The 66,549-nt window shown below is 34.1% G+C and overlaps 8 protein-coding genes across 8 annotated transcripts; 3 read left to right on the forward strand and 5 right to left on the reverse strand.

Annotated features, from left to right (window-relative positions):
• Nucleotides 1-6,522: 6,522 nt before the first annotated feature.
• LOC110693352 (cysteine-rich receptor-like protein kinase 8) lies at nucleotides 6,523-26,356 on the forward strand. The gene is made up of 15 exons (XM_021870489.1): nucleotides 6,523-6,527; nucleotides 6,912-7,481; nucleotides 9,016-9,161; nucleotides 9,285-9,433; nucleotides 9,585-9,795; nucleotides 9,964-10,201; nucleotides 16,740-16,890; nucleotides 17,069-17,295; nucleotides 22,460-23,049; nucleotides 23,939-24,070; nucleotides 24,189-24,337; nucleotides 24,507-24,717; nucleotides 24,974-25,193; nucleotides 25,472-25,586; nucleotides 25,698-26,356. Exons 1-15 carry the CDS (start codon nucleotides 6,523-6,525, stop codon nucleotides 25,995-25,997), a joined length of 3,414 nt encoding a protein of 1,137 aa, XP_021726181.1. The 3' UTR covers nucleotides 25,998-26,356.
• A 3,386-nt stretch (nucleotides 26,357-29,742) lies between these two features.
• LOC110693446 (cysteine-rich repeat secretory protein 38-like) lies at nucleotides 29,743-31,028 on the forward strand. The gene has a single exon (XM_021870557.1). The coding sequence runs from the start codon at nucleotides 29,764-29,766 to the stop codon at nucleotides 30,607-30,609; it is 846 nt and encodes a 281-aa protein (XP_021726249.1). The 5' UTR covers nucleotides 29,743-29,763; the 3' UTR covers nucleotides 30,610-31,028.
• A 479-nt stretch (nucleotides 31,029-31,507) lies between these two features.
• LOC110693444 (cysteine-rich receptor-like protein kinase 7) lies at nucleotides 31,508-35,257 on the forward strand. Its single transcript, XM_021870555.1, has 7 exons — nucleotides 31,508-32,374; nucleotides 33,033-33,155; nucleotides 33,261-33,409; nucleotides 33,506-33,716; nucleotides 33,827-34,064; nucleotides 34,212-34,362; nucleotides 34,570-35,257. The coding sequence occupies exons 1-7, from the start codon at nucleotides 31,546-31,548 to the stop codon at nucleotides 34,888-34,890; spliced, it is 2,022 nt and encodes a 673-aa protein (XP_021726247.1). The 5' UTR covers nucleotides 31,508-31,545; the 3' UTR covers nucleotides 34,891-35,257.
• An 84-nt stretch (nucleotides 35,258-35,341) lies between these two features.
• On the reverse strand, nucleotides 35,342-37,623 carry LOC110693447 (transcription factor ILR3-like). The gene is made up of 5 exons (XM_021870558.1): nucleotides 37,049-37,623; nucleotides 36,608-36,667; nucleotides 36,428-36,508; nucleotides 36,150-36,312; nucleotides 35,342-35,954 (listed from the first exon to the last, which is right to left on the reverse strand). Exons 1-5 carry the CDS (start codon nucleotides 37,201-37,203, stop codon nucleotides 35,688-35,690), a joined length of 726 nt encoding a protein of 241 aa, XP_021726250.1. The 5' UTR covers nucleotides 37,204-37,623; the 3' UTR covers nucleotides 35,342-35,687.
• Nucleotides 37,624-37,972: 349 nt separating this feature from the next.
• Nucleotides 37,973-41,913, reverse strand: LOC110693445 (UDP-N-acetylglucosamine transferase subunit ALG14-like). The gene is made up of 6 exons (XM_021870556.1): nucleotides 41,571-41,913; nucleotides 41,199-41,422; nucleotides 40,774-40,913; nucleotides 38,638-38,775; nucleotides 38,483-38,542; nucleotides 37,973-38,383 (listed from the first exon to the last, which is right to left on the reverse strand). Exons 1-6 carry the CDS (start codon nucleotides 41,717-41,719, stop codon nucleotides 38,207-38,209), a joined length of 888 nt encoding a protein of 295 aa, XP_021726248.1. The 5' UTR covers nucleotides 41,720-41,913; the 3' UTR covers nucleotides 37,973-38,206.
• Nucleotides 41,914-43,252: 1,339 nt separating this feature from the next.
• Nucleotides 43,253-45,411, reverse strand: LOC110693449 (thioredoxin-like protein CXXS1). Its single transcript, XM_021870559.1, has 3 exons — nucleotides 45,177-45,411; nucleotides 44,400-44,522; nucleotides 43,253-43,698 (listed from the first exon to the last, which is right to left on the reverse strand). The coding sequence occupies exons 1-3, from the start codon at nucleotides 45,264-45,266 to the stop codon at nucleotides 43,546-43,548; spliced, it is 366 nt and encodes a 121-aa protein (XP_021726251.1). The 5' UTR covers nucleotides 45,267-45,411; the 3' UTR covers nucleotides 43,253-43,545.
• A 2,154-nt stretch (nucleotides 45,412-47,565) lies between these two features.
• On the reverse strand, nucleotides 47,566-53,686 carry LOC110693450 (kinesin-like protein KIN-14C). The gene is made up of 17 exons (XM_021870560.1): nucleotides 53,642-53,686; nucleotides 53,283-53,528; nucleotides 53,027-53,171; nucleotides 52,570-52,679; nucleotides 52,346-52,465; nucleotides 52,044-52,247; nucleotides 51,158-51,367; nucleotides 50,996-51,070; nucleotides 50,747-50,893; nucleotides 50,392-50,530; nucleotides 50,105-50,214; nucleotides 49,583-49,744; nucleotides 49,167-49,384; nucleotides 48,711-48,792; nucleotides 48,531-48,629; nucleotides 48,337-48,441; nucleotides 47,566-48,073 (listed from the first exon to the last, which is right to left on the reverse strand). Exons 1-17 carry the CDS (start codon nucleotides 53,684-53,686, stop codon nucleotides 47,894-47,896), a joined length of 2,397 nt encoding a protein of 798 aa, XP_021726252.1. The 3' UTR covers nucleotides 47,566-47,893.
• A 6,259-nt stretch (nucleotides 53,687-59,945) lies between these two features.
• LOC110693738 (high mobility group B protein 15-like) lies at nucleotides 59,946-60,482 on the reverse strand. The gene is made up of 2 exons (XM_021870911.1): nucleotides 60,344-60,482; nucleotides 59,946-60,264 (listed from the first exon to the last, which is right to left on the reverse strand). The coding sequence occupies exons 1-2, from the start codon at nucleotides 60,477-60,479 to the stop codon at nucleotides 60,113-60,115; spliced, it is 288 nt and encodes a 95-aa protein (XP_021726603.1). The 5' UTR covers nucleotides 60,480-60,482; the 3' UTR covers nucleotides 59,946-60,112.
• Nucleotides 60,483-66,549: the final 6,067 nt, after the last annotated feature.

Below are 66,549 nucleotides of genomic sequence, written 5' to 3' on the forward strand. Positions count from 1 at the left end.
TCCACGCATTTTGAGAAATTTTAGAGGTTTCGGGGTCCGGTGTCGCAAAGTATTAAGATTTTAGGGAATAAATATGGGGGCCTAAAAATGTCGTTTGGAACCATATATGATCATTATATATTGTCATAGATGTTCGTGGTAGGCTTGAGTTAATGAAATCAGTGCAAGTTGTAAACCGGTAAATTGGTCGTTGAAAGGAAAATTGGATGGTTCCACCCACCCAATTAGACTCTCGGAATGAATTAGGGACCATGGTAAACATTTCGGCAATTTTTATATTTGGGCGAAAAAAAGTCAAAAAATTCCAAAATTAAAGGCTTATATCCACTCTTTTTGAGAAATTTTGGAGGTTTCGAGGCCCGGTGTTAAAAAGCCTTAAGATTGTAGAGAGTACATATTGGGGTCATATAATGCCGTTTGGAACCATATATTTTCATTATATTTTGTCATTAATGTTCGTGGTAGGCTTGAGTTAAAGAAATTGGTGCAAATTGTAAATCGGTTTATTTGCCATTTAAAGGAGAATAGAATGGTTCCACCCACCCAATTGGACTCCCAAAGGGTATTAGGGACCATGGTAAACATTTTGGCAATTTTTATTTTCAAGCGAAAAAAAGTTAAAAATTCCAAAATTTACAGCTAATATCCTCGTTTTTTGAGAAATTTTGGAGGTTTCAAAACCCGGTGTCGAAAATGCTTGAGATTTTAGGGGAAAAATCTCGAGGTCATATAATGTCGTTTCATATATGATCATTATATATTGTCATAAATGTTCATAGTAGGCTTGAATTAATGAAATTGGTGCAAGTTGTAAATCAGTAATTTGTTCGTTTAAAGGCAAATTGGATGGTTCCACCCACCCAATTGGACTCCCAGATTATATTAAGGACCATAGTAAAAATTTTGGCAATTTTTATTTTCGGGCGAAAAAAAGTTAAAAAAATTCCAAAATTGAAGTGTAATATCCACGCTTGTTGAGAAATTTTGGATGTTTTGGGGCCCAGTGTTGAAAAGTCTTGAAATTTTAAGGAATATATCTCAAGTTCATATAATGTCATTTGGAACCATATATGATCATTATTTGTTGTTATAAGTGTTTGTGGAAGGCTTGAGTTAATGAAATTGGTGCAAATTGTAAACCGGTAAATTGGTCGTTAAAAGGCAAATTGGATGGTTCCACCCATCCAATTGGACTCCCGGAGGTATAAGGGACCATGGTTAACATTTCAGCAATTTTTATTTCAGGGCGAAAAAAAAAAATTCCAAATTTAAATCCACGCATTTTGCGAAATTTTGGAGGTTTCGGGATCCGGTGTCAAAAAGTATTAATATTTTAGGGGATACATCTCGGGGTCATATAATGCCGTTTGGAATCATTTTTATTCATTATATGTTGTCATATATGTTCATGGTAGGCTTGAATTAATGAAATAAGTGCAAGTTGTAAACCGATAAATTAGTCGTTTAAAGGCAAATTGGATAATTCAACCCATCCAATTAGACACCCGGAGAACATTAGGGACCATCATAAAAATTTTAGAAATTTATATTTCAGGGCGAAAATAAGTCTAAAAATTCCAAAATTGAACGCTAATATCCATGTTTTTTGAGAGATGTTGTAGGTTTCAGGGCCCGGTGTAAAAAAGCCTTGAGATTTTAGGAGATAAATCTAAGGGTCGTATAATTTCATTTGGAAACATATATGATCATTATATGTTGTCACAAATGTTCGTGGTAGGCTTGAGTTAATGAAATCGGTGCAAGTTGTAAACCGGTAACTTTGTCGTTTAAAGACGAATTGGATGGTTCCACCCACCCAATTGGACTCCCTAAGGATATTAGGGAGCATGGTAAACATTTCCGCAATTTTTATTTCCGGACAAAAAAAAAAGTCAAAATTTTCCAAAATTGAATGCACATTGTCCACGTTTTTTTTAAACATTTCGAAGGTTTCGGGGCCTGCTGTTGAAAAGCAATGAGATTTTAAAGGATACATCTCAGGGTCATATAATTCCATCTATAACCATATATGATCACTATATATTTCATAAATGTTCGTGGTAGGCTTGAATTAATGAAATCGGTGCAAGTTGAAAACCGGTAAATTGCCCATTTAAATGCAAATTCAATGGCTCCGCCCAGCTAATTAGACTTCCGGAGGGTATTAGGGACCATAAAAAAAACATTTCGGCAATTTTTATTTCCGTGCGAATATAGTCAAAAATTCCAAAATTGAAGGCTAAGATCCACGCTTTTTGAGAAATTTTAGAGATTTCTAGGCCCGGTGTCGAAAAGCCTTGAAAATTTAAGGGATACATCTCGGGGTCATATAATGTCGTTTGGAATCATATATAATCATCATATGTTGTCATAAATGTTCGTGGTAGGCTTGAGTTAATGAAATCGATGCAAGTTGTAAACCGGTAAATTGGTCCTTTAAAGACAAATTGGATAATTCCACCCATCCAATTGGACTCCCGGAGGTTATTAGAGACCATGATAAACATTTCGGCAATTTTTATTTTTTGGAGAAAAAAAGTCAAAAAAATAAAAAATTGAACGCTAATGTCCACCTTTTTTAGAAATTTTAGAGTCTTCGGGGTCCAGTGTACATGTCTAAAAGTCTTGAAATTCTAGGGAATACATCTCGGGGTGATATAATGTCGCTTGGAACCATATGCGATCATTAATTTTGTTATAAATGTTCGTGGTAGGCTGGAGTTAATGAAATCGGTGCAAATTGTAAACCGGTAAATTGGTCGTTCAAAGGCAAATTGGATGGTTTCACCCACTCAATTGGACTTCCAGAGGGTATTAGAGACTATGCTAAAATTTTTGGCAATTTTTATTTCCGGTCGAAAAAAAGTCAAAAAATTCAAAAATTGAAGACTTATATCCACGCTTTTTGAGAAATTTCGAATGTTTCGGGGCCCGATGTCGAAAAGAAATGATATTTTAAGGGATACATCTCGGGGTCATATTATGCTATTTGAAACCATAAACGACCATTATATGTTGTCATAAATTTTCGTGGTAGACTTGAGTTAATGAAATCAGTGCAAGTTGTAAACTAGTAAATTGGTCGTTTAAAGACAAATCGGATGTTTCCACCCAACCAATTGGAATCCCGGAGGATATTAAGGACCATGATAAACATTTCGGCAATTTTTATTTCCAGGCGAAAAAAGTCAAAAAATTCCGAAATTCAAGGCTATTATCCACGTTTTTTGAGAAATTTTGGAGGTTTCGGGACCCGGTGTCGAATAGATTTGAGATTTAGGGAATACATCTTTGGGTCATATAATGTCTTTTGGACTATATATGATAGTTATTTGTTGTCATAAATGTTCGTGGTAGGCTTGAGTTAATGAAATCGGTGCAAGTTGTAAACTGGTAAATTGGTCGTTAAAAGGCAAATTATATGGTTCTACCTATCCAATTGGAATACCGAAGAATATTAGGGATCATGGTAAATATTTCGGCAATTTTTTATTTTTGGACGAAAAAAAGTCAAAAAAATTCCAAAATTGAAGGCTAATATCCATGCATTTTTAGAAATTTTAGAGGTTTGGGGGCCCGTTGTTGAAAAGTCTTGAGATTTTAGGGGATACATCTCAGGGTCATATAATTTTGTTTGGAACTATATATGATCATTATATGTTGTCATAAATGTTTGTGGTAGGCTTAAGTTAATGAAATTGATGAGAGTTCTAAATCAGTAACTTAGATGATTCTACATACCCAATTGGACTCCCGGAGGATATTAGGGATCATGGTAAATATTCGGAAATTTTTATTTGCAGGCGAAAAAATAGTAAAAAAAAAATTAGAAAATTGAAGGCTGGTATCCACGATTTTTGAGAAATTTTGGAGTCTTCGAAGCCCTGTGTCTAAAAGTCTTGAAATTTTAGGGAATATATTTCGGGGTCATATAATATCGTTTGGAACCATATATGATCATTATATGTTGTCATAAATGTTCGCGGTAGGCTTGAGTTAATGAAATCGATGCAAGTTGTAAATTGGTAATTGGTCGTTTAAAGGCAAATTGGATGGTTTCACCCAGCCAATTGGAATCCTTGAGGGTATTAGGGATCATGGTAAACATTTTGGCAATTTTTATTTCTGGGTGAAAAATGTCAAAAAAAATTCCAAAATTGAAGGCTAATATCCACGCTTTTTGAGAAATTTTGGAGATTTCTGGTAGAGCTGTCAATTCGGTAAACGGGTCGAGGTTTGGTCGGTAAGTGTGGATTAGGTTGGGTCAATTCGAATTTATTCCATAACCTATGTAGGTCGGGTTTGGGTTGGGTCATGCTTGAGTCGGGTCATTCTTCTTATCGGGTTTGGGTAAGGTTAAGGTCGGGTTAATAACAGGATGGGTTACATTATTCGGGTCGGGTGAACAATAGGTCGGGTTTAATTTGGACTTTCACGAGTTAGGGTCATTCTCGGGTTTGAGTCGGGTTCGGTTCAAGTCAATAATTTGCGAATTATACTCAGGTCGGGTCATTTTCAAGTCAGGTAAGTCTCGGGTTCAAGTCGGGTTCAGTTCAAGTCAATAATTTTTGGGTTATAATCAGGTTGGGTCATTTCCAAGTTGGGTCATTCTCGGATTCAAATCGGGTTATGTTCAAGTCAATAATTTGCAGGTTACAATCTGGTTGGATCATTTCCAAGTCAAGTGATATTCGGGTTCAGCTAGCTATAAATAGATAATTATCATTTTTTATTAAGCTAATTATTTCCTTTGACTATAATATATTTGGCAATATAATAGGGAATTATAGTCTATATATAATTTAGAAAGATAATTATCTCCTTTGACCATACAACAAATATATACTATATTTAATTCTTAAATTTGAGGATGATGCTCCTTTCTTTTGCTGGCCTGGACTGACTTGGTCTCCCCAGACAAAATTCTTTGATCAACAATATTATGGTGGTCTAAATCGCATTTAAGGTGATTTGAAATCGGGTCTGAAACAATTTGGGTTTAATTTAGGTCGGGTCAATAGCAAATCGTGTTGATTTCGAGTCGGGTTAGTAATAGATCGGTTGAATTTTTTGGGCGGGTTAGTAATAAGTCTGGTGAAATTCGGGTCGGGTCAATAACAAGTCGGGTTGAATTTGGGTCAGGTTAATAACAAATCGGGTTGATTTCGAGTGGGGTTTGTAACAGGTTGGGTTAAATTCGGGTCGGTCTAGGAATGGGTCGGGTTGAATTTAAGTCAGATTAGTAACAAGTTGGGTTAAATTCAGGATTTGACAGGTCAAAACGGGTTTTGGCCAATTTCTATTCAAGCTGGGTTCGGTTCAGGTTAATAATTTACGGTTTACATTCCGGTCGGGTCGTCTCCAGGTCAGTTCATGTTCGGGTTCGGGTCTCGCATACTTGGGTCCACTCGGGTCTAGGGACGTTGGTTTCAGGTCGGGTTAGGTCGGGTTTGGCCTGGGTCACCATTTTTTTGGGTTCAGATGTTTCGGTTAATAATTGGGTTGGAGTTGGTATTTCGGGTTGGGTCAACTTTTGACAGCTCTATTTGTGAGGAGGGTCCTTTGACCAAACTGCAACGTTGACCAAATTTTTCTAGCCAAAAACATGTGCATAGCACGTGACCACTTAATTGACCTTTTTTTTTTCTTTTTTTTTCCTTTCCCTCTTTTCCCTCAATTTTTAATTTTCCCCTTTTTCCCCCATTATTAAACCCTTATTTCAGAACTCTTTTCCTCTATTTTTCCCCCTATTCTCTTTCAAAAGAGTAAAAAATTTCAAAAAAAAACTTCCAGAACTTGCAAGACCAAAATCTTCTTCTTGGGTTTTCATGGGTCCACGATGTTCTTTTGACAATAAAAAGATCGCAATTACACTTATTCATCGATTTACGCAGCTACAATAATGTACAACAAACAAAGATAAATTTCAAGTTGCAAAATTAAACTTGATATTAATGAAGTGGTTCTTCAATTCGCGTCGAATGGCATTGATTGGCCTTCAATTGTAATTTCAAGGGGTAAGAGTTGAAGATTTGAGATTAATTTTATTTTGAAATTAGGGTTTAATAATGGGGGGAAGGGGGGGGGGGAATGAAAACCGAGGGAAAGGGAAAAAAAAAAAAAGGTCATTTAAGTGGTCAAGTGTTGTGCACATGACTTTTTTTAACCTTCCTCGCAAATTTAATTGTCATTAGTGTATAAGAGATAACTAGTTATTGGCTCGGGCGATACCCCGGGTCATTATAAATTTATTACTTTAATCGAACTATATATATTTTGGCTTGTTTGTCATTGAGAGCTTAAGTGGTGGTTTTTTATTTATTTATTTAATATGATAGCTTAAATAGTTTGTTGCTTGTATGAGTTGGTTTGATTACAAGAATAATTTTTTTACATTAAAACCATAAAAATATGATAAATCAAATCTTTATAAATTTGATGTCAAAATATATACTAATCCATAATGCACAAAAATCTTTTATTCTATGATTACAATTTTATGACTTAATGCATATAATAAAAATGGAGTAATGTTTAATTTCTTACAAACTTTATTATTATGTAATTATTAAGAAGTTACAATCCAATTCAAGGGAAATTGTCATGCATATGAAGATTTTATCAATTAAACTTAACATTAATACATGAAAGTTAATGCATAGAGTTTTTCAATAATTAATGCTATGGTATGATTTGGCGACGACACATCATATGCCAAATGGAAAAATTGTTGACACATGGCAAAACATCATGTCTTGCCATGAGAACATCATTTCTTGCCATGAGTTTTAATATATATATTGATATTGATATATCTTCATGTGAAATCTTATTAATTATATTCTTTTCATTGTATATTTTATCAATATCAATTTTTTATAATCTTTATGCAACGTAAAGTAATATATTAGTTTAAATACGCATCTTGAAATCTTATTAATTATACGTAATGTAACGTTCCAACATTGTTATAAATGTCTCAATGACTCAATTACTATGCTTCCACGGCTCTGCCCAACACAGAAGGAAGCCGTGGGGTGGTACGACGATTGTATGCTACGTTATGCAAATCGGACAATATTGGGAAGCCAAGAAGAACAACCTTCATCAACGTTAAGGAGTACAAAAAAGGTGACTAATAATGTTAACCAGTTTAATCAAGTGCTAGGAACGTTATTAAATAGGCTTCCAAATGATGCTTCGAAGGGTGATTCTAAACTTAAGTTTGCAACTGGAAATGATAGTTACGGAAGCTTTGGTAGCATATATGCGTTTGCTCCATGTTCTCCAGATTTGTCGCAACGAAACTGCTTTAATTGTCTTGGGGATTTTATTAGTGAAATGATTCCTAGTGGATCAACTAATAACACAGGAGCGCAGATTCTTGGACCGAGTTGCAAGTTAAGATACGAGGATTATTTGTTTTACAACGACGTGTCGAGTCCATCATTTCCTCCACCGTCGGCTCCTCCATCAGGTAAATACTAGATCTATATGCACACGATAGCTAGGTGCTCCAAATTTAATACACCAAATCTTTTTGAAAGAGTAATAAAATCGAGGGCATTTTTTTAGATTTTTTAAGTGGATACCGTTATCTTATCCCTTGACTTATATAAATAACGGTCTTTAAATATATTGCACCATCCATGGATTGGATTAGGAAGACTTTTTCAAATGTCAAAACTTTGAATTTATTCAATGGATTAAAAGCTTTTGACTATCAAACATCAAAACTTTGACTAATTATATATTTATTGGAAGGAATTTTGACCTTTGAACATCAGAACTTCAAAATATGAATTGGATTGGGATATTTTGTACACAAACTTTTAAATAAAACGGATGTTTAGTAAATTACTGAACATTCGTTATAAGGTGACAATAAAATGTGCAAAAGTTACACTAAAACGCACAAAAGTTACCGTGACATATATAAGAGTTATTTATGCTTTATTGATAAATTTGACAAAAGTGACACTAAATTTGACAAAAGTGACACTAAATCTGACAAAAATGTACCCGATGTACAGTAAATTACTGAAAACCGAGTGTATACAAAAGTTTTCCTATTTTGTAACCTACTATATACTATGTTATTGAACTAGGTCAAAGTATTATACCCATAAAAACTACCTTTTTTTTCGCTTTTTACTTTTTACTAGCAACATGTCAATAGTGTACACTTATTATACACTCAACTATAATTTCATTTCACTATTATGCTTATAGAAAAAAAAGATATAATCGTCTGAAATTTTATTAGATTTGTTTCAATGTCTAATTTCTAAATCTAATTTTGTTATATCCATATATATATATATATATATATATATATAATATATATATATATATATATGGAAAAATTTATGGGAATAATCCCACCTTTGGGATTCTTTTTAATAATCCCACCTTTATACCTAATCCGCTCCTAATAGTCCCAACCGGTGATGTAACCCGTCACGTTTATCTTAATTTTTTTGCTTAAATGTCTTTTAACCACTATTTCAAGAAGGTATTGAGAGATAGTCTTACGTGTGTGATGGTAAATTGATTTTGGCCAAAAAAAAAATGATTTTGAGGCACCTATTGTGGGAGCACAATTTTCAAACCTCTTTCACATGGAGGTGTGCCAAAATCATTTCCTTACATATTTTGTTTCAGTAGTTGAGATTTTTGAGAAACAGTCCATCAAACAACTTTATTTGATATTATGGAAAAAAAATATATATGGAGTACATATACATGTAGACAATTTAAACAAAATCGCACATGCTTGACTATGTTCTTATCATAAATACGAAGTATAAGTTTCCATGTATAGTTTTGAATATCAATTTTTTTATCATTTATACTTACTGATAATCAAACTACTTATTGCTTAAAGTATTGTTTTTCTAATGGGGCACTTATTCTGAAATAGAGGGAGTATTAGAATAAGTTAATATGTAAAACAACCAAATAACCAATACTACTACTATTACTTTTGCTTCATCAACTACTTTCCAATGCAACTTCATCATTTTCAGGTAATGGAAGCAATAACACGGCATTAATTGCCATCCTAATCGTAGTTCCAACAGTTGTAGTCATTGCTCTTGCAATTGGATTCATTTTCTTGTGTAGAAGAAGAAAGACAAAGGAAAAGCCTGAAAGCTCAAGTAAGCTTAATGATTTCTTGTCTGTTTTTAATCTATTATTCTTGAATTGGGTAATGAAAATATCTTGCCTATTGTATTATATACTAACCCTCATATTTTCTCTTAACCTTTCGTCCTAATTAGTCGCTTCCTATTCTGTTCCTCGAGAAGAAAATGATGAAAGTAGAGTTTTAGTTTCTTTGGAATTTGGTCTCGACACCATTAGATTGGCTACAGACAACTTCTCAGAAGCTAATAAACTTGGTCAAGGTGGATTTGGTATCGTTTACAAGGTACTAATTAGCTAGTTGGATCTATATACTTAATATTGATCACTCTACTAGTATTTGAATAATACTTTAATTGTGAAAAGAAAATGTTACAATAAATTCATTTTTAAGGGTTTTTATAGGTTATTGAGTATGTATATGCTTGCCAAAACAGGGTAAATTGTCAAATGGACAAGAAGTCGCGGTAAAGAGACTGTCAAGGGATTCTGGACAAGGTGACAGTGAGTTTAAGACTGAAGTTTTGTTAGTGGCTAACCTTCAACACAGGAATCTTGTTAGGCTCCTCGGATTTTGCTTAGAAGAAGAAGAAAGAATACTCATTTACGAGTTTGTTCCCAACACAAGCCTCGATCACTTCTTGTTTGGTATGTTTTGATTCGAATTCCTTAAGTTCTAAAGCATGTGTGTAGATACATATATGATAGGATTAAACTAGATAATACATTTATGTACATAATATATATCGTTAGATTAAATTAAATAATATATTGATGAAGTAATGATAATGAATTGAAATACACCCTGGTGTGCAGATGTAAAAAAGAGAGAATATTTAGATGTGGAAAAGCGATACAAGATTATAACAGGCATAGCTCGAGGACTCCTTTACCTTCATGAAGATTCTAGACTACGAATCATCCATCGCGACCTTAAAGCAAGCAACATACTTCTAGACGTTGATATGAATCCCAAGATTGCCGATTTTGGCATGGCTAGATTGTTTGGTGTTGATCAAACCCAAGGGGATACCAATAGAATCGTCGGTACCTAGTAAGTGCATCAACATACTACTAAACATGAAATTGCATATATATATTGCTAGATTTTTGCTTATTCATCCTTTTTGTTTTTTTTTTTGAAATAAGGGATGCATTAATTAGTTAATAGGTATATTACAAGCAATAATCGCTGGGACATCACCAGTCAAAGGGGACAAATTGTTTTCAGTGCTAGAGATTAGATTGCAAAGAGTTAAATCTCTCTCAAAAGCTTCAATACAGACAGTCGGTGGATGATGCAAAATACATAATTCATTCAGGCGATTCATATTGCTGCGTGCATCCCTTGCAAGAACATCAGCTACTGCGTTGCTCTCCCTCTTCTCAAAGAGCATATCCAGATGGAGGTCCATTCTCAGGTCCCTGCATTTTGATAGCAGTGAAGGTGCATTAGCCATACAAGCATTGGAACTGATTTCATCAATTGCCCTCTTTGCATCAGAAACTAGGATGGAATTCTGCCAGTTTTCATTTTTAATCAAGGACAGACCCAATTCAATGGCTTTTAGTTCTGCTTCATGGCTAGAAGGGAGATACCCCTTCCAACTTATACCAACAATCCAAGAGCCCCTGCTGTCTCTACACACCACTGCACAACCCGACTCTTTGGTGGAAGGTACAAAGGAAGCATCACAATTGACTTTAAAGAAATTAGAAGGGGGAGGAGACCAATGTATTGGGATGGGCTTTAGACTTTCTTTGTTATACTTCGTAGAGAAGTAGAACTCCGAAGCAGCCCAAATACACTGGGAGATTGCAGTAGAAAGAGGGATGTTTGTTTTGGAAAAAAGCCAAGCGTTTCGCCTTAACCATAAATGCCACAGAACAAAACAAAACATGACATTCCAAGGGATTGAATAGGAGGTGATTGTATCAAGCTTCAGATTATAGGACAACCACTCAAGCCAAGAGTCGTCACCAGAGAAAAGGGAAGGGCAAGTGACAGAGTTCCAGAATTCGGATGCTCGAGTGCAATGACTGAAAACATGAGAACAAGTCTCATCTTCAACAAGGCAGAACTGACATTTAGGAGAGAAATTTTGTATTTTCTTTGATAGATTTTCTCTGTGAGGAATTCGCTCCCATGCTAGGAGCCAAAGAAATGTCTTGATTTTTGGGAAAGTGTTAGATTTCCAAATCAACTCCCAATTGAAAGGTGGCGCATGAAGGTTATCTAGAGATTGAATTGCAAGTTTGGCTTTTTTTGAGTCGAATTTACCCTTTAGGGTCCAACTAGAGAAGTGAGAATCCTTGTTTGCGCTGAAGAAAACTGATTGGATGAGATTAAACAACTGATCCGAGAGAGGGAAGGTGATCTTTTCCTCCATCTGATTTTTGGAGCAAGAATGAATAGCAGAAAGAGGGAGGGCTAGAGAGCTGAGGTTAACTGGGCCACTCAAAAAATCACGAAGATAAGAATGCATCAACCATTTATCCTCCCAAAGACTTATGATCGAACCATCACCAACATCCCAAACAATACTCTCCTTGAAAAAAGGCCAAGCCTTACCCAAACCTTTCCAAATGAAGGATCCCTTGGAAAATGGAGTTGGATTGGGTTTTTTGTCAATGTAGATTTCCTTTAGCAGATTGGCGGCCCATCCTTTATTGTTGTAGACGGACCAGCACATTTTAGCAAGGGAAATGGAATTAAGTTGGTGATGTTTGGTAAAACCCAACCCACCATCTTCTTTGGGCTTGCAAACCTTATCCCATGACACCCAAGTTATCTTTTTCTGATGGGTCGAGCTACCCCAAAGAAAATTTGAGCAAATGGAGTCCAGATTTGAATTCAAGTACTTGGGGATCCAAATGGATTGCATGACGTATCTAGGGATGGCTTGAAGGGAGGATTGGATAAGAATTTGTCTTCCGGCCTTGGTTAAAGACTTTCTCTTCCAAGTAGCTAACTTGGCACCTAATTTATCAACCAAACCTTGGAGGTTTCTTTTTGAAGGCTTTTTGGATGAGAGGGGAAAACCTAGGTAATTACCTAGATCCGAGGTTGCGGTGATGTTTAGCTCTTGCTCAAACTCATCAATCATGGATTGAGGGGTGTTGGGAGAAAAAAGGATTGAACTTTTTTGGTCATTCATTTTTTGGCCGGAGAGGGTGTAGAAAGAAGAAAGGGTTGAGGCCAAAGCTTTAAGAGTTTTTTTGTCAGTTTGACCAAAAAGGAGGACATCATCCGCAAACAAAAGGTGAGAAATGTTTGTTTTCCCCCCTCTAAAACGGAATGGACTCCAACTGTTACGATCACACTCCTTGTGGATCATTCTTGAAAAGTATTCCATACAAATAATGAATAGATAAAGGGAAAGAGGGTCTCCTTGGCGCAACCCTCTAGAGGGAGTGGAGGATCTAGAAAGGTGGCCATTTATTAAAATGGAGGAGGAGACGGAGGTGACACAACTCATAATGAGGTCAATTGTATCAAGGGAGAAATTGAAATAGTGAAGGCAAAATTTGATAAAGGGCCATTCTAGCCTATCATAGGCTTTTTTGAGGTCAATTTTCAAAGCAAAGGTTCCTTTCCTCCCTTTCTTTTTCTTACCCATGGAGTGGACAATTTCCGAAGCAATTATGAAATTTATTTCCGTGCCCCGACCGGGGAGGAAACTATTTTGATTTGGAGAAATAATAGAATTTAGGTGGGGCCCAATTCTATTAACCAAAATTTTTGAGACAAATTTGTAACAACAATTCACAAGGCTTATGGGCCTATAACTCGTGATTTTGGTTGGATTTTGGACTTTAGGGATAAGACAAATGATCGTTTTATTAAGAGCAGTAGGAATAGTTTTTGAGTGGAAAATGGAAGAAATAAGGTTGAAACAATCTAAATGGATTGTTTCCCAAAATTTTTGGAAGAAAAGGGCATGGAATCCGTCTTCTCCCGGGGATTTTAAAGCTCCAATTGAAAACACGGCTTCCTTCAATTCGGGTATGGTTGGGAGATGGGCACATAAGATAGATTCTTGAGAGGTGGGGATAGGAGAGGAGGGAAGGTCATCAGATTTAAACAGGGAGGAAAAGTGATCAACAATATGATCATGGATTTGGCTAGGATCCACAATCCAGCCACCAACATCATTTTTTAAAGAAGTGATTTTATTTCTTTTTTTCCGGATTGTCGAAGAGAGATGAAAAAATGTAGTATTTTTGTCACCCTCAATTAGCCAATCCGTTCTTGCTCTAGTCGCCCAATAGACCTCTTCTTGATCAAGAAGCTTATTGAGCTCCTCTGATAAAGATTTTTCCAAGTCAAAAAGTCCAGAATTTAGGGGGTTGTTTTGAAAAGCAATTTGGGCCCCTTCGATTCTGGCCCTGGTTCTTTTAATCTGATTTTGGATCGACGAATAATTCATTGAGGCCCAATCAGACAAGGACTTGGAGAGATCTTTAAGCTTGGAAGGAAGAAAAGATTGGATCATAGCCCATTGCGAGATGACGAAAGGTTCAAAGGCCAGGTCAGATAGCCACATTGGCTCGAACCGAAAAGTTTTGTGACCCGGCATTTGAATTTTTTTTTCCAGAGAAAGAAGCAAAGGGTTATGATCCGACGACAATCTCGGCAAATTTTGGACAGCTGCTTCTTGATACAATTGGATCCAAGACGGAGTAGCCCAAAATCTGTCAAATCTTTCGAAAATCGGAGAATTCCTCCTCTTATTGAACCAAGTGTATTTATGACCGGTATAACCCAAGTCCAACAAATTACACATGTCCATTGTATCTTTATATGCTCGCATTTGATCCACGGAATGAGGATTCCCACCCCATTTTTCATGAGCAAAACAAATGTCATTAAAGTTGCCACATACCAGCCACGGAAGGTTGATAGTTGGCGCCAAATTTATTAACTCCCCCCACAATTCTAGTCTACCTTTAAAACAAGTACTAACATAAATGACGGAAATAAAAAAGGGGGCTTTATTGGCTACCTGAATTACAGCATGAATGAATCTCCGGTCTTTCGTGACGGTGGTAATGGAATTGACACCACTATTCCACAGAATGAGGATACCTCCAGAGAGGCCTACGGGATCAACAACTTCAAACGAATTGAACGGCAAATTTTCAATCAATTCTTCAACTCCCGACTTCTTAACTTTGGTTTCGGTAAGGATTACGACCTCTGGATCATGGTCCTTCAAGAGTTGTCGGAAATTCTTTTTGAAGGTCCGGCGAGCAATCCCTCTAGCATTCCATAAAAGAATCGACATTCCCGCTTTCATTATAGGGAATTTGGACATCTCCTTCTTGGTCTCATACGCCGCATTGTTGTCGAGAGTGACATAGAGACCCGAGTAGTGGCTGAATTTTTCCAGCGTATTCTTCTTGATTTTTATCCCGGACATCTCCAAGTCAAAGCCCCTCTTCGTTCCCCAACCGCAGAGAAGTTGTAGCTGAGTTGCTTCCCGAGTGAGATGGAGCCACTTGACGTTGTTTGTTCCGGCGAGCGATTGAACCACTAGCCATTCGTCGGTAATCGACACAGCTTTTCTTTCTTTGGGAAGCACGGGCTCCGGATCGACTAACATCTGAAGTTCCCAAGGCATAGTGAGACCCGAGTACATCCGTTGGAGCTCGTTAATCCACCATCTCAAGAGGATGCCCAAAGGTGCGCACATCAGGGTCGCATCTGCTAGGGATGGAATATGCGCCGGGACTAGCACACGAGGATCTGTTGGGTACCCTGTCTTGAGGTTGGTGAACATTGGGGCTGTCTCCGCCGGAGCAAGGAGGATCTGGCGCACCACTCCCGGAGTGAGGGCGTGCCACGATCCCAGAATGTCCTGTACGTAGCAAGATTGCAGGTTGAACAGAGTCTCCGGCCATTCTTCCATGTTGAACTGAGGTTTTGTGTAGGTGATGATGTTCCTGGCAGGTGATAGGGTCACCTTTACCGGGCTGGGCTGAGGACGGCGATGTTGGATCTCCCTGGTTAAAGCTTGGGTTTGTTCTTTCTTTTTTTGTCTGATTTCCATTTTTTTTGAAGGGAGGAGAGCGAGGAGGGAGAAACTCAATTTTCTTCTGGGGAAGAACCATAATGGAAAGGGGGTGGTTTAAAGTTTGAAAATCGCCGGAAATTGGGAGTGGCGATGGATGTAAGGTGATAGGACAGGGGAGGTGATAAGGCATGGTCAGGCGGCGACAGTCAGAAAGAAAATTGGGAAGGATGAAAAAAAGATTATGGGAGGATTTTCGGGTCAGGGATATAGGAATTTCCGAAGGTTTATTCAAATGAAGGGTCCCACACAATTTTTCTTCCAAATTTAACACTTGGAACTGATTTGTCGTATTGACCTTACTCAAAGAAGAACCTTTTGGTAGGTGGTCCCTAGAATTAACCTTAAATTGTCCAGAGGATAAAGAGGACAAGGATGCACATTTTTCTGGAACTATTTGCCACCCACCATCTGAGGTTTCGACTGAGGAACTTTGAGTATGGATTTTGATTTTATCTGAAGCATTGGTGATAGCTGAAGACTGTTTTGGATTTTTTTTGGGAGGTAGCTTGCGAGCTCTGATTTGCTGGGTGTTTCTGAAACGATTGCTTTGGAGTTGGCTCTTTGTAACAAATTTCTTGCTTGATATTCCCTAACCAAATGTGATTCTTCTTTGGAAGATCCTCATTGATCAATACAAGGATTCTCGTCGTTCTCAGTGGTAATTGATACCTCTAGAGTTGTCTCTTTTAACAAAGGAGCCGATTGCATTACCAATTTTTGACAACATAGTAATGTTGTTTAGCTCAGCAGGGAGCTCAGGAAGTTTAACCCATAAGGCCACTCTGTTTAAAGGAGCACTTGATGGTTTGAACCCGGGTTTCCACTTCTCTACTGCTATGAATGCACCATTTAACAACCAAGGACCCTTGTCAAGCACACGATCTAGATCCTCTTGATGGCTGAACTTAGAAATGAAGTAACCTTTTCCAATTGGAAAGGTTGAGATTGGAGTTTTTGGTTTCCAGAGTTTGTTGAGATTCTCAGCATAGAACTCAGTGGAGAATGACTTCCCGCAAGGTTTAGAAATGATTGAATCAGTCCAGTTAGAACAAAAAGACTCATATTCAGCCTTTTCAATAGGGATAAACAACTCAGAGTCAACATTGAACTCAGCTGGGGGGTGGAGGCTGCTTGGATACAAACAGGGGATGTAGACTGTTTATTCTTTAGCACCTCAAGGAAGGATTGGTTTGATCGGAGAGGTGAAGGGGTAACAAGGGATAGGGTAGGAGGAAGAGAGGAAGAAAAGGTGGAGGATTGGAGTGGTGAAGACTGAGAGCGTTGAAAGAGGGGTGGAAGATGGGGTGGAGCAAGAGAGGATGATGGTTGTGCTTGGGAAAAGATTGGTGTTGGGGGCTGTTGTTTGGATGGGGTTGGGGACTCTCTCTCATTAACTTTCTCTCTCATCTTAGAAAACATGCTTATTCATCCATTTAATGTCATCAAAATGAGCACAATTTTCTTGTACATACCAAAATAAAGCCTAATACACTTAACCTCCTTTATGCATTACAGTGGATATATGGCTCCAGAGTATGCATTTCATGGATTCTTCTCTGTAAAGTCAGATGTCTACAGTTTCGGCATACTAGTTCTAGAAATCATTACAGGTCGAAAGAACTCTGGTTTTCATAATGAGGAATACACAGAAGATCTATTAAGCTTTGTAAGTGGTCAAATAATCCTATATTATCCTCTTAAATACTCACTTTTAAGGCAACTTTCGATATAAATGCTCCATGATAAAATTATTTAATGTCCTAAAAATGTTATGTAATGCAACTAATTAAATGAATATTAACTACATACATGGTACATAAATAATTAATGTTTATGTGATATAGGTATGGAGAAATTGGAGAGAAAATACCGCGATATCTATCATAGATCCAACATTAACAACAGCATCAAGAACTGATATGATAAGATGCATACACATTGGGTTGTTATGTGTTCAAGACAGTGTCGAGGACCGACCAACTATGTCTTCTGTCGTGTTGATGCTTAGTAGCCGATCTTTATCTCTTTCAGTTCCTTCTCATCCACCATTTGTCAGTGTTACTACCTCAGAGTATTCTAAGGAGAGAATTCTAGGGTCTTTGTCGAAAAATGAGGATTCGGTCACTTCTCTCAATCCACGATAAGATATTAAAGATGCAATAAATAGATTGATCGTTGTTAGGCTCGAATGCAATTGTTTGATGTCTCTCTTGTTGGGAGAGCAATTTTTGGCTCTTAAGAAGTGCACCTATATATGTATATCCGTGAGGAATTGATTTTGATGTATGTATAAAATACCTTTATTTATTGATTTATAAATGTAATAACGTTAAGCAATGTTATTTACATTTTGTTGTAATATGCTACATCAAATTAACCTATAAAGTTTTAACTAAATTATAATGCATACCTACAATCATTAATACTACGTATATTTTATCGGTAACAAAAATTATAAGTTGAAATTATGAAAGTATAAACTTTCAAATGAATCTAATAAGATCCATTATGAACATAATTTATGTAAAAATTAAATAATACTGATAGATTATAAAACATATTCCTGCGCCTCAACTATCAGTTTAAACTTTTGGTTGAGTTGCTCATTTAACATGGTATCAGAGCCAACGTGACATAGAGGTCACGGGTCCGAATCTCATCCACCCCTCCTTTAAAGTGGAATTAATTCGCGCCGGGTATGAGAAGGCCCGTGCTGCATCCACATTTCAAGCCCAAAGGGCGGCCTTTCATGTGAGGGGGACCAATTGGTATTACATGCACCATGATGCACCTAGAAATAGGTGCACCAGGCCCAATCTGCTGCCCAGCCCAAAGGTATCAATAGAAAGAAGCCCAGTCTTTTTTATTTTTTTCACCATTGAATTTTGATATTCTCTTTATTATTTGAAAATCTAAATTAAAACTATAAACAACCATTTTCGATTTTAATCTCTCCTTTTTTTTGGATATTATTTTTTGTTTTCCTCATTAACAATTTTGAATTTTTTTCATTTTTTTTATTTTTTTTTAACCTCTAAATTACTAGAAGCTCTAAAATTTTCTACAAAAAATGGGAAAAACTCTACTTTCTCTATCCACTTTAATATAAAGTATCTTGTATTTTGTTAAAAAATGAATTTTTTTTTGAGCTTTTTAACCAATTTTGGTGGATTGTGCAATAAAATTATCAAATATGATGTTAATCGTTCCATATCCCTCATATTTTTGTTCATATATTTCCTGTTTGATGTTCATATAAGTTGTCTTTTATGTCCATATATATGTGATGTATGAAGCAATAATTTGTGTATAAATTTTATCAAGTATTTGGTATGAATAATAATTTATTTGGATGTTGTGTATTTCCTCTTTTGTTGTTTAATATTTATGTATATACGAACTACTGAACACCTTAAAGAAACTTTTGAATATCCCCCAAAAGCCCCAATAAATTTATGATAAGCTCCAAGAATTTTCTGATAAGCCACTAGAAAACACTGAACCAACCTAAAAAACCTCTGAACCCCCTAGAAAAATTTCTGAACCCCAATTACAAACCACATAACGCCCTTCAAAAACATTTTAACCACCTTCAAAAACCTTTGAACTCTAACCACAAACCACTAAACACCTTACCAAAAACCTATGAACCCCCTACAAAAACTTTTGAACCCCAACCACAAACAACTGAACAACCTACAAAAACTTTTGAACTCCAACCACAAACCACTAAACACCCTACAAAAATCTCTAAATCCCCTACAAAAATTTTTGAGCCCCAACCACAAACCACTGAATACCCTACAACTTCTGAAACCTAACCACAAACCACTGAACACCCTACAAAAAATTCTGAACTCCAACCACAAACCACTGAACACCCTATAAAAACTTTTGAATCCCAACCACAAACCACTAAGCACCCTACAAAAACCTCTGAACCCCCTACAAAAACTTCTGAATCCCAATCACAAACCACTAAACACCCTACAAAAACCTCTGAACCCCGTATAAAAACATCTGAACCCCAACCACAAACCACTGAATACCCTACAAAAATCTCTGAACCCCCTAGAAAAATTTCTGAACCCCAACCACAAACTACTGAATATCCTTTAAAAACTTCTGCACGTCAAAATACTGCTCAGAATGTTGCTCGGCCTTTAGACTTTCCTTACAAACAACTTCATATGTTATAACTGCAATAAACAAACACAATTCATAATAACCATTACTGGAGTTCAAAAATAAAACAACAAAGTTCAAATACAGGAAAAAAATGTTCATAATTACGTTAATAATTATTTTCTAAAAGCATATATACATACTCAGAGATTTATGTAAAACGGAAAGGTTCATTAAAGTAACCTAAATGTTCATAAAAATAGAAACTATGTTCATAATATGATACTGCTAATAACAATTTTGATAATATATACAATGAAAAGTGCGTTACTCGAATTATATGAACAAAATGATCAAAAACATGATATAAACAAATTATATTCGATCATAAAATACAAATTAAAACATCAATTCACCAATTAAATAATAAATGAAACTAAAAATCATCAAAAAAAAAAAAAAAAAAAAAAAAGCAATTACAATCAAGAATCAAATTCAACACACACTTTCAGTAGCTTAATTAACATTAAATATCAAATTAATCAATTGAATAATATATATGAATATCTTTGTAATAGATCACATAAATTCTACACTAAGTAATCATATGAACCGAATGTTTAGAATCATATTAAACGAATTGTGCAGTAAGTAATCAAAATCTCATCACTAATTTCAGCAAATTAATTAAAATTAATCAAACATTTGATCAATTCATCAATTAATCAATTGAATAATATGAAATTAAAACTAATTAAACCTAAAAATTAAATGATCAGTTCAAATCATCACTCAAAAATCAATAACAAAATGAAAAATCAATAACTAGCATCAACAACAAAAAACCTAATTAGTGATAATTATCAAATAAAATAAGAAATCTAACTTACAGTGTCGAGGGTGGCGATGAACAGCAATGATGAACAAATTCAATAAAGAAATAGAAGAATCAACAATGGTGAAAAATTGAGGAGAGAGAAAATCGAGGAGAGAGAAATTATGGATGATGATTAAAAAAAGAAGAAGAAGAGAATTGAACAGAGAGAATTGAGAAATTAGGAAATAATTGAAAGAGGGAAGATCAGTGAAATTAAATAGCAGAAGAAGAACATTGAGAATTTGAAAGAAGAAAACTGCAACTAGCAAACACATGGCGTTAATATAATGGTGGACCACATAGAGTAAGGTGGACCATGGTCCACCTTATAATTTGCGGGGGGGAGTGATAGAGTATAAAACATATTCCTGGGCCTCAACCATTAGTTTAAGATTTTGGTTGAGTTGGTCCTTTAACAAATACAAATAAAGTGAGGAAGTATAAAACATGTTTTTGGGCTTCAATCATAAGCTTAAGTTTTTGGTTGAGGCCCAAAAATATGTTTTATACTCTATCACAAAACTCAAAAGTCATATTACTACTCGTATTACGAGTACTAACGAAGGAATTATGCTAATTTCTAACTTTAATTTGTAGGAAAGGTGAGCAACACGGGGAAGACTGTCATCCTAATCACAGTCTCAACATTTCTGTTAGAAAATCTTGCGTGGACCTGGTCCACAATAATATTATTGTGGACCTAAGGTTTATACACACGTAACTGGCATTATATTCGACATAGTGACTCTTAATTTTAATATAGTAATCTTATTTTTAAGATATTAACCTTTTTAAAAACTTGTGTGACCTTTAATGTTATTATGAACTTAAAGAACGATATTATGTTAAATAGTGACCTAATTTTAACATAGTAATCTTTATTATTCATATTGACCATTATATTAAAATTTCATTAAAAAAAATTAACCTCTTATAGCTTTTAATGTCACACTAACTTTTATTTCAACATAATAACCTTTATTTTAATATAGTGACCTTTTTTTTATTATCAAATAAACCATATTATCTCTAATGTTAGTGGTGCACAATAAATTAGTGTGAACCGGGTCCATTTAAGAATTTGTACATTTCTGTTAATTTCTCTACTGACCTCGTAGTGAATTAAAAGCGGCAAAGTGAACCCAAAATGTTTATAGACCAAGTTTTTGCACAAAATAGATGTTTTTAATTTAAAAATGGAACTAAATGTTTAGAGCACTACAAGAAAAATCACTTTTTGTAGTGATTATTTCGTAGCGATTGTTCATTTGCTACAATATGCAAGTATGTTTGTGAAATAATTAAGGATGTCGTATCATTTTTACAATCGCCATGGTTTTCCCATATAAAATCGATACGTAAAGCATAATAATACATATTCACACTATTTTTACACATTTATATAATTTTGAGAAATCGTATCATTTACAATCGCCACTAAATCCTAAAAATCGATACGAAAAGCCTTTTCAACACTAGATATATAAATATTGTTTGACAAAGAATACATAAAATATGTCATAGCTTATTGGTGAAACATTTAAAATAAGAGTTTGAGGTTGCATGTTCGAATCTTGTAAAGATCATACACATATATTGAAAACCACTACTAAAGTCTAAGGCAACGGGGGATATTGTATCGAATGACTATTCGTTGGGAAAGCTTTTTGTTGCAATTACAATCGATACTAAAGGTTAAAATAATCGCTATGAAAAGGTTATTTTCTTGTAGTGGAGGTGGTGAAATTTAAATTTTGTGTGTTTGTAGATGATTATTAAAATAATAATAATAAAAAAAAAAATAGTAAAATCAAATTTTGGTCTTTTGAGTGGGGTTTGTTTACAATTTTCCGGAGAAAACATGACCTATGTTACATTAAAAAAAAAAAAAAAAAAAATTGTACACACGCAGATGTCAGATGCACCTAAGGTGTATATATAATACGTAGTACATACTTGTAGCATTTTACTTCTCAAAGTTCAATATTTGCATCTAGATAACTAGATTAATTCCAAACACGCCAACATCCACACCTAACACATGTTTACTTTCTAAAACTACTACATACATGAAATATGCATATATATTAAATTATAGTTGATTCTAAACTTTGTAGGGTGATACAAAAAAAATGAAATTGTCTAATGTTGTTCATTGTATTCATATTCTTATTCAATTTCATTTTATTTCCATCGTAATTAGACAGCAAAATTAAACTGAGCATTATTGTAGAGACACCTATGGTAATTACACAAGCACTAGCAGATACAAGACCAATCTCAGCACCTTCTTCTTATGTGGAGGTGATGTAACGTTCCAAGATTGTTATAAATGTCTCAATGACTCAATTACTATGCTTCCACGGCTCTGCCCAACACAAAAGGAAGCCATCGGGTGGTACGATGATTGTATGCTACGTTATGCAAATCGGACAATTTTGGGAATCCTTGAACAACAACCAACATTCTCGGTGGAGAGCTCTAGCAAGGTGACTAATAACGTTAACCAGTTTAATCGAGTGCTAGGAGCATTATTGGATAAGCTTCAAAGTGATGCTTCTTATGGTGCTTCGCGACTTAAGTTTGCAACTGGAAATGATAGTTACGGCAACTTTGGGAACGTTTATGCACTTGCTCAGTGTTCTCCAGATTTGTCGCAACGAAACTGCTTTAATTGTCTAGGAGGTTTTATTAATGAAATGATTCCTAGTGGCTTCACTAACAACACAGGAGCACAGAAACTTGGACCGAGTTGCAAGTTAAGATACGAGGATTATTTGTTTTACAACGACGTGTCTAGTCCATCTTCTCCTCCTTCACCAGGTAAATACTACATCATGCACACGATATATGCTCTAAATTTTCTAAAATTTATACACCAAACATTTTGAAAGAATTATTCAAATTTAGGGCATTATTATATTAGTTTTTTAGGTCGACAACACTATCTTAGTCCTTAAGTTGTATAATAGAGAGATGTATAATAGAGAGATTTATATAATGTGACTTTTTCTACACGGTAATTAACTTAAACATCAAACATTTTGAATGAGTAATTAAAATTGATATAAATATTGCACCATGCAAGAATTGGATTAGGAAGACTTTTTCAACACCAAAAGTAATTCTTTTTGTCTTTTAATCACAACTTCAAGAAGGTATTGATAGTCTATTAGGTGTGTGATGGTAAATTGGTTTAGGCACAAATAAGTGATTTTGGTACACTTTGTTAAATGACCAATTCATCCAAAAGTTTAAGCAAGTGATTAAGGGCCAAGATTATGTTTTATGTCTTCTTCATGCTCTGCGCTTAATATTTCACTTTGAAAGGAAGGATGGAAGAGATTCGAACCAGTGATGTTTGTAACACATGGCACTGATACCATGTTAAAGGACCAACTCAATTAAAAACTTAAGTTGATGGTTGAGGCCTAAGAATATATTTTAAACTTTATCACACTTCTATTCCCAATACTTGTACACTTTTTTAATGTGGGACAATACTTTCACTTGCATGTGAGTTTGTTCATAGACTCGCTCAACACCCATAGCAAAATTTTCAATGCTCTTTCACATGTAGGTGTACCAAATTAATTTTTAGTGTGCCAAAATCATTGCCTTGCATGATATGCTCCATTGTACAAGTAAAACAACCAATACCTACCACTATTACCATGTGCTTTAATCTACTTTCCAACTTCATCACTGTCAGGTAATGGAAGCAGTAACACAACATTAATTACCATCCTAATCGTAGTTCCAACGATTGTTTTTATTGCTCTTGCAATTGGATTCATTTTCTTGTGTAGAAGAAGAAAGACAAAGAAAAAGTCTGAAAGCTCAAGTAAGCTGAATAATGTCTTCTGTTTTAATCAATTATTCTTGAATTTGGAAATGATAAAATATTGCTGATTGTATTATATACTAACCCTCGGATTTTCTTAACCTTTGATCTTAATTAGTCGCTTCATATCCTCTTTCTCAAGAAGAAAATGATGAAAGTAGAATTTTAGTGTCTTTGGAATTTGGTCTCGACACCATCAGAGTGGCAACAAACGACTTCTCAGACTCTAATAAACTTGGTCGAGGTGGATTTGGTATCGTTTACAAGGTACTAAATATTAATTAGCTTGTTGGATCTCTATAATCAATTAATGTTAATTACTATATGACTAGTATTTGACTACTTTAATTGTGGAAAGAATAGGTTGGAATGAATTCATTTCTAATGGGATAATAGGTCACTAAGTTTTATGTATATATATGCCTGCTAAAATTAGGGAAAATTTTCAAATGGACAAGAAGTCGCGGTAAAGAGACTCTCAAGGGATTCTGGGCAAGGTGATAGTGAGTTTAAAACAGAAGTTTTGTTAGTGGCCAAGCTTCAACACAGAAATCTTGTTAGGCTTCTCGGTTTCTGCTTAGAAGAAGAAGAAAGAATACTCATTTATGAGTTTGTTCCCAACACTAGCCTCGATCACTTCTTATTTGGTATGGTTTATTTCATTATAAAGCTAGTGTGCACGTAGATGAAAGCAGGGTTTATATACATGATAGTATTAAGCTAGATAATACTACCTCCGTTAACTATTATTTGCAACAAAGGATTATTCCCTTTGTTGCAAATAATAGTTAACGGAGGTAGTATATTATTTATGTACATAAATATGTATATCATGATAAGATTTAACTGTATATTGATATAGTAATGATAATGAATTGAAATACATGCTCGTGTCATGCGCAGATGTAAACAAGAGAGTATATTTAGATGTGGAAAAGCGGTACAAGATTATAACAGGCATAGCTCATGAGGATTCTAGACTACGAATCATCAATCGTGACCTTAAAGCAAGCAACATACTTCTGGATGCTGAGATGAATCCCAAGATTGCCGATTTAGGCATGGCTAGATTGTTTGATGTTGATCAAACCCAAGGGGATACCAATAGGATTGTCGGTACTTAGTAAGTGCATAATACTAATAAACATGAAATTCATATAAATTGCTAGACTTAGGTCACATTCAATTCCCATATCAACTATACAGTAGGTTGTAAATTAAATTAAAGAGGTTTTATGTCATTTGTCGCATTAATTTCACAAAAATCAATCAATCAAACAACCAAAACCTTAATCTCGTAAGTGTTGATTTCAAGTTAGTTTCACAAAACGAAGCTAATTAAATTTTCTTAATTGAACGTATCAAAACCTAATAAACTTATAACTCCTTTATGCAATACAGTGGATATATGGCTCCAGATGTCTACAGTTTCGGCGTACTAGTTTTAGAAATCATTACAGGTCGAAAAAACTCTAGTTTTCATAATGAGGAATACACAGAAGATCTATTAAGCTTTGTAAGTTTTTAAACTTTCTTTAATTTTATCATCTTTTAAGTATACCCTTAAACTTTTTTATGTGTATAATCCTTATAGTTCTTTTCTACGTACATAAATAATGTTATACAGGTATGGAGAAATTGGAGAGAAAATACGGCGACATCTATCATAGATCCAACATTAACAACAACATCAAGAACTGATATGATAAGATGCATACACATTGGCTTGTTATGTGTTCAAGAAAGTGTTGAGGACCGACCAACTATGTCTTCCGTCATGTTGATGCTCAGTAGCCGATCTTTATCTCTTTCAGTTCCTTCTCATCCTCCTTTTGTCACTGTTACTACCTCTGAGTATTCTAAGGAGAGAATTCTAAGGTCTATGTCAGAAAATGAGGACTCGATCACTGGTCTACATCCGCGATAAGATATTAAAGATACATATATAATTCCTCCGTTAACTATTAATTGCAACAAAGAAATATTTTATGTCTCGATAATAAATATAATACGTCTTTGTTGCAATTAATTAATAACTAATGGCTTGGAGTAGATTAATTATATTGTTAGCCCGACTTGCAATTGTTTGATGTATCTCTTGTCGTGAGAGTAATTTTTGGCTCTTAAGAAGTGCACGTGTATATACCCTTGAGGAGCTCATCAGTTTGGTGTTTGTCTAGAATACCTAAAGTATCCTCTTTTTTTATATATATATATATATGTAACCTTAAACAATTTTTTTTTTCCATGTAAAACATCATGAGTTATTATACATGTTTTTGATATTTGAAGCACACATGCATTGACCTGGGAATGTGTAGATATACTATTTCCTCCAAATTTTTTTACTTGATATGTTTCATTTATCACAGTTGTCAATACATAAATATAATCATCAATATTTTTTAATTCCTTATAATATAAGTTATGACGAATAAACATTAAAAAGAATTTATTGAAATACGATTCAATTAAGACCTTAGATGACTATTTTTTTCCTTACATATAAATCATAAAACAAGGTCAAAGGTAGTGTGTGACCAATGCAAAATTCAAACAAAGTCAACTGAAAAAAAAATGGAGAAAATATATTAGAGGTGACAAAAAAAAAAAAAAAAAAAAAAAAAAAAAAAAAAAAAAAGGAGTTCGTTCGGACTATAACATTATATATTCTGCCCAAACTCGCAAAAATATAGCTGGCTTTTTGAGATTATTCGAGCTGGGATCGGGTTTTTAGGCTTGTCCAAACCCACTCTATTTTTGGATTGGGCTAGCAGGTCAGGCCACCGTTGATAACTTCTAAAATATATGTCCATAGGGCAAGTTTAATTTGGCATCCACTAGTTTTTAATATAAGTGAAGTTAAGAGAGAAACCCGGAGAAATTGAAGAAGTCATACTATAAGTGATAATATGACATACTGTGCACCAAAAAATAAAATAAAGTAATAATATGACATATTCAGTGTGTTAGGAAATTCCCAACGACGCGTCATACTAGTGGAGAACAACAGTTGTGAAGAACATTAAAAAGCGTTATCTTGATTCTTGACTAAGGATTTGCATATGACTTTGTATAGCTATTAAAGACATGCAAATGATAAGAAAATCATATATTTTTCAAATTTTCGGTTAATTAATTTAGTACCTCTTCAACTACGTAAGATATTAACTACTCAAATAAACAATACTCCGTAGTCTTTTATTAGTACGTAAGGTTTACTTCCGTCAAAAAGTAAAATAAAATAAAAATAAAAATAAAATATTAGTAAGGTTGACTACAAAACTTACACTATCCAAATTTTTCTTGAACTCACATTAAATTACGGAGTAGTAAATAATGCAATAGATAAAAAAAAAAAAAAAAAAAAAAAAAAAAAAAAATTCATTTACGACATAATTGTGATTTGTGAAGACTTTGTACATAGAAAGGTTTGACCCGTCATGTAACATCAACTAAACATTTAATTATCTTGTTTAGCTACATACTTTAATCGTCTCAACCAAAAAAATCAGTACGAGTACAAAAAAAAATGGCTCAAAAAATAAGTCGTTTCTCGATATTCTTCTCAATCTATATGCTAATTATCATATTGATGATTTCCAAATCAACAAGTGCTCAAAACTACGATTGCGGCTCAAACACTACAATCTTTGCTAACAATATAGCCAATACGCAGCTAATCTCAACACCCTCTTCCGTTATCTCAATTGCTAATATTCCACCGAATTACAACACCCATATTTGCTCTCCTCAAACTTATACCCTACTGCCAAATATTTTAATAAATTCAAGGCAAAATTGGTATAAATCACTTTTATTGACCAACTTTTTGAAAAAAACAACCTTTTATTTATTTTTACTAAACCACCTTTTAAGTAACTAAGTTTTTTATTGCACCGCCACTATTTTAAATTTTGACGAAAAATTTAACTGAGACGTCAATGGGGCCCACGACTTGCGTTTTTTCCTCTTAAATCATTTATTTTTTCCCTCCCAAAAACATTCGACCCTTCCTGTATATAATGCATAACTAAATTGAGTAACGCTCTAAAAAACTAACCTAATTTTGCTGCACAAATTAAATTGTAGTCTTTGTTCATTCTCAAACCCTAAAATGGGGTAATGGAAGTGGATGGTTGAGATGGAAGGGAAGGTTTTGTTGTGGTTGTTGATTTGAAAGTGGATGGTTGAGATGCAATCCGTTAGATTTAAAATAGGGGTGGTGCAATAAAAAATAAAAAAATAAAAAAAAAGTGGTTTTTTCAAAAAAGGTGGTTTATACCAATTTTACCTAAATTTAACTAACTTTTTTAAAATTCCATGAAAGTCAAAACGTTTCATTTATTTAAACATAGAAGAAGTAACAATTACCCTAAAGTAAACAAGACTTTGACCAAGTAAAACCCACTAAATAAATAAATAAGCTAAGTCTGGGCGATGCCTCGAGTTATTGCATTAATTCCATAATTAAAATCTTTATTTACATTTAGTTTTGGTAGACTGACATCTAATGTGGTGATAGTTTAGTGGCAAATACTTAAGTTTTTAAAGTAAAGGTTTTGGGTTCAAACCTTGTACAATTCACATTTTTAAGCACGCTACATGACATGTAGGCTTGCTTAGGAACCGAGGAGGGCACCAAGTGGCATATAAGCTTGTTTAGAAACGTCTTTTAATATATAGTATAGATAAGTGGATAAGGGCCGGGTGAATATTTCCAAGTCTACAGTCTACCTAACCTACAACTTAATTTCAAACTTTCGGTCAATTTTTTTAGTACATCTCCAACTACCAAACATATTAACAATAGTATTTTGTATTAGTAAGGTTGACCTCACTTTTCGTTCCTTACAATGCATGGGTTTGAAAAACACAAAATCAATTACTATAATTGATTAATCAATGCGTCGTAGAAATATGGCTCAAACATTTAGCCAATTATTAGTTATATTCTCATTTAATATCCTAATTATGTTAATGATAATTTCCAAATCAACAAGGGATCCAAAGTATGATTGCCCAAACGATACTATGTTTGCCAACAATAGCCAATTTGCAACCAACCTAAACACCCTCTTCCATTTTCTCTCTTCCAATTCTTCCAACCCCCCGCCGGCTACCACCAAGCGGTAGTTCCTAGCGATGACAATGCTAAGATAAGGCTATTTACGGTCACTTCTTATGTCGTGGAGACCAAAATACTAGCTCGTGCCAAAAATGTGTTAGTGTGTTACTATGTCCATTATGACGGACCTTCCTAACCTATACGATCTTTATCCCTTCTTTGATTTGTCGACACTTCCCACCACCACCATCGCAACATGGGGAAGACTGTAATTTCAATAATTACAAGTAGATTTTATCGTGGTAGTTTTTTTTATCCAAATGTAGTAATGTATAAATAACTAACTGAACCCATAAAGTACGTCCAATTACACCCATAAAAGCACGCCTTTGTGGTTGACAGTCGACACCGTTGTCTAATTGCATCTCTCTTTCGAATTTTGCACTTAAATACTCCGTATCTGACTTTTCCAAGATCCATTTGAGCATGTTGCTCAATTCTAAACACGTTGGTTGACCTATAAAATGTAGAATTTTCTAACTACATGTGTTATAAGCCATACATTTGTCTTGATTTAAATTTTAACTTTTTTAGGTGATTGAAACACAAAGCAAAAGATTTAGAAATGAGAATTTCTAAAGTTGTTCATTACATTCATATTCTTATTCAATTTCATTTTATTTCCATCGTAATAAGCCAGCAAAATTTCACTGCACATTATTGTATAGACACCTATGGTAACTACACAAGTACTAGCATATATGAGGCCAATCTCAACACCTTATTCTCTTCAATATCATCCAACACTCAAATCAACTCCCGCTTCTATAACTTCTCAATCGGCGAGGAACCTGACCAAGTTAATGGGATTGCGCTATGTGGAGGTGATTTAGCGTTCCAAGATTGTTATAAATGTGTCAATGACTCAATTACTATGCTTCCACGGCTCTGCCCAACACAAAAGGAAGCTATCGGGTGGTACGACAATTGTACGCTACGTTATGCAAGTCGGACAATATTAGGAAGCCAAGAAGAACAACCTTCATTAATGTTAATGAGTACAAAAAAGGTGACTAATAACGTTAACCAGTTTAATCAAGTGCTAGGAACATTATTAAGTAGGCTTCGAAATGATGCTTCTAAAGGTGATTCTCAACTTAAGTTTGCAATTGGAAATGATAGTTACGGCAGCTTTGGGAGCATATATGCGTTTGCTCAATGTTCTCCAGATTTGTCGCAACGAGACTGCTTTAATTGTATTGGAGATTATATTCGTGGAATGATACCTAGTGGCTCAACTAATAACACGGGAGCGCAGATTCTTGGACCGAGTTGCAAGTTAAGATACGAGGATTATTTGTTTTACAACGACGTACCTAGTCCATCATCTCCTCCAACAGCAGCGCCTTCTCCTCCAACAACAGTGCATTCTCCTCCATCAGGTAAGGCCAGATCTATATGCACACGATAGGCCACATGTTCAAATTTTTTTCACCAAGCATTTTGATAGTTTTAAAAATCGATGGCATTATTTTACAAGTTACGACACATATATCTCTATTTTATAAGTCAAGAGGATTCATTAAATGAGGCATTCTTCAATTTGGAATAGAGGGAGTATTGGATTGAGTAAACATGTAAAACAACACTTCACCAAAAAAAAAAAATAATAAAACATGTAAAACAACATAATTACAATATTGCTGTAAAATGATACTATTAGGTATAAAAAAATTTAATATAACACATATTGTTGATTGTTAAAGATAAACTAAAGAAAAAAAAAAAGCAAAACTAAAAGTTGAATATATAATTTGCTGCTTAAAATGAAACACGTTCAATCGAATGTACTACCTCCGTTAATTATTATTTACAATAAAGGGGTATATTATTTGTGAAATATAAAATATTCCTTTGTTACAAATAATAGTTAAAAAAGGTAACATTTTATTTTAAGGTAAAATAAAGTATAAAAATTACTATGGACATACTTACCCACTCACGAGTAACTATTATTGTAAAGTAAACAAGATGTTGACTAAATAAAACCCACTAAATAAATAAGTGAATGATACGGGTGAATTTTTCCGAGTCTACGGTACGGTCTACCTAACCCACAACTTAATTTCAAACTTTCGGTTTATTTTTTTTATTACATCCAACTACGTAACAAATTAATAAGTATTTTATTTCAAAAAAAATATTAATAAGTATTTTATTAGTAAGGTGGACCTCACATTCACTCATTTCGTTCCTTTCAACGCGTCGTAACGAATTGCGAATACTTTATCCATAGAAAGGTTTGACCCACTTATTACATCAAGAAAAAAAAATTGAAAACTTTGTTTCATATGTTTAATATAATTCAATCTATGTGATTGATGGTCTCAAATCTGGAAAAAAAAAAATGGCTCAAACATTTAGACAAATATTAGTTTTATGCTCATTCAATATGCTAATTATGTTAATGATGATTTCCAAATCAACAAGCTATCCAAACTATTATTGCCCAAACGATACTATGTTTGCCAACACTAGCCAATTTGCAACCAACCTAAACACCCTCTTCCATTTTCTCTCTTCCAATTCCACCAACAACCCGGCCGGCTACCACCAAGCCGTAGTTCCTAACAACGGCAATGCTAAAGATGAGGCTATTTACGGTCACTTCTTATGTCGTGGAGACCTAAACGCTAGCTCGTGCCAACAATGTGTTACTATGTCCACCATGACGGACCTTCCTAACCTATGTCCTAACCGAAAAATATCCACGCTTTGGTACAGTGAGTGCATGGTTAGGTACTCTAATAGCTCATTTTTTGGTTCAATGGATGATTCAGTCTACCTAGTTTATTATGTGACCGCGAACATTATAGGCAATGAGACCCGGTTCATGGAGCTTAGGAATAACATGATGAATGACAAAATCGCGGTTAATGCTGCACTTGGAGGGTCACAAAAGAAATTTGCCACAGATTATGTCAATATTTCGGCTTTTCAGACCATATATGGGTTGGGGCAGTGCACACCAGACTTGAGCCCTACTGCCTGTAATACGTGCATAACGGATGGTATTGCAAGATTAATGGTGAGTCCAGGTGGTGGAGTAAGGCAACCTAGCTGTCACATCCGATACGATCTTTATCCTTTCTTTGATTTGTCGACATTGCCCTCACCACCATCACAACCACCTTCCCTACCACCAACCCCCGCGACAAATTTTAGCCACCCTAGTGGTAAGTCAATTTTTTCACAAAGTATTTTTTTTATCAATACTCTAATAAGAGTTTCTCAATAATTTAACATTTTTATTTTCACACTTGTTAAATATCAATGCATTATTTCAATCATTAATATACATTTTAATCTTGATGAATAGTTAAGATATATAAAAAGTTGATATCTTATTATTCTTATAGGTATAATTTTAATCTAATAAAATCCCATGAATAATGTTTTATCTCAAATACAAACTTTTTTTAAGACAAGACAAGTATAAACTTTTTTTTTTTTTTAACAAGACAAGGTATGCACATTTTCAATTATTAATTTATTTTCTTTTTAACAATCATTAATATCTTTTATTGTTAATATATAAAATGATAAACACTAAATTTTATATGTGGCTGGGCGGACCGTATAGCCAACCATTATGGGGCTACTTTGTTAGTGTTATAAGGGTTACTCACTCGGTCAGGGTTACCAAGTCAGCCAGAGGTTACTCATTCGTTCAGAGATTACTTTGTTAGGGGTTACTCGTCGGTTAAGGGTTATTTGGCTTGTGTCAACCTGTCACACTAATTACAAAATTATACTCGTACATAGTACAAAAGTCATATTTTTGCAAGTATTACTAACAGAAAAAGTATGCTGATTTCCGACTTGATTTTGTAGGAAACGGGAGCAACACGAGGAAGATTGCCATCCTAGTCACAGTATCAACAACTATACTAATTGCTCTTGCAATTGGATTCTATTTATTGTTTAGAAGACGAAAATCATGGAAAATATTTGGAGGTAATAAGCAAATTATTTTGAACTTCAGAGATTAGGATGTATATCAATCATATTCGTTCTAATCATTTGATGATCGAGCTTTTGTTATTTTACTTTTGATTTTAGCGGCTTCTGCTTTCCATCGTGGACATGACAGTGATGAAAGTACAAGTTTAGTGTCTCTAAAATTTGATTTTCGTACAATAAAATTAGCAACAAACAACTTCTCGGATGATAACAAACTTGGCCGAGGTGGATTTGGTACTGTATATAAGGTACTTCATACATATATTTAGAAACAAATATAATGTACTATTAGTCTATTAGTACAATTAGATCAGACTAATGTTCATGTTATTATTTGAAACCAGGGGAGATTAGCAAATGGACAAGAAGTCGCGGTGAAAAGACTGGCAAAAGATTCAGGACAAGGTTATGATGAGTTTAAGACAGAAGTTTTGTTAGTGGCTAAGCTTCACCACAGAAATCTTGTTAGGCTCCTTGGATTCTGTATCGAACGTAAAGAAAGACTTCTTATCTATGAGTTCCTTCCCAATATGAGCCTTGACCATTTCTTGTTTGGTATGAGTATGACTATAGATTCAGTTTATAGCATCATAGTTTACTTTATCAGACTATATGACATAAATGGATTGAATAACTTACACCCTCTATATTATCGATGTGAACAGATGTAAGAAAGCGATCATATTTGGACTGGAGAAGTCGCTACAATATTATAGCAAACATAGCTCGAGGAATCCTTTACCTTCATGAAGAATTTCAATTACGAATCATCCATCGTGATCTTAAGGCTAGCAACATACTACTTGATGCTGAAATGAACCCTAAAATAGCAGATTTTGGCACGGCAAGGTTACTTGAAGTTGACCAAACTCAAGGAGATACCAACAGAATTGTTGGTACCTAGTAAGTGTAATATTGTTTGTCATCCTCTGTTTTTTTTTTTTTTTTTTTTTTTTTTTTTCTGGTTCTGTTTTCTTTCAGTCCATCTCTGCTTGAATATAAAAAGTACCATCAAATCTCATACTAAATTTTGTTTTTTATTCTTTGCAGTGCATATATGCCACCGGAATATGCACTATATGGATTATTCTCTGTAAAATCCGATGTCTACAGCTTTGGTGTACTCGTGCTCGAAATTATAACTGGTAGAAAGAATCGAGGTTCTCCCAATGAACTATATGCAGAGGACCTAATAAACTTTGTAAGTGTTCAAGTTTTCCTAGGAACTAAAAAGTTGTAGACTACGTTTTCTTAGTGGATAGCTTATTTATTATGGTCCTTAAAACCCAATTGTAATATACATATCGAATACTTAATTAAAGAAGTACTAATTAGTTAGCAATTATAAAGATTAAGTAAAAATTACTTCAGCTTAATGTTATCAAAAATTGACTATAATGTCTGGTAGGTTTGGCGAAATTGGAGAGAAGGTACACCTTTGAAAGTTGTGGATCCAGCATTGTCCTTAAGATCAAAGAGGGATATTATAAGATGCACACACATGGGCTTATTGTGTGTTCAAGAAAAGGCAGAGGACCGACCAACAATGTCCTTTATAGTTTTAATGCTCAGTAGCCATTCGCTTACTCTTCCGGCGCCTTCTTGTCCTGCATTCATCACGTCCGTTGCTAGTAGAGGGGACACTAAGTCACATCGTCATAGCAAGGAGAGAACGATTGCGCGTTCATCAATGAACAAGGATTCGATAACTGACCCTTATCCACGGTAGGAACCTCCAAAGATGAACACAATGATTAATGAGTTGGCCTAGACTAGTATCCCCTAATTGTTTAATGTTTCCAACTCAAAATAGTGTAAAGGCAACGAGTATATATTTTGATATATTGTTTAGGCTAAAGGTTAGGATATGATGAACATGTTCTAGAAATAGCAAATTCTTAATAAGTACTAATTGTAAGGAAAATTCTCCCTTGGAAACTTTATATTTCACTATATAATAGAGGATAATTTACAATATTGTAAGACAGATTATATTATTATATGTACTTCTCAGTTGTAAGATTGTAAGATTATTATTAGTGACAATTTCTCAAAGATGGGATAAAAGGTGGAATCAAGTGTTTTCCAGTTGCAAACTTGTAAGAAACTACACCAGTCTTCTAGGTCATGTTACGCAGAGTTAATAAAAGTGAAACAGAGATAAATATACACAAATGATATGAAGTATAATATGAGAAAATTGAAGAATTAAGAGAAGGAAGGAACATATAATTATAATGGTAAAAGAAGAAACTTGTGGCGCTAATGTGTCAGGTTTTAGAAAATTATGTGTAGATGTGTGTGGATGACTGGAGCATGAAGTGATTATGAAAAAGAGAGAGTTTCAATCAATGCATAACCGAATTTAGTTCATCAGTTAAGCAGAATTAACTACCGCTCCAATACAATTAATCATCCATTGTTAATCCTTTCATCCTGAAACAGAGCCTTACACTAAGGAGATCGATTTAACCATTAACTTCAAGGTCAATGGAAGATCTGCAAGGAACGGATAACAGCTCCAGCTTAAGCGACGGGAGGGTGAAAGACGTGATCTTGTGAGGTATCAAAAGCAGCTTGAGGTGCAAATTGCCAAAAGGGAACACCGGAGTAATTAATCAGGGGCATCAGTTTGCCACCAACTGCTTGACAGGGGATAGCGTATGAAGATGGAACGGAAGTAGGATGGAAATGTAAGCTAGGATGAGAAGCTACAGACTTAATTCTCTGCTCCAGCTTCTCTTTCTCTGACACTAACCTATGCTTTTCACCGCGAAGTGCTTTCTTCTTCACCTGCATTAGTACAAGTGCAGATAGTTTAGACTCCAACATCCTTGATTGTAATGCAATTAAGATATTAACGAATCTAATGATATACTGTATATTTTGGTATTAGAGCTGATTTGTGAGGTTGGCTAGCCTATGGCTTATGTACAATCCTTTTTTTTCTTTCTTACAGATCGAAACCAAATATAAAAGAGACGTAACCTTCAATTCATTGATCTTTTCTTTTAATTCACCATTTTGGCTGGTTAAGTTACTAGTTTCTTCACGTAACAGCTTTACTTGCCGAATAGCATCAGTTAGTATAGCGGCTTTGTCAAACTTGGGTTTTGTTCCAGACTCCAAAATTTCACTTAATTCAAGGAACCTACCAACAAAATAGTAATAAGTACTTTGAGAAAGATTAAGGTATGTTAAAGAAATAAAAAATTAAAAAAAAAATTAAAAAAAAAAAAAAACTGAAATTTTAATACTGTACATGCCTTTCATTTAGATGATCCCTTCGTTGTTTCTCACGACATGCTTTGGAGCTGCTTGATGCAGTAACCGATCCAACACGAACTCTGGAGTTGAAAGGCAAAGAAATATTCAGCAGTTATGAATAATTACAAAGGACGATGATTACAACAATCAAGGTACATATTAACAAAATGATTGGGTACCTTTTCCGGCAACAGACATCAAAACCATACAAACTCTCGATGGAATCTTGAGTAGCCTCACTGGAAGGACGAAAAGAAAGCATACTCAAACATATTGTGATAAGATCAACTAAATAATCCCCAAGATACAATACTTGAATCAGACTTCAAGTGAACTAACTCATTCCCCTAAAGTATTATTGCTTTAACAAAACTAGATTTGATTCAAAGAACAGCTCAATGGTGCAGAAGAACAGAACGACGGGATATTAGAATAATACAAATCTATTGCCTAAAATAAATACATCTCAAGGACCAAACACTTTATACCTACAAAAAGTTCAGCTTGGTAATATCTACTTAACAAAAAATTATTCTGATCCAAACTGACAATTACTCTGTCAGCTGATAAACAAAATTTGAACAGAAATGGTACTAATAAAATGGATAAAGTGAACAAACCTGAGGAAGGTGGAGCTGGGAAAAGAATCGAATCGAGCAATAGGCAAAGGAATGTCAGGCTGCATGGCAGAAGAGTCACAACAAGTGCTTGGTATATCATCAAGAAGACAGCAAACCCAGTTGAGATCAAACTCCTCATCTTCAAGAGACTCCATCCCTTAACCTTACTCTGACTAGGAAACACCAGAATCTCACTACAGATTTCTGGCGTATTATTACAGGAAAAATACTCTGTTTTCTTTTTTAGTACATAATACACAAGTTCTGAGAGCAGATAAAGTCTATAAGAAAAAGAAATGTACAAGACTAGGAAATACATTGATGCATGGAAAATAGAAGTGTTATTTTGTGGGGCAAAATGAAGAAAGGGGAAAGAATAAACTTCTATCAAATCAACAAAAGAATTTTAAAAAAGAGAGGCGTGTGTTACAGACTTTTAGAAGGCAAAAGGCTTATCTACTATGCGGAATCTACAATGCAGTCAGAATGACCAATGTTTGGCATAAACTTGCAGAAATGGCACAAATTCAGCACATTATGTCAACATAACATAGATTCCATATTCCAATTAAGGAAAAGTACACAGAATAACAGAACTATTCTGCTAATGAGCTGTAGTTCAGAAATTATTTGAGTGGTCTGTTACCAGATCATTCAATGATCCCTTAAGCTTCCATTGAATACTTTATGTTGGATGTCACAGTTTGGCAACTGCTAACATCCAATGACATGACTAACAGGAATCTGCAAGGGGCCAGGAAATATACCCAGTCAGCAAAGATGACATCCAACTATCCAAGGCAATCTAATCACCATAACAGACTAATAGGCCTCTGTAAGAAGCCAGGACAAATACACACCACATGCAAATGAATTTTGGAGTCCATGGCATATCTTTGTTTCACATACTATTGTATACATAGGTAAACTGGACAATGTCAAGATAATTGCTAGTAATCAGGAGGATTCAGGACAGAGGATGTACAAAACGAGTAGAGCCCTTAGGCCCCTTTATATCAAAGTAAAAAGGGTGGGGAGATGATTACAAAACATATCATTAAACCCAACTTACCTAGTATATTTAGTGAAAAAATTTGACTTGTTCTATTACATCAGATAAATATCAGTAGTCTACACAAATGATCATGCAGCAACCAGCTACATGAGACAACCAACATAAATGGATCGAGGATACTTCCTTTGCAGTTGAGGCCATTGCACATAAAGTTGATCAGCAATTCTTAGTTTGTAGAGCAGCAAACCACTCAAAGAGAGTCTTTTTACTCTTGCAATACTCTCCACATAGAATATTGATGACCATCTTATCCCTAGTACCTGCAGTAGCAAATAGAATCTATCTGATAAATCTCGAACATATTAGAACAATATGATTATTAGTCCACAATTTTGATACAGTTCCAGTAAAGAGCTCACCTTAAACATAAAGGCAATTGCACATAAAGGTATACAAGTTCCAGGGCCATTACAGAGAATCTAGCAGAAAACATTAAAACAATACATCAATTATAAATAAATAACACAGGTTATAATTGTTAAAAAAAAATTGTGAGGGTAGAATAGATATATACCACTTGAGGTCTGATTTTAATCATCAACCATAGTGCATGAGCAATGGCAATCAGGGTTGTCCCAACAGAAGTTATATATGACTGACCAACTTCTCGACTTCTATATATCTGCATGTACTGTGCTGCATTCATCCCATTCTGCAATGAAATCAGAATCAGGCAAAAGTCTGTAATCTCACTACGCCACATACGTTAAATACAGCAGTTAATAGTCATGTAGACGTGTGATAAATCTTCATGATTTAATAAAGGTATGCGGTCAATTGATAGACCATCTCAAGGTCTCGAAGAGGGCAGCAGGTTAGACCACCAAGTCACTTTTTTTAAACTGGTAGACCACCAAGTCCAAAAGAACAAAATGCTAATTATAAAGCAAGTTATGTACAGCTTATATAAGGAAAATATGGGAAGAGTGATGCCCTTAAGTAAAACTTTCACACGGCAGTGAGCAGTATACAACATAACTTCTACAACCAGATTCAAATCAAACACATTGTTCCCAACAAAGCACATTGAGGCAGAGAGAAACAACCACATGTAAAAGTACACTCCTCACCACAAAATCTACATGTTATCCCCATGAACTCATATAATTTTATAATTCACAAATCATAAACTCAACCAATAATAATGACTTTCCACAAAAAAAAATCACATGAAACCCATGCTATTGGCTACAACATCAGTATATTCATACCTGTCATATCTAACTCAACTGTACATACGGAGTAACCAATATTCACATGTTCATAATCCAACCACTCGGAAACAGAGATCACATCCAAATCAATCATACCTCTGCGTTCACAGTGCAGGAATCACATCCTTATAAGCACACTACTACTACGATAAAAGCTCGCTCGTGAAGTATTTTCCTAACGAGTAATATCATGGCTAACAGTCATACTTAAGGTTTCACATTGCAGCAGCTGTAATTTGATAAACACATTACTAATAAAATAAAAGCTTGCTCATAAAGCACCCTCCAAAGAATAATCTTGTTGGCCAACTCCTAAAAATTTATATGAGCTTATGCATTCACCTTTTTCCTTGGTAGTTATAAGCCTAATGAATTCCTTCCAGTGCTTCAGCAAGAAAGTTATCCAATAAAAACTCTTAGATATTATAAGTACTGAGAAGTTCTATATCTTTCTACATCATTATAACCTTCAAATTTGCTATTGCTCATACACTATCCACCAGTGTGCTTAATAGCAAAGATTGAAAAAGAGGTAACCTGCACAATTCCAGTTCTCACATGGTAATTGTCTATAAGCATCCTTGCATGATCAATTCATGAAAATGAATGTTAATGAGACGTACTCATTCTTGTGAATTTTGTAATCTCTTACCAAAGTCTCAATTTTGCATTCCAACTTTCTCCAATAAACAATGTAAATTACATAACCTCTAGCAAAGATTTGAAACTAACTCTGAATTCAAATCACTAAATAATCACAAAGCCAAATGACCGAAAGGAATAGACCTTAGGAGGTGTTCTGAAAAAGCTTTCAAGAAAAAAGTGAAGGTCTACTACACACATCCAAATTTGGAAAGTTTCACAAAAGGAAAAAATAAAAACACTATTGAGTATATATATATATAAAATAAAAAAACCTACAAGTAGCCATTGACGTGGATGATGATGAGAGAGCCTAGAAAGATAGATAATCACAGGAGATAACTGATTAGGGTTTCAGCTTTCTAGTGCTTAACATTTGCAAAAGGAGAATTTAGCCTAAATCTAGCCCCAAGTCCCTAGCACCACAGAGGCACAGAGAACAGGAAAATACAGAATGCCGAGTTTGCAATTCAGCCATTGAACTTGTTTGCAACGAAAAAGAACTTTTCATAAAACCTATAATATGTTTGGTTAAAACCCCAATTAATGAGTCTATCCTGACAGTCTAATCCCAGTTCTGCGTTAGTACACTAATCTCAGAAGAAGCAAGCAACATGATCCATAACGACATATATGAAACGACCATAAAATGTGGCATTGGACTTATGAGAGTGCTACTTTCAATATCAGGTATACTACAAAATTAAATGTTCATGAGTGGACCTTATGATGGAAAGTATAACACAAAGTAAGCTGCAGAAAACAGGAAACAGTTGCAGCAGAAATGTAATTACCTCATTATCTGAGGAGCTCTCGAATGTTCGAGCTTTTTGCAGGCTCATATTATCAGTAGCAGCAGCTATGTAATATCTCGGCATAAACCTGTCCTTTTGCAACGCCAACAAGAGATTAATCATCTCAGCGGTGTGACCACCTTCAAGCATAACAGCAGACATACATGCATATAATTAGGTAAAGAATATTACAAATCAATCAAAATTAATTCAAACAAAAATTATGCCTGATGCCTTAATTCCAAAGAATAAAAATCCAAATTCAGCCAAATTGATTAGAACCAATTGTATCATCATCAGCTAACCATACAATATGAATCAAAATTTGAAGAAAAATATCAAAAATCCACATTAATTTCAGATATACTACGAAAATTAATTATTTTAAATTAGCAATTCTAACAAATTTAGATCAATAAGCTAACCTGAACCAAGAACAATGAGAGTACTCAGTGGTTTAACAGTAGTAGGTCGTAATGATTTGCCGCATCGATGAAGAACATACATCAATCGAACAAGAATCAATGTTAACACAGTCACTACAATAACTACGATTCCGTTTGATTCCGCCATTGATGTTAACCACTGATTCTCTCTCATCATCGTCAAAATCACCCCACTAAAATCACAAATTGATACGAAATAAACCCTAGAAATCGAAATAAAAATCCAGAATCAATAAAATCGCACCTCAATCACCAAAATTCAGATCAAAATGTGAATTTTTGCACAATTGGCGCATCATTTTCACGTTTTGATTTAGTTTTTCCAGAAATTTGATGTGTTGAAGAAGATACCTTAGATTGAAGGTTGAAGATTGAATTTCCGGTGAATCGCCGCCGGAAGTTACGGCCGCCGTTGTCAGTCGCCAACGGTGAGAAAGAGAGCGGTTGAGTGGGAGAAGATGAGAGAGTGAGTTTTTGGGTACTCCAATGTAATAGCCCATTAATATTAAAGCCCAACAAGCCCACTTCTTTTTCGTTTTTTTTTTTTTTAATGTTGATTGAGTCACAAAAGTTAAACATTGTTAATGACCTTAATGTGATCCATTGTTTAATCTTGTTTTTATGAGTAGATAGATACCCTAAAAATAAATAAATAATGTTGAATCCTTGATATAAAACTATTAATATGATTGTCCATGTTCTAGGATACATGGACACTTCATCCAACTGTTGTGACAGCGTGTCGAACACCGACACTCGTGAGACACACGACAATACGTCTTCGCGTCTCGGACCGTATGTTCAACTTTATTTGAATCAGAAAATTTGTGTAAAGTATGATAAATAAGGTAATTATTAAATAATATGAGAGCCTTCTTATATAGCCCATGTTTAACTTTAATTGTTGAAATTCGTCAACGCTATTAAAAGACCTATTGTTTCATCTTTTAAGTTTAGAAAATACATTTGAGGTGTTTATCTTTCATATTTTAAGGTGTACACTTTTCTAAACCGACATATAAATCATGTTAGATCGAATTTATGTTCATGTTAAAACAAGAAAGAAATTGAGGATTGAAAGGAATCATGAATTTTAAAATGTTGAAGTTATAATCAACTGCTTCAATTATGTCACATTCATGGTGTGCTCATGTGTTGCCATTCTACACATGCACAGGCTAATCCTAGCAAAAACTAGTAAATATTCATGATTCAAAAGAGCTTTGTTGCTGAATGCTGATTATATTGGTTGGACCAACACTTTCTTTTGTTAAAGACTACTTAAGATGGATGTCTTTCCACATCCACAAAATGACTTCCAAGCTCCGACAATGTGCCTCAAAACTTTAGCTTCGTGATGAGCAACCATCTTCAAAACTCTGAATTTTTGGAAACAAACACTTCTCTGTGGTATGCTACTAGTACTAAGCATGCATCTTGCAGTGCAGATATCGAGACTTGAGAGTGAGCAGCATCTCGTACTTTTTGTTGAGTGATTGAAGATTCAAGGATTAGCATGGAGATTGACCTTAAAATTCAAATCTCAGAATAGAACTGCAAGAGGCTAGTTTGATATCAGAACTACTGCAGGGACTGAAGTCATAATGCAGGTTTGCATAAGCCTTTGTACTGCACTCAGTGAGTCAGCTATGATGAAACACTTTGCATCTTGCTGTGCAGATGTTGAGAGTTGAGACTTGAGAGCATCTCATACTCTTTGTTGAGTGATTGAAAATTCGAGGATTAGCATGGAGATTGACCTTAAAAGTCAAATCTTGGAATGGAACTGCAAGAGACTGGTTAAATATCAGAGCTGCTGCTGCTACGGTGACTAAAGTCGTTTGTACTACACACAGTAAGTCAGCGATGAATTGATGCACTTCTGTTCTTATGATACTCTTTACTCTCTAGTGATGAAGCAAAATGTGACAGTGTTATCCTGCCTCAGTGACTGCAGAAGACACTTCCAATCTTCAAGCTAATAGCTTGACAAGCAAATTTTCAATTCAAATATTATGATTCATGCCAAGATATTCAATAATCAAAAACTGAACAGAGAGAAGCGGTCAATTATGTTACAGTAAGAATGTCTAAAGGACTAAAGATGTCATCAGGCATAGCATAAAACACATGAAATAATTTACAATCAACCTTTTATACACATACTTTCATGTATATGTTTTCATTTGACATCGGTACCACACCAGAAACGGAATACATTCATACATCAGAAAGCATTGGCATAAAGCTGTAAATTTCCTATATGCCAGCATACTGCTGTAAGGAAATGAGCAAGGTAGCAGTATGCACAACATGAAACACAAGACTAGGCCATATTAGCACCAGTGGGCTGAGTAAACTTTTCGACCCTTTTCCTTAACTCATCTTTGTTCGCTCCAACCATCTTGTCAACTACGATGCCATCCTTCAGCACAAGAAATGTTGGCATAGCTTTCACTTCCATCATTGAAGCAACTTCCTGTACACCAAAAGCCACAAGTGCAAACACGATAAGTACAGAACTACCAAATGATCAACCAGTATGAAAGACAAAAGGAAGTAATATAGCACATGAAACTTACAAATCATAACATATCAGATACTCCAGACAAGAATTATTCAAAATCTTGACTAATCAACTGAAAAAAGGGCATTTCTTATGTATGGGTGATCCTATAGAAAAGCAAACTTAGTAGTGCTTAACATGACAGAAAATCGGATTTGGAAGCAGTCAGCCAGCCACTTCCATTTCACAACGCAGGATACTACTTTCATTATTGGGAAATTTCACCTTTGCTAACCAGTAACGATCTGGATCGCCTAGTAAATTGTCTCGAACTCTCAACTACAAAATATAAATAAACACAAAGCCGACTGGAATTGTACCAAACTAACTCAATAGGAACTTACTGCATGTAACATCAACTGATTCTTTCATGATAAACTGATAGACAATAGACCTGATTATACACCATTAGACCCAAATCGAACCACATTACTCGTTAGACACAGAACTCTACACAAAAACAAAATATAAGAGTACACTGTAATCGATTGACAGAATCAAAACACAATCCAATAACATATTCATCATATACTACTATGAAGTACAAAATCTGAAGTATAATTTCTTAAGGCCAATTTAACAAAACCAAGCCATTTCAAAGGGGAAGATGCTACCTTGACTTCATCAACATCAACGTTGACAAACATAACATCAGCATATTCTGAGGCCAATTCTTCAAAGAATGGATTCATGACAAATGATGTGACACACCATGTAGCTCCAAAGTGAGCCACAATCTGTAAAATAAATCTGCCATTATAATATGATATAAACAAGTTTCACCAAAATTAACAGCACTACTTGATCAGCCTCATTCGGCCATTGTATCAATTTTTTAAAAAAAGATACTACTACTATTTCATTACCCATCAAAACATTTTCTTCTGATTCTTTCAAAAAAAAAAAAAAAAAAAAAAAAAAAAAAAAAAAAAAAAAAAAAAAAGGCATTTTCTTCTGAACTTCCCAAAACACCCCTCATTCCCCCTCCCCCCTCTCCTGAGAAAGTATGAACTATGTGTCCCTTCCTCCTCCCAACAGCCCCACCAAAACAAATAAATAACAAAAAAAATAAAACCATCAATTTTCACAGATTTTTTTTTTCTTTGCTTTGTGATCAAGAAATTCAATAAATAAAAATAGATAAATAAATTTCCCCCAATATAACCATGCAAAATAAATGACAAACCCCCAAATTAAGTCATGACCCAAAAAGCCATATTGATCAAAAAAATTTGCAAGATTTGATCTTTCAAAATTATTTTTGTAAAAACCCAAAATTTCAACATATATTTCCTCAATAACAGAAACAATTTTCAACATCGATATCGTAATTTGAACAAATAATGTGACAACTAAATTCAGAGGAAGGCGAGTATTAGAAATGAGCTTACAGGGGTACCCTGTTCTTTGGCTTTGTTGACAAGATCCTCCCATTGAGCCTTAGATTCCACAGCTGAAACCTTTGATCTGCTGCTCTCCATCTCCTTCACTTTTGTTAATGTTTTTGAGTTTTGATGAGTTTTTTTTTATATATATATATATATATATATATACAAGTATATAAATCGATTTATAAACAAAATTAGACAACACCCTGAAAATATTCGAATAAGAAGTCCAACAAAGTGGATGTGAACGAACTATATATCTAGATAAGAGACTGGCATGGATCAACTTGAGGTGGACCCACCATTTTAATTTAATTACAAAAAACAAATCAGTATCTTGTTTGATATTCTTTTTAGTTTTGGGGTAAATTAGGCGAATCATATACTGTAAGATAACTAAGATTATTGATAGAGAGATTAGTGATATTGATTTAATTAATATATTCAATTTAATGCAATTATAAAGGATGTTAGTGATTCTTGGGGCCACATTAATACTGTGGCCTTTGACATGTAATTCTAGAAACACCTAAATTACCACCACTTCATTTTTATTTTATTTTTTATTAATTTTTAAAATCATTTTTCTCCCTAACAAAATAAAATAAAAAATAAAAAATAAAAAAAGAATTGTCAAAAAAATCATAATTATTTTGGTTTCAAAGGTTTTCTTTGATTTGATTTGTCTCTAACAAAACTATACTAGCTTAAGAGCATTAATTTATAATTTTTTTTTCATAAAAACAGTTTTTTTTTTTTTGAAGAAATATAAAAATAGTCATTATTCTTTATTCAAATATGTGTAATCAAACTTGGTAAGAAAAAAATAGTGTCATAAATGTATAAGGAGAAAAAAATTTCACAAAATTGACATGTGTCTATAAATGATGTCAACGCAACTTTTTTTAGTAATACTCCGTAGTTAATAAATATGAACTTGTATTGTTCTAAAAGAAATTATTTTGATTTTTTTTCGGATATAAAGTGGCATAATTGAAGTCAAAATCTGTGTGTATTTTCTAGGATTATTTTCATGATTTAAATTTACCTAATTAGGTATCGTTTACTTCACCTTATTTTTGCTGAGCTGAAATGGTTTTTATTGAACTTAATTTATTTTTGCTGAACTTAAATTATATTTACTAAACTAAATTTTATTTTACTGAACTGAAATTATTTTTACTAATTTTCTATTATATTTTCTTTAAGTGAACTAATATTTATTAAACGAAAACTATTTTTACTTAACTGAAACTATTTTTGCTGAACTAAACTTATTTAGAAATTAATTTTATTGAAATGAAATTATTTTTACTGAATGTTATTTTTTTAAGGTGAAGTAAACGAAGCCTTATTATATATGACTACGGTGGTATACAAAAACAGAACATGGTCTTTTATTAAGGTGAAGTAAACAAAGTCTATAATGAAAAATTATGCTCTTTTATCATTCAATATTCAAATGCCTACGGTGGTATACAAAAACAGAACATGGTCTACGTAATTCATGTTTCAAAATTGTGGGTAAACAGTCACGTGTTATTGGAACGACTATAAAATTTTGAGAAACTTTGATAAATAAATACGTTTTTTAGATCGATTTGCTCTACGTGCCTACTAGTTTCCAAGTCTATAGTCATCTTTAAATCACCATTGATAAAATACTTGTGTTATAGTTACATTAAAGCAGTTCAAATCAATTATGTAACAACAACCAATGCATTAGATAGCTTTCATTTTCTTTTTTTTTGGGAAATTTCTTTTTGTAACACCCAACTTCTCATTTAAAAATATTTTAAAAAAAAAAATACTTTATTATCTTAAAAAAAAAAAAAAAAAAAAAAAAAAAAAAAAAAAAAAAAACACCCAGCCAAACCACCCTCTCTCCCTCCACGCCTAGCCTACATTCCACACCAGCGACGAGGCCCGTGCCGGCCAACCCTACCTCAACACCCCAATAGTAGACTTGAAATTCTTTTTTTTTCATTCTTATAAATAGCATTACTTATTACTGTATATGATTTTCAAATTTGATCTTTTTTTTTTATATAAAAAATTTGATCTTTATATTTCAATGCGATTACAAAATAACCCCTCCATTTTTTAAATAGAGTATTACTTCGTATAAGAATACAAGTTAAACCACGTGCAATGCACATATATTGAATAATTGTAATAAAAATACAATTATATAAAAATAATGAATTGATTGGCCAGGTATAAAAATTGCATGAAATATATAAAAACAATAAAAACAAGTGAGAAAATATTTAAATATGTAAGTCATAATGTGCAAGTTAGACACAATCAAGATATCATATAAATTTACAATAAATCTATAGTAATTTGAATAACTCACTTCAATTAAATTTTGACTACACTTTAATATATTCTGAATTTGCACTACTCAAATTATGATTGATTATGTGAAGAAAAGAGATACATGAAAAAGACACTGCAGAAACCCATTCAAATGAGGTATTACAGGCAAGCAGGAAACTTTGCCCTCAGATTCAATATATTACAATACAAATCAGAATAAACCAATTAATGCAACCTATAGCTGCTTATACAAATCCAATGCAGGCCCATCATGTAAATATATGTAATACAGATTACAACTCTAGGAACAAATTTCATACATGTACCATATACCAACAGGAGGTGTGGTTGTGAGATTAGATGTTAAGAAATATAAAGAGAGAGAAGGAATCGAGTCTTCAGCCTATGCTTAAACGAGAATCAGCCGATCTGATAGCTGTCTGACGGCGAGGAACTCCAATCTGACAAGTATTGACTCTGGCTGCAAACCGGAGGGAGCAAAGTGACTCATTCACTGATGATGGTTCGGGAGAAAGATTGACAAACATCAACGTCTTGGAGTCTCCACTAAGGCATGGCTGATAACACAACACAGATATATTAATTTTATCCAGTTTCAAAAAAGCATGTTACTGATGGAAATTGAATTTGCATGAAATTAAGAACTCCATTCCAGAAGCAAATAGAACGTATGCAGATTAAAGACACGAAATATTCATGAGAAATCTGTAATCAGAATTATTTCAGATTACTGTAAAAGCATTTCACAATCAATTTGCAGGTTTTTGCAGTAGAAGTCCCATGATATTAGAAATAACACCAATTAATGTCATATTTATACCTGGAGAAGATATGTAAGCTTTGAGTTCCTAAAAGGGACATGGTTATCCTTCTTGGCCAAAGCAAATATAACATCAGCCAGGCAGGACAAGCTCTTGTTTATGGCCTGATCATAGAAAAGAAGCAGATTCAGTTCAGTGGTCAAGAATAATCAGTTCAGAAACCCAAACAAATTCCTAAGCAGATATGTAGTACCTGAGTCTCTTTCAACTGATCTCCTGTTGAGCCACTTTTAGAGAGCCGCTCACTTCCAGCAAGATCAATAAGATTCAAAACACCATGCTTTTCAGTGGTCTGGAAATAAATCAACCGCTCATGTTAGACAAGTCATACTAGAGCTAGAAGAATATAAAAGTGCTTAATATTGAAGCCTACCGCATTTACTGCAGTAATCCGCAGGGTAAAGACAAAGTGACTTCTTGATGATTGCTCATTCATTTGTGTCTTGCCAACAGACCTGGAAGATAGCACAGAGTGAAGTCAGAAAGCATGAAATGAAAAGGCAGAAAGAAGAATCACATTAAAGATAAACTGGAAAAGAGTGCCAAAGAAATTTCCTAAAATGTGTTTGATGTGAAGATTATAGATCTGTTTTTCTTTATATGCATACCCTCACTGTCAACTTATCTCTAAGCTTCATTATGAAGTCAATATCTTAAATCCTACTAAAAACACTGACCAAGCTCAAAAATCATCACTATACAATTCTACAACCTGTATCTAAGAAAGCTTTAGGGAAATCAGAACCTATTACTAGCCCTCCCACATTTGATTTTCAGTCCAACAACCTTTCGTACACCGTGAAAGTAAAATAATAATAATAATACTTACCGGCATTGACCTGCTTGATGCAGCAGAGAAGCTACCTCTTTTGAGCTGCAGACATCAACAATAGTAAGATCAGAAACATATGTTTCCCCATTTGCGTCATGCTTAATTGCATACTGCTTTCCAGGAACGCCATTTTCAGGACGTGTAGCATCCCAGCTTGTTCGATTAGGAGCCAGGAGATCCCTGATCGTTTCATTGTAAATTTCCAGCACCGATGCCTGATATGAACAGCAAGTTAACAATGACTTCTTCATCACTAAACTTACTACAATTCCATCTCTTAAGAAAAATGTCTATTTGCATGTGTGAACAAGTAAATATCCCAATTCCCAATGCAATATACATAGATTAGTAAATATTCAGCATAACATTAACTGTACTCCTATTAGAAGAATTTTCAGAAGCATAACATTTACCTGCATTTTATACTTCCAGCCCTGAGCAGAGAGCCTTTGGCTAGTCTCAAAAATCTGCTCTAAAGAGCGGGGTATGAGCCCTTTCTGGTCTATGGACTGAGGCCTGCCCATCATGGTATATGTTTTGCCTGATCCCGTTTGACCATAAGCAAATATACAAACCTGCCCATATAAAACACAGAAAAGTTGAAAACACAATGACTGAACGTTCTGCATTTCAATACTACTACCCTACATGGTCTGCACCACAATATACAGGTATCATACTAAGATAGAGAATTCTGAACTTGAGAAACTGCCATGGATCAGAAGGTAAGTCATAAGCTTCACAAACTACCTTTTCATTCTTACACCAGACCCAGAGGGCAAAATTTCTCTTTATCAAGTTCATGTAAAGTGATAAAAATGTCTGCAAATGATTGATCTAAGCCACCTTATAAGAGGCCAAATTTAGTTATAATACAAGTTTCAACAGTTCTCATTTTATTTTAAATATAAAATCCAATTGAAGCAACATTTAACCTTATATCCATCAAGTGCACTCTGCACCAACTCTGATATTTCCGAAAACACATCAGTCTGTGAGGCCTCATGAGTAAAAACTTTGTCAAAAGTGAAAGCATACTTTTGTCCTGAAAAAAAAAGGAGGAAAATGTATCACATTGACCTGGAGATAATGTAACTAGTTCTTACAAATTACAACACATTGACCTGACATAATGTTGTAATCTCTTCATCATTTACAATAACAAAATAGGTAAAATTAGCCATGTGTGGATAATCAAAGCAAAAAAACTCCTAAAACATACCACTTTGTGTCAGGTCAATGCCCTGCTCATGTCCTTCATCTGAGGCAGGATATGAAATAACTGGAAAATCTGAAGCACAGCCATCCTCAGGTAGTAAAGGCCTCACTCTGCAGAAGACACGAATGTTTCCTTTTAATTCCTGTATCACAAACCAACATATAAAAATGTTTAGAAATTTCAACACAAGTGCAAATGGGGAGAAGAAAGCCCACCCCACAAAGACATTTCCAGTGAGAGAGAAAAGTGATACTGTAAAACAATTCTAAAGCTCATCTATTCCCAGTAAATAATTACCATCGTCCATTTAATAGTGTAAAACAATTCTAAAGCTCATCTATTCCCAGTAAATAATTACCAAAATAGTGTTGTGCAGCTTTCTCCTCAACATCTCCTTTTCATTAATTTGAAGCTCAGCATCTGCCAAACGTTTTCTCAATTGACATATCTCTTGTTTCTTCTCTTCATATTCAGTTTTTGTTTCTGAAACAGATAGATCAGCCATCTGCAAAGAACACCTTTGATATGAAAAAAAAATGCGCAATGTACAGGCTAGATGGTGAGTGTTGAAGTATACAAATTTGTAAACTAAGTCTTAAATTTCAACCTTAAGTTTCTCGTTTGCAGCAGCAAGCTGATGTTGAAGTATACGCAATTGTTCCCTTTGTGAAGCACAAGTTTCCTATCAGAAGATGTACAGACAATATTTACTTATTTAGAATTGATTTGGCTGAAAGCCTAGAAAAATAAAATAATCAAGGTAACAAACCTCCAAGGCATTCGACTTGATCATCATGTTATCCAATTCAGCTACAGATTTTCCTGTACTCTCTTTATGCTTTTCGATATCAGCAGTTAGGAGCTTCATTTGTGAATGCAACCGATCACGATCTTCTCTTACTTGTTGCAACTCGCCTCGTAGACGATTAGCTTCATTCATAAATGTCTCCTTTTGCTTTACGGCCTCATCCTGGGAAGCCTAGAGATAGGCAATGAAACAAAAGCAATTACAAATCAAACCTTTATAAAACCAGTAGCAAACATACTTCTGACATTTTCAATTGAACGTCGTAAGATTTAGCATTTTGTGTATCATGTTTCATTCATCTTCATCATGAAAATTTTATTCAAGGGAAAATGAAATTATCCTGAGTTTTTGACATTTACAGGACAGTAGAAGATGTAAATAAGTTAACCTTTGGGATACCATTTTTACACTCCTTTCCCGCTTAGCTACAAGGAAATCTATACATCAAGAGCCCTCTAAACTACTACCATTGAATTTTCCTTATTATTTTCTTCCTTGATACCTCTAAACTACACTCCTTTCCCACTTAGCCACAAGGAAATCTATACATCAAGAGCCCTCTATAAACTACTACCATTGAATTTTCCTTATTATGTTCTTCCTTGATACCAAAACAATACCTTGTCAAAGGAATATAAGACACCAATAAGACATGCTATAATACTCCGTATATAAATTTCTCAATAACTGAAGAAGCATTTTGAAACATCACTTATATCAGCAACCAATGCATGCAAAAACATCAAAAGAAATGGCACACCACACAAGACAGCTCCATGTTAAATCAGATCATTTGAAAAGCATTAAGTAAGCTGGTTGAGGAAGCAGCTTTCATCAAGCAGCTTACCCTTGAAGATGTTAATTGATCTTGCAAGGAGGCGTAATGTCCCCTTAAGGTACCCAAATTCTCTACAATTGTTGATTTCTCCTTCTCCACCCTTTGAAGTGTTGCATTAGCTGTTGCAAGATCTGTTTGCAGCCTACTATTGTACTGCTGTAAGCTTGTATTGTACTCTTGCAAGCGCTTGTACATATCATTGACTGATACTACCTAAACAGTTTAATGATTAAAATAAACATCATAAGCACAAGTACATTGTGACCATGTAGTGGCAGGAATACTTGGCTAATTTATTGCAGCTGCAATACCTTTTGGTCAGCAGTCATTTTTTCTTGACGGGTTTTCTCGAGCTCCTGAGAAAGGGAAGCAATCAAAGCTTCTGCAGCAACTCTCGCTTCCTTTTCTCGATTATAACATTCAATTGCATCCTACACATACCATGTTTGAAATTTTTTTTAAAGGGCTAAAAATCAAAACTAAATAGTATAGTACAAAACAAATTCATTTTTATAATAAATTGAAGTAAGCATACCAGCTTTTCTGACTCTTCTTTCGCCAATTTCTCCTCCAAAGATGTAATAATATGTCTCAACTCTCCAACAATCGTGTTAAGTTCATCCTCCTTGTTCTTCCTTCCAATCTCTAAAATATACCACACATTAAAATTAGATATGAATTGCAACATGATCACTATTACTTTCCCTAGAAAAGAAGTAAACACCGAACTCCAGTATGACAGACAAACAAGTCCCAGTAATTGATCATTTGAATCCAAACCTAAAGGTTTGACAGTGATAAAACCCTATCTTTAAGGGGAAAAAATTTAAGATTTGCAATTGATCCACTCCTAAATGTCAAATACTAATACAGCTCACATAAAAGCAAGTAAAATCGAAAATAAATGGCCAATAATACTTTTCAATTTTTGTACTTTGCAAATTTCCCAATATAGTATTACAGCACCATAAGATTAGGGTTAAAGAAATTACCAATTTCCGAGCACTTCTTCTCGGATTCATCTAATGAATTACGCAGCTTTTCCTGCTCTTGATTAAGGTTATGCACTTTTCCTTGAAGCCATTTTATACAAAGCCTGAGCTTTTTATTGGATTCCGAAATTTGCTCCAATTTACCCTAAAATTCAGAATCAAGCAATCAATTCACCGAAAAAACCTCTCCAATTATCAACATCACAATATCAATCAAACAAAAAACAATCAACATTCAATTTTTTTGGATTAATACCTTGAGATCGAACTTTTTTCCCTTAATTTTCTCATTCAACAACGCATCCACATCTTCCCAAGTAAATTCAACATGCTCCGAACCCTCGGCAACCGATGCCGTATCACTAGCAGTATCTTGATTGTTCGAATTGACAGCGGAAAGCACCTGCCGCGCCCTACTCGCCGCAGTGGGCCCCGCCAACCTCGTTCCTCCGGCGATTCGCCGGCGCTTATCAAAGGGAATTTCTTCACCGCCATCCTTTTTCTGCAATCAAATACAACAACCAAAGAATTAACCCAATTACAAGAGGAAGAAGAAGATGATGAAGAAGAAGCTTCAATGGTGGAAAATGAGAAGAGAGAGTGAGAGAGCAGTACATGGAAAGGACTCTTGGGAGGTCGATTTTGGTTGCGAGTCGCCATTGTTGAAGAGGAGAGAGAAAATGAGGAAGAATTTGTACAGAATTAGGGAATTTGTGAATGAATTCAAAGGTTTGATTTTTTGATTTAGGGTTTTGCAGAAAGTGGGAGGAGCGGAGTTGGGGAAAGGGGGAGCGCAGAGAGAGACGTTGGATTGAGTTTTTTCAAATTTTGAAATGTGTTATGGCGCTATGTAAATGGACCCTCTAAATTTGGATTAAACGAGATTAAACACATCGTTTTGCTCGATTAAGGAGTAAAACGAGGATTTAGTAAGCTAATACTTTAACGGTCTAATATTTTTTTGAAAAATCTAAAGTTGGGCTGGCGGATTTATGGGCCTGGCACGAAAAAATAAAAAAAATTATACGGCATAGAATGAAAGGCACCCCAGTGGGCTAAAGGCTATTGTTAATTTCACTTATTATTAAAAGGCGGTACGAGCATGTTATCAATATTAGATGTGTCAAAATGACATTTGAATTGACCGGATTAAAATGACTCGAAAAATATTTGATTCAGACTTCAATTTGCGTTGACATAATAAATTAGCATGACTCAAGTTTAAAAAAATTCTGACCCAACCTCATCGAATTCGATCCACACCCAATTTGACACCTTTATTCAACACATTGAGTTAGTCCATGTATAGATCAACATATTTAAGTAAAGGGTATGATGGCATCACGACATGACTTGAGGGTCGAACCGTGAATGAGCCTTATTGATGGAAGATTAGCATGGCTTGCCTCAGCATTGACTCATTTCAAGGTAGGGTTGTTCGTTGTCTAACACTAGACCGGACTAGTAACAAGAAAATTAAAATTCAAGGGCCAAATAGAAACTAGAGGTGATCAACAACGGCTCGTCCAACTAGCTTGGCCCAATTAGGCCCAAACAATGGGCGGGTTTTGGCAATCCTAAAACACTTTTTTTAGTTAAAATCTGAACCCATCCCGAATAAAGCCAACAAGCTCAGCTCACCGCTTTGAGGTGGGTTTTGGCATCAGTTATGATGTTAAGGCTCGTCCCAAATTTTTTATCACCTCTAAAACGAACTATTTTTGCTTGGACTAGACTCGTACTGGAGATCGGTTTTAGATTTTTTTTTTCAATGTAACAAAATAATGTTAAGAATATGATTGTTCAATGCTTAATTCGAGCATATAACATAAAATAGCTTATAATATAAAGATATTTCTAACATACTAAAAGAAAATATTGACTATGATAATAGTTTTATTCATAAATTTGAACAAAAAAATTAGTTTACTCAATACATGTTTTTAAGGAGTTATAATCAGATTAGACACTAAATCGGTTTATTATATTTTTCCAATCGAAACCTGTATCTCTTTGGTTGAAACCGATTCCTTCTTTCCAAATTAGATTTATCTTTTAGCACCCATATTTCTAGACAATCCACAGAGCTAAAGATGGCATTGGGTCAAGTCGGCCCAAGTCGCAGCACAAAAAAAAAAAGTATGGCATGACTCAGTACTATGTGTGTGGGTCGTGGGCCGAGCTTAGGTCTCCTTTATTTGGGAGAAGCACGATAAGGCACAGTATAGCCGAACCCGACACCATAAATCATGCTAAAATCAATGCAATTTTGCTTAGACACGCAAGCCCGACACGATGGCACGTGAACCTAGGCCGTGAAACGGGCCAACCTTTAATTTTGTTAATTTCGACATGGCACGGCACGACACAAAACTCATAGGCCGAGTCTAACTAACTCCAAAGCACGTGTGTCTGGCACAAAGCACGACCCGACACGGTGAAAAGCCATCTTTACATAGGATCACATGCCACAATGTGGCCATACATGACCTTTCCAATGCCTAGATTCAATAAAACACTTAAAATAGAGTTTTTTTATTGTTTTTTTTTACATACGAAACATAGAGTTAAAATGTGATGTGCTTTATCTATTAAGACTAATACTCTAGCCTAAAATTGAACCATTTTATACTATTGGATTGGTTAATAATTTTAAAATATGCATCATAAACCATGCCCATTAATATTTTAATCAATAACCATATAACTACAACTATATCATATCACTAATATATAAAGCCGATCTCGCAGTCAGGTCTCGAGATATATAGCAACACTTGACATGAGGGCTTCCAAACGGAGAGTTGTGAGACAATAAATCATATCTCGCAAGGGTAATGTAGACATTTTAGGCGTCGGTTTAAAGTTGTCTCATTGAGTTATCAAATAATATCACTGGAGTTTCAGTGGTATAAAATACACACTTAGTGGTAAAAAATATTGTCTCAGTGTTACTTTAAAAAGCTCCACTAGAGTTTTAGTGGAACAAAATATAAACTCAGTGGTAGTGGTCCCAATAAATTTTTATCCGTTTTTGCATGTGATACATGTCTGAAAAGTTTTAGTGGAGTCCACATCACCATTTTCACTCTTCTTATCTCTCTCCTCCTTTCTCTTCCTTATACTTTTATGTTATTTTAATATATATAGTTGTGAGATATTTCACCATGTCTCACAACACTCTATTTATACATTACTGGAGTTTCAGTGGTATAAAATACACACTCAGTGGTACAAAATATTGTCTCATTGTTACTTTAAAAAGCTCCACTAGAGTTTTAGGGCTTGTTTGGTTGACATTCTAAAATGGGGGAATTGAAAATTCATGGGAATTGAGAAAATGAGGAGTTGTTTGGTTGACATAAGAAAGCAAAACTGGGGGAAGCGGGAATTCATGGGAATTTCAACTTCCCACAAAACATGGGAAGTAAATTACCTAGCCCCCCCTAGGTAAACCAAAATTCATGGGAATTCTAATTTCCCTTATTGCCAACCAAACACATTTAAGAAATTCCTAGGAATTTCATTAAGGAATTAACTTCCCATGAAGTATAAATTCCTATGGGAATTAAATTCCCACATCAACTAAACAACACCTTAGTGAAACCAAATATAAACTCAGTGGTAGTGATCCCAATAATTTTTTTTCCGTTTTTGCATCTGATACATGTCTGAAAAGTTTTAGTGGAGCCCACATCACCTTTTTCACTCTTCCTATCTCTCTCTTCCTTTCTCTTCCTTATACTTTTATGTTATTTTAATAGTTGTGAGATATTTCACCATGTCTCACAACACTCTATTTATACTTCCTCCACTTGACATTCCAGTTTTTTCGCCAAGTGTCGCTCTACGTAGGCGAGAAATAGATATTATAGTGATTTCATCAAATATAACATTAGATTAGATTGCATAGATTTTGTAATATAAAAATATTGTATAGAGTTTTATTATCGATATACTTCTAATATTTCTTTTATATAAAATTAATCATAACCACTAGTAGAAAAACGTACATTTGCGTCGCCTTATTTGTGTCACTCATACAAAAGAACAAAACAAATGTTTTTTTAGCATCCTTAAAAGTGATTTGCGTCGCACATTTACCAAGAAGCGATGCAAAAGTCAGATACATTTTAGCTTTTTGTTATTTGCGTCGCTCTTAATTAGTGAAACGACGCATATATATAATAATGTTATTTGCGTCGCTCATATAGTGACAAGTGACGCAAATGAGTGATAAAATTAAAATGCGTCATTCCTTTAATTAATAAGCGACACAAATAAGTAATGTGCAGCATTAAACTTTGAGCTATTTGTGTCACATTTTATTAGTTGAGTGACGCAAATCACTCTTTTGCATTTAGGTTATTTTGGATTCCACTTGCTAGCTGCCTCCCTTTTACTAAAACAAAAAAAAACAGCGCTACTCTTATCTTCCAAGAACAGCGATTTTCTACAGCTAAACACCCAGAATTTCGAGCAAAAAAACCCCAGAAATTTGACCCATACACCCCAAGAAATTCGAGCAAAAATCACCCTGAAATTCAAGGCATTTCGACCCAAAATCCCCAGAAAATCGACCCAAAAACCCCGAAAATTCGACCCAAAAACACCCATAAATTCGACCAAAAAAACCCCCACAAATTCAACAACCAAACCGCAATATTGACAACACCCATAATCGGAAAAAATTCAGGTTTACAAACCTCTAATTTCGAGCAAAACAACCAAAAAAAACCCTAAGAAACCCCAGGAATTCGAGCATTAATTCGAGCAAATTCGATTATGGGCAAATACGAGCAAATTCGAGCAAAAAAATTGAGCAAATTCGAGCATTAATTCGAGCAATTTCGAGTAAAAAAATCAAATTAAAACCCCAGGAATTCGTTGAGTGAATTACTGCCTTTATAATTGAATTTTTGAGTGAATTACTTGATTAATTTCGCCCCCCAAAAATTTAAGGATGGACGAGCAAATTACAGCCTTTATAATTGAAGTTCGATTAGTGTAGTAGTTCGACCAGTGTTCGCCCAAATCAACTACATTTAGGCTCGACATTGTTGAATTTGTGAAGTCAATTTCACCTAAGGTAAGATTGCTTCTATTTATGTTCAATATTTTCATTTTCTCAAAAAAAAAAAAAACAAAAAAAAAAAAGTTCACAGAAAATTGGGTTAATATATGTAATTTTATTGTAGATAGAATTAATTAGAAAATATTTTATAGTGTGATTGAATATTGTTGGTTTAATATATGGAATTTTATTTGTATATAGAATTAATTAGAAAATATTTTATAGTATGATTGAATATTGTTGGTTTAATATATGTAATTTAATTTGTAGATAGAATTAATTAGAAAATATTTTATAGTATGATTGAATATTGTTGGTTTAATATATGTAATTTAAATTAATTTGTAGATAGAATTAATTAGAAAATATTTTATAGTATGATTGAATATTGTTGGTTTAATATATGTAATTTTATATGGTAGATTCTTAATTATGCAGAAGTGAATTCCACAAGTTGCTCGAGGTTCTGGTTGTGGACAAACGATTAAGGCGGTAGTACACATACGAGATTGTCTTCACTGTGGTATATATATCTAAACCATTCTTTGTATTAACTTATTTTTTGTGGTTGGTATAATGATTGTGAATTGTATGAGATTTTTAATTGTGATATAATTGATTGGAATTGCAATAATACTTGCATCATTGGCTTAGATACCCGTTCAGGGCTCACTCATTAGGAGTTAGTCTTGAATAGTCCCCGGTTTGGGACTGTTCTTGAATATTCTATCTCATTTAGGTGATAACTACTTGAACTGTTTTGGGGTCTAAGAAGATCATGGCTCACTATTTCCCGATCGTTTTCTGGGTACATATGTAGATAGCCGATTATCTACATTGTGTGCTTGGAGAACTATAGGGAAATGCTGCCGGATTTTCTATAGAACCAAGTGAGATAGGACATTCAAGAATGGGTTAGGTTGGAGTGATAAGGACCTTGTTGGATCATGTCATTGCATTTACATGAGATAAAATTTGAATGAAAATGTTTGATGCCTTATATTCTTGTTTATGGTTAAGGAGCTATATATGTTAGAAAATATACACATTATCTTAAAATTAATTTTGTTATTCAGTGGTTGAAAATGGATCGAAGTTGGATACAAGATGTTTGTGGCGCTTGATTAACTTTAGTTGGTGGAGTCTAGTAGAGAACTCCTTTAAGTTTATCCTTTTCAATTGTGACAGTAACTAGATACCCACTTTCAAACTTTCCATCTATCACTCCAATGATAGGATACCCCCCAGATGGTGCTGCTGGTGAAAGGAAAATGAATGTTAAAATACTGCAATACATCATACCAGAACAAAGTTGGAAAACCTTTAAAGTTTGCTAACAATAGGATGGGATTCTTGGCTAGTGAACATGTAACTTCATATTTCTTTCACAAAGCACACACCTTTTTGTATTAGTAAATGAGGTTTGAGTATCTATAATATCAGACGGTTGCCAAAACATTTCCAGTGGGTATCATCATCAAGGTTATTTGCATATATGTGAAAATGGCCCATCTGTTGTGAGCTTTGTAAAAGCAATTTAGTTTCTTTCTGTTTCTGAGCTTTTCATGCTTAGCTTATGTAAATATATACCTACTACTGTATCATATAAGTGGTTATTTTAAACACACATTTAATGGATGGTTTACAAACATCCCGAAAAAGCTTAATTTGTAAGATATTCTTTTCTGTCATCTTCAATTATCTAGTACAGATTATGTTATAATTTGCCTTTGAACTAATTGCATTTGGTGATGTTCCAAAATTCAAGTATTAAACATTTAGTTAGCCCTCTAACACATTAGTATTTGTTTCTGCTAACATATACTACAAAAATGATTTGCTAGACTATTTCCTATACAAACAAATACAGAAAAAACCGATGAAGGACACATAGCCTGTTCCTCTTAGCAAGGTAAAGATAAGACCCAGCCAAATATGCTAAGTACAGTAAGTAGATAGGCATTTGTTTGTGTGAACCATATAAGTGATGAAAAGCACAAGTCAAACAATTGTCACTCTACATAGAATTGAAGCATACATTGAGACACAGACTCTGTAGTGTTTATCTGGTTCTGATGTACATTTGCAGGCTGAGCTGCTGCTGCGGACATTTCAGGTAATCCATGGACTGCAGAAGGTGCAGGATTCAGACTCTGCAAGACACCTATAAAAATAAAATCAGCACAGTAAAAGCTACAGACTAAATACAAAAGCAGGCATGCATAGAGTGATGAGGGTGGTACCAGGAGAATAATCGCGGGCATTGAAGTAGTAGATTCGCTCATAGTGTCGAAGCAATGAATAGTAGTATTTTCGCAGCTCAAAAGAAGCATTTGTGGCTGTGGAAGGAAATTGAAAGTGGCTGTAACATCTTTCCATCTTTTTTCAGAGAGTATCTGCAGACATGAACAAATAAATACTGATGGAGCATGAATGATATTGAGATGTAAATTATTGGACATGTTGTTAATATAATGCCGTCATTCCCAATTTTATGGGTAGGTGTAGACACCCATTTGTGTCTCCCCAAAACCAAACTCGGTGATGAGTGCCTTTCACGTCGAATCATAATCGAATTAAACGAAAGTGTGGAAAGTTTTAGTGTTGCGGAAAGTTTTATTTCTTTTCTTTTCTTTTCTCTTCTCTCTGTTTTTGAAAACTTTATTTTAAGGAAAACAGCCAATCCAGTTTGGTTGGTCCATGATATGGTTCCAATAGTGGTGTAGTTGGATGAGGCTTGCAAAGACCTTTCCAACGATATATTATAAGCCCAATTCCGATGAATATTGAGGAATTTATGGCCAATTTACTAAACTGGGCCCGGTTTGAGTTTTAAGTACGGCCCAATGATCTAGGGGAGGGCCTAATATGATTTATCATTCCTAATGTAATTAGGAATGGTTTTGGTCTTCTAGAACATTCTAGAAGGTTTTTATCATTCTTAATTCAATTAGGATTCTTTAGAGTTTTAATTAGATCAAATAGCATTTTCGACTAAAATTATATTATTTTATCGTCCAGTACGGTAAAATTATCAGATTTTCGAAAACGTGTTAAAAGCCGGTTTGGCGTCCAACCCCAGGCCTTGGCGCCTGGCGCTAGCCACTGGTCCTGGCGCCAATGAGCCAGGGCTGGCGCCAAGTTGTTTATGCGATCTTTAGACTCTGTTTTGATAAATCATCTTTTTTGGCTGTTTTTCTCTATAAATATCGTATTAAAAACTCCGTTTTGGAGGAGGGATTATCATCTATCATTCACCACTTCTTTTATTCTTAAGTTTTAATAGATTCCGTTTTCCTTCATCATCTACAATCTTCAATTGTCAACAAATTAGTTTATGAATCATTAATCTTTCGTTCATTCTTTCAAAACTTTATTCTTTCTCAAACACAAAATTCCGCATTCACAAGATCTTGAAAAACCTAGCCATATTCCAAGTTGCCTTCGCCCTAGACGTGAAAGGTTTTAATTTCTGAGGGTTTGGTCCCAAATCTCTATTTCAATTATTTAATTTAATTGCTTTGTTTATTATTTTCCTTGAAGTTACTAACGTGTGTATTTTGTAATTAGAAAGAGGTACGAGGCATCCAAGTAAGTACTTTAATGGTTTAATTGATTTATGATGTAGACATCATGTTTATATTATTATTATGATATTACTAGTATTATGTATAGGGTGTTTTTAATATTAAGCATGATTAAAAATATGATGCTTCCTATGTTCTTTCTAATATTTATGATTATGATTGATAATGATTATTTATTATGTTGCTTGATATGCATATTATTGTATATTGTTATTGCTTGATCACCTTTTATTGCAGGTTAAAGGGAATTGGTATTTGCAACCACGCTTAATAAGATATTAATAATCTTGTTAGGGTTAATTGTGATTATAATTCAAGTGATCGCCAATAATAGTTTATTTGTGCATTAAATTCAACCAACATAGATTAAACAGGTTTAGGGTTAATCCTATTGATTGCATGTTAATCAGAAAGCGCACATGAATACGAGCAGAATGAAGTAGAGGCCTATTATTAGGGCAGGTTCAATCTCTTTTAGGTTGGATTTGTACCATCATCCCCGAACCCTTATTTGGTTCATGACTTTATGGAGTTGACGATCTCTTGGATCGTTAAGGGGTGTAACCTTCACCTCGTGAATGGTTTACAAGTTCCTTAAAAACTTGTTGGCGACTCTTTTGCTCTATCTTCTTCCCTTTTGGACGCCACCGTACTTTAGTGTATGATCACAGTGGGGTTCAAGCTAGTGGGCTTTTAAAGGCTTGAAATTATTCCCTATAGTAGGCCAAAATACAAAGGAGACTTTGCCAAAATTTATATTTGCATTCATTAATATTGCATTTTAATTTCAATTATTGACGTTAGCATATTACTTTATACCACTACCAAGGAAAACATGTACTATAAACATATACAAGCAATTATTATAACTTTTTTTTAAAAAAAATCACATCATTTGCGTCACTCATTAAACAAACAAGTGAGTGAGTGACGCAAATAAAGTAATTTTGTATTATCTAGTAAGTCATTTGCGTCACTCCTATATAAACAAGTGACGCAAATAACAAACAAGAAGTTGCTCAAAACAGCTATTTGCGTCACTTGTTTATAAGGAGCGACACAAATAACTCTTATTTGCGTCACTTGTTTATAAAGGAGTGACGCAAATGACTCTTATTTGCGTCGCGCCTAGGAGCGACGCAAATGATTTAAAAGTCATTTGCGTCGCGAGCAGTTGCGTCGCTCATAGAAGCGACACAAATACACTATAAATAAGCAACGCAAATAAGCCTTTTATATAATATCATATAACTCGATTATATTTCCATCATAAAATCCGTTTTAAAAATTTCTTTAAAATAGGATCCAGTTATAATATATTTAATTTATTTATAAAAAAAAATAGAGAATCAGTAAAAGAAATAAGTTTTAATCTATTAACCTATACTAAAATTAAAGCGAACCTAAGATAGACACTTGCCACAATGTCATCAATTATTTTCGCGCTATTTTTATATTTTCTTATTAAATTATTATATTTTATTACATTCTATTATCATTCATTAAATTCTATATATATATATATATATATATATATTATATATTATATATATATATATATATATATATATCAATCCTTAAATTCTATTATATAATATGCGTGATTAATATGGATATAAATCTTGATTGACACAATTTTTTTTAAGAAGGATTGACGTAATGTTTTAGTTAGTGTATAATAATGTGCTGCTTATTTATAAATGTAATTGATTCTATTACATAATATTATCAATAATAAGATTCTACTCTTATACATATTATACGTGATTAACTATGGTTATAAATCATTAAATTTTATGATTGATGCATGATGATCTAAAATGTACCCATAAAGTCACAGAATGATAATCTTATATATACCCATGCATAAATATCCCGTTGTACTTAATTTTTTTAAGAAATCCATAATCTTACTTAGCTTAATTAATACAATTGAGTGATTCATTTTAAGCATATGCCAATAGCTAAGCTATAAATTTTCAATTAGTAGATACTCCACATTATAGAGTAAAGAGTTTAAAGATTAAATATTGTCCCTAAAGTATGGTATTTGTGCACTTAATTAAAGTCCCTCAAGTTTAAATGAGACAAATGGGTCTCTTAACCATTAATGAGTCAACTTCTTTAGTTGATTAACCATTGTTTGGGGATCTTAATACATACGTGGCATCGTATTTAAAAATTAAGATTAAGATAAATGACCTTGAGCTAATGACTTGGAATTAATAAAAGTGAAAGTTTAGGGACTTATAAGCTGATCACAAATATTCACAAATCCCGAATAATTTAATTAGTGGTATATCTTGATCATCGATCAGTGGCCTTATCATTATTTACAGTAGAGTATGAAGTATATCTTGATCATTATTTACACGTTACTATCAAAGAATAATGCACAATTTGCGCGTGATAGGATAACAGTCACTCGTGAAATTTGGACTTCAAATATAAGAAGAAAATCCAAATATACAGTATTTACTCTGTTGTCTTACATACTTCTTAACATCTTTCAAGTATATTAGTATATATATTCAATGGATCTAACATTATACAAGTATAACACATGATTCATATGCTAAAAATTATTATACTACAATAATAACATCTACAATTTTTTCTATGTTTTGTTGGACACAACATACAAATTAATCAATGTATATTAAAGACGCGTAAAAAAAAGCAGAATTGGACCCTTAAATACCTAAAATGCACATATTATTTAGCTCTTGTCTCATCACTAGAACATCTGGTAAGATTTATCTTATGTCAAGTTCAATACTACTATACAGGAACAATTGTGTTGCTTACAAAAGATTACCATGGCTCCCTATGTCGGGTTCGAATCTTTTTCGAGACGTTCGTTGATCCGAGATCACAATTATCGTCCTACATCCATATATACACGTAGTATTACTAAGCTAACATATAATCCAACTTTACTGTTGTTTATAAATGCTGATCCAAGTATTATTGGTACTTAGCTTGTATTATTCACGTGTTATAGTAGCTATGAAGTGTGCCTGAATTCATTTTTGCACATGTTGAATTCATCACCAAAAATATATAACTTTATATACTTCGTATTAAGTACAAAAATGCCGCAAATATCTTCTTGCAGATATGGACGGCTACAGCTCATTTATTTAGATGATCGATCGGTATTCATAGTGACGGAGCGACTTTTAATTTCAAACTTGCGCGTACTTAATTTTTTTCGTATTTTTTTGACAAGTAATACTTATTATTGAAAGAAAATACAAAAGTGAAAAAATTGTTAATAATACTATTTTATACTAATATAATTATTTTCTCAAAAAAAAAAAAAACACTAATATAATTAACTACCTAGAAAAAATATGTCAATTATGAACTATATAATCATATGATAATCATATTTCAAACCACTGCTCTAAATTTCTCACTTTCTTATCGACAAGATTGATGAATACTTGTCACTATATTTACATTTCTTCCGTGTAGTTAATGAGTTAATCATTCAGGTATTACTCAAGATTTCGACAAACAATTAAAGGGTGAACGAACTAATCAAACTACCGTATATATTGCACCTCAATTTTCTTAGATTAACTAATTCTACTCATGATTATATGTATAATCAAATACACAAACATTAATCTCAAAAAAAAAAAAAAAAAATTACATGATCCAAATTATCATGAGAAGTTATATATTGTAATACGGAGTAGTATATATTTATATTTATTATATATTTATAATAATATATATTTATTATGATTCTAACAAGATTTTTCATGGATATGTTTTTCTTTACATAATTTACAAAGTTAAAGATGGTCAAAAGAGAGATGATAAATAGGGTAAAAGTCTAAGTGGGTCAAGTAATTAAAAAAAACAGAGAAAATATGTCTTTAGTTGGTAAATATGTTTTTAAATATACGTGTTTCTTGAAATTTAAAACACACATCACGCGCATGTAAATCTAATAAAGAATACTTTTAGCTAGGGCGATGACACTGATCATAAGTGACCTATTTGGGTGGAATTGAAGTTAAAGCATGTTTTCAACTGTTTTTGTACGAAAGCGAACATCATGTGTCCCAAAACCCTAACCCATTTCAACCACAAAACTACCGTACGCCGTGTAATAGATGCCACCAATGATACAAGTACAATTCTTCAAGGATCAACGACTAAGCAGTAAACACATGGTTCTATATTAAACTTCTTTGCCGACTTCTGACTTCTCTAGTTACTACTTGCTAAAGGTCATATATGACTACTCTTATGAGTAATCAATTGCTCAAATCTTGAAGATTTACTCTATACTTCTACTGTTTTGTGTTTTTGTGAAAAGAACGGAGGGAGTATATACCGAATATATAATAATTAAGAACACTAAGGAACTAATTAATAAGGATTAAGGAAGTAAGGATTAATCAGAACATTAAGGAACATAGGGTATGTAAGAATTACTTAATTGGACATGATCATATTAATCCTTAATGTATTATCAAGTTAGATCTTATTAGATTCATAAGGATTAAGGAAGTAAGGATTAATAAGAACATTAAGGAACATAAGGTATGTAAGAATTGCTTAATTGGACATGATCATATTAATCCTTAATGTATTATCAACTTAGATCTTATTAGATTCATAAGGATTAAGGAAGTAAGGATTAATAACATTATCATTGTGCAAAGTGCACGCATAATTTTGAAATATAGGCTTGATTTAATGATCTAAATCTTCTTTTATTATTAAATATTCCATGAATGTATGTACTTCGTATATATTTCACTCTAATATGATACTCTTTGTTTGCTAAGTTCTACTCGATCACTTGCATTTTACACGGTCTCTAATGCACTATTTTAATT

This window comes from Chenopodium quinoa, unplaced genomic scaffold, assembly GCF_001683475.1.
Source record: "Chenopodium quinoa cultivar QQ74 unplaced genomic scaffold, ASM168347v1, whole genome shotgun sequence".
In the NCBI taxonomy this organism is placed as follows: Eukaryota; Viridiplantae; Streptophyta; class Magnoliopsida; order Caryophyllales; family Amaranthaceae; genus Chenopodium; species Chenopodium quinoa.

What these genes read in the sequence shown, in the direction of transcription:
- LOC110693352 (XM_021870489.1), top strand. An exon ending in GATTTGGTATCGTTTACAAG is followed by an intron (nt 9,434 to 9,584) that starts GTACTAATTAGC and finishes TTGCCAAAACAG; the next exon opens with GGTAAATTGTCAAATGGACA. An exon ending in AATAGGATTGTCGGTACTTA is followed by an intron (nt 25,194 to 25,471) that starts GTAAGTGCATAA and finishes TATGCAATACAG; the next exon opens with TGGATATATGGCTCCAGATG.
- LOC110693446 (XM_021870557.1), top strand. Translation starts at nt 29,764, where the DNA reads ATGAGAATTTCTAAAGTTGTTCATTACATTCATATTCTTATTCAATTT.
- LOC110693444 (XM_021870555.1), top strand. Translation starts at nt 31,546, where the DNA reads ATGGCTCAAACATTTAGACAAATATTAGTTTTATGCTCATTCAATATG. An exon ending in GATTTGGTACTGTATATAAG is followed by an intron (nt 33,410 to 33,505) that starts GTACTTCATACA and finishes ATTTGAAACCAG; the next exon opens with GGGAGATTAGCAAATGGACA. An exon ending in CCTTGACCATTTCTTGTTTG is followed by an intron (nt 33,717 to 33,826) that starts GTATGAGTATGA and finishes CGATGTGAACAG; the next exon opens with ATGTAAGAAAGCGATCATAT.
- LOC110693447 (XM_021870558.1), bottom strand. Translation starts at nt 37,203, where the DNA reads ATGGAGTCTCTTGAAGATGAGGAGTTTGATCTCAACTGGGTTTGCTGT. An exon ending in CCCAGCTCCACCTTCCTCAG is followed by an intron (nt 36,668 to 37,048) that starts GTTTGTTCACTT and finishes TCGTCCTTCCAG; the next exon opens with TGAGGCTACTCAAGATTCCA. An exon ending in AGGGATCATCTAAATGAAAG is followed by an intron (nt 36,313 to 36,427) that starts GCATGTACAGTA and finishes TTTTGTTGGTAG; the next exon opens with GTTCCTTGAATTAAGTGAAA.
- LOC110693445 (XM_021870556.1), bottom strand. Translation starts at nt 41,719, where the DNA reads ATGGGCTATTACATTGGAGTACCCAAAAACTCACTCTCTCATCTTCTC. An exon ending in TCTCATTGTTCTTGGTTCAG is followed by an intron (nt 40,914 to 41,198) that starts GTTAGCTTATTG and finishes TTATGCTTGAAG; the next exon opens with GTGGTCACACCGCTGAGATG. An exon ending in TTAAAATCAGACCTCAAGTG is followed by an intron (nt 38,543 to 38,637) that starts GTATATATCTAT and finishes GTTTTCTGCTAG; the next exon opens with ATTCTCTGTAATGGCCCTGG.
- LOC110693449 (XM_021870559.1), bottom strand. Translation starts at nt 45,266, where the DNA reads ATGGAGAGCAGCAGATCAAAGGTTTCAGCTGTGGAATCTAAGGCTCAA. An exon ending in CCAAAGAACAGGGTACCCCT is followed by an intron (nt 44,523 to 45,176) that starts GTAAGCTCATTT and finishes TTTATTTTACAG; the next exon opens with ATTGTGGCTCACTTTGGAGC. An exon ending in TTGATGTTGATGAAGTCAAG is followed by an intron (nt 43,699 to 44,399) that starts GTAGCATCTTCC and finishes TTTGGTGTACAG; the next exon opens with GAAGTTGCTTCAATGATGGA.
- LOC110693450 (XM_021870560.1), bottom strand. Translation starts at nt 53,686, where the DNA reads ATGGCGACTCGCAACCAAAATCGACCTCCCAAGAGTCCTTTCCAT. An exon ending in TCAAGTCGAATGCCTTGGAG is followed by an intron (nt 51,071 to 51,157) that starts GTTTGTTACCTT and finishes ATCTTCTGATAG; the next exon opens with GAAACTTGTGCTTCACAAAG. An exon ending in GGATTACTGCAGTAAATGCG is followed by an intron (nt 48,630 to 48,710) that starts GTAGGCTTCAAT and finishes ATTTATTTCCAG; the next exon opens with ACCACTGAAAAGCATGGTGT.
- LOC110693738 (XM_021870911.1), bottom strand. Translation starts at nt 60,479, where the DNA reads ATGGAAAGATGTTACAGCCACTTTCAATTTCCTTCCACAGCCACAAAT. An exon ending in TGCCCGCGATTATTCTCCTG is followed by an intron (nt 60,265 to 60,343) that starts GTACCACCCTCA and finishes TTATTTTTATAG; the next exon opens with GTGTCTTGCAGAGTCTGAAT.